The sequence below is a fragment of the Mastigoproctus giganteus genome, chromosome 4, assembly GCF_048544385.1.
Source record: "Mastigoproctus giganteus isolate SK-2022 chromosome 4, ASM4854438v1, whole genome shotgun sequence".
NCBI classification, from domain to species: domain Eukaryota; kingdom Metazoa; phylum Arthropoda; class Arachnida; order Uropygi; family Thelyphonidae; genus Mastigoproctus; species Mastigoproctus giganteus.
In genome coordinates, this window is record NC_143578.1 from 226,201,964 (window position 1) to 226,274,052 (window position 72,089).

At 37.8% G+C, this 72,089-nt stretch overlaps 1 protein-coding gene across 1 annotated transcript; it reads right to left on the reverse strand.

Annotated features, from left to right (window-relative positions):
- Nucleotides 1–16,684: 16,684 nt before the first annotated feature.
- On the reverse strand, nt 16,685–44,970 carry LOC150087444 (uncharacterized). Its single transcript, XM_090372487.1, has 4 exons — nt 44,107–44,970; nt 36,113–36,422; nt 26,309–26,489; nt 16,685–16,708 (listed from the first exon to the last, which is right to left on the reverse strand). The coding sequence occupies exons 1-4, from the start codon at nt 44,939–44,941 to the stop codon at nt 16,685–16,687; spliced, it is 1,350 nt and encodes a 449-aa protein (XP_090228613.1). The 5' UTR covers nt 44,942–44,970.
- Between the last annotated feature and the right edge of the window lie 27,119 nt (nt 44,971–72,089).

Genomic DNA, 72,089 nt, shown 5'->3' on the forward strand with positions numbered 1-72,089 from the left:
ATATAAGATAACAGATAAGAACTCTTGCACATACCTCAAGAGTTCTTATCTGTTACCCCAGCTGGACATATTATCTAGATGTTCTGGGGGCAGAAACGTTTCAAGTGAGCAGGTAGCTAATCCAGGGAAGAGAGCCTAAAAAACTTCAAGGATTGTGTTAGGGTTGTTAAATATACAAGAACAGTAAGTCTTAATTGTTTATATAGTAATGTTAGAAGTGTCGTCAATAAAATGAGCGAATTCGAACTGCTGGTTAAAACAAGTAACGTGGACATAATAGGGCTTACGGAGACATGGTGCCACCCGGAAATTGGGGATGATGAGTTTCAGTATGGCTTGTATAATGTATTTAGGAAGGATAGGGTAGGGTAGATAGAAGGGGTGGTAGGGTAATGCTTCTTATCAGAAGCAACCTGGGTGCGACGATAGCTTTCCCAGATTCAGCCGTTTCACGTGCTAGTATAGAATCTATGTGGTGTGAGATAGTTGGAAACAAAGGTATAATGCGAATAGGAGTAATCTACAGACTAGGTGATTGTGAAGACTATGACGAACGCCTCTACATGCAAATGGAATGGGCAGGTAAGCGTCAATGTCTTATTATGGGTGATTTCAATTTGCCTCTAATTGATTGGAGTAAATGGGAAGGAAACTCGACATGGGGAACAAAATTTTTAAATCAACTAGATGACTGTTATTTGTATCAACATGTCAGGGAAAGTACTAGAGAAAAGAATATCCTAGACCTCATCATCACCCATGAATCAGACGACATAACAGGGCTGACTATAGAGGAACCAGCAGCAGGAAGTGATCATGGAGTTCTACGGTGGATGATGAAGAGAGAGGTAGCAGTAGTAAACGGCAAAGGAATGGGTTACAATTTCAGAAAAGGAAATCATGATGCCTTAACTGGATAGATATCGCACAGAGAATGAATACATTTGAACTGTGGTATGCTTTTAAAACATTAATCACAGATAGGTAGTAGATGACTTTCATCAACCGGTGAAATACCACCATTTTGCTTATTGGAGGCTTGAAGTGGTGAAACCCATGTTTAGTCTCTAGAGCAAAGTTTCCGGCATCCCCCTCCCCCCATACTTCTCCTTCAACCCATGCATGGTACTAAGTACTATAGGTTTTGATACCTTTCGTGTTTGGGATTTTCATAAAAAAAAAAAAAAAAAAAAAAAAAGATGCCTTGAACGTGTATTTACCATTAAAAAAATACTCCACGAGGAGGGTTCCAAGTTGGATGAATAGTGAAGTTGCCACATTACTTGAGCAGAAAAAGGTGGCATGTAAAGGTTACAGAGCAATAAAAAGTACTGAAGCCTATAACAGCTACAAGATGATCTGTAATAGAACCACAGAAACGGTTCGACAGGCAAAGGCAGTTTATGAGAAATCACTAGCAAACAGAGCAAAAGGGGGGGGGTAAGGAATGCCAAGAAGAGAAGGACAAACCAGATCGGACCTTTACGTAAGGGAAAGGGGATAGTATTAAATACACCAGCTGCCATTGCAGATGAACTCAACAGTTATTTTGCATCGATATTTACAAATGAAAAACCTTTTGTGGCAATGGGAAATTATGGGAGCGAAGTTGAAAAATATGTAATTAATGATATTGAAATTTCGCAAGATTATTTAATGAAAAAACTTTTGAGCCTACAGGCCAGTAAGGCTCCCGGAGTTGATGAAATATACCCTATAATCTTAAGGGAGGCGGCAAGTGAGTGCATTGAACCATTATGCGAGCATCACTAGACTCTGGAGAGATTCCCTTGGATTGGAAAAGTGCCAATGTATCTCCAATACATAAGGGTGGCTCTAAGAGTGAAGTGGGAAATTATCGACCTGTCAGTCTGACTTCAGTGGTAGGGAAAATCATGGAGGCAATGATCAAGGGTGGAATTCAGGATCATTTGGATCGAATTGAAATTCTCAAGGATACTCAGCATGGTTTCGTAAAGGGAAAATCATGTTTAACAAATCTGGTTTGCTATTTTGAAAGGGTCACTCACGAGCTGGATTTAGGGAATATTTTCGACATTATTTGTTTAGATTTCAGCAAAGCTTTTGACTCAGTCCCACATGAACGGTTGCTTTATAAGCTGGAACAGGTTGGAATCACTGGGAAAATCCTTAGATGGATAGCAGGATGGCTTCAGGGCAGGAGGCAGAGGGTTGTGATAAATGGCTATTCCTCAGATTGGGTTGATGTAAGAAGTGGGGTTCCCCAAGGATCAGTATTAGGACCACTGTTGTTTTTAATTTTTATAAACGACATCGATGAAGGAATAGAGGGCGTGATGTCTAAATTTGCAGATGATGTTAAAATTGGTAGAGTAGTTAATGATCACTGTCAAGCTGAGCTTCTTCAGAGAGACCTAGATAGGCTTCAGGAATGGTCAGAAAAATGGCAGCTATGCTTTAATCCAACAAAGTGTAAGGTATTACACCTGAGAAACAGTAATCCCAAAATAACTTATTCACTTGGTGGAATTCAACTAAACCTAGTACTGGAGGAAAACGACTTGAGTGTTACGATACGGTCAGGCATGAAATTCTCTGAGCATTGTAAACAGGTTGCAAGGAAGGCCCATGGTGTCTTATCGATTATCTATTGAACTTTTGCAAGTAGAGATAGGGACGTGATAATCCCATTATATAAGGCTTTTGTTAGACCACACTTGGAATACTGTGTTCAAGTATGGAGACCGCACCTAAAGAAAGATATGGAGCTTCTTGAAAGGGTGCAAAGACGGGTAACTCGCCTGGTGAGATCGGCAAAAGGGTGTCCTTATGAAGAAAGACTTCGAATATGTGGGTTGCAGAGTTTGGAAACTAGACACCTTAGAGGAGATTTGATTGAGGTGTTTAAGGCTCTGAGAGGCATCAGTAAAATGAATGAGGACGAAATTTTCAAGATTATAAATGATGCTAGAACTAGGGGACATAAATTCAAGTTATGGGGAGAAATGTTTAGATTGGACTGCTAGCCAGCAAGTTATAAATTACTGGAATAAGCTGCCTACATGGGTGGTAGAGGCTGACAGTTTGGGGAAATTCAAAGGTCATCTGGATAGTGCCTTTGGGTCAGGGAAGCACATAGGATGATAGGTTTAATTTCCTTGTCTTTTATTAATTATTATTTAAAATTTTTTTTATTTATTTATTTTTTTTTATCATTGTTTTATTGTGTTTTTTTTTTTTTTTTTCTGGCTGGTGCAGCATAAGCCATAGGCTTTCTTGTACCATGCGGCCATTACTAATACTAATACATGCTAAATTAGGCGGAAGGGCATACACAAACCTCTATATAATCAGAATGTTGAGCGGCCTTAAGGCTTTTTGTACCAACCACAGTCCACAACAGTTACAGGTAAATGCGTATCCTATTTTATATTGATGCATACCAGTTCGGCTTTGGGTCCCAATCCCAGTTTACTCTTAACACCAAATAATTTGAATTTCAGAAATTAAAAATATACTTATAATAAGGTGTACCTAAAACTAAAAACTTAATATGATAAAAATCTAGTAAAAAACTGTTATTGGACTACAGACATGGGTATTCATGAGACATTCTTTTAGTATTAGCTATCTGTCCACTCAAAGCACCTGAGGAAGTAGCAGAGAGATGGCCACATGAAAGAATGTAAATTTGTTCCTTAATCTTTTTCCTTAAATTACCTTAATTTCTCCTAACTTTGCCTTATTATTATTTCCACTAACCTATTATTGTCTTGTAATAATTTTTTTAGCAATTAAAATTTAAATTCAAGATGTAACAATAGGCTAACCGACACTGATAGTACACCAACTGCTAAGCAGACAGTCAGGCCTTAATGACTGAAATGCATCCGGCCCTAAATAAAAATTATAAATCAAATAAAATTTATGCACTATATATATATATATATATATATATATATATATATATATATATATATATATATATATATATACACACACACACACACACCGCGTATACCCATATATACAGGAACTCCCCGACTTATATAAGGGTTGTGTTCTGTGGAATTTCCCCTGGCTTGTACAGCACTCACAACTGTGCTTGCTGAATTGATTGAATCAAAAAGAAATGTTCACGGAACTCATGTGCAGGAAAAATTAAAAAAGCATGCAATTTAAAAAAATTTCAAAATTATAAAATTACAAAAAAAGAGAGGAGACAGGCATAAACGTCAGTAAGTTTTACCTCTTGAGCATTGTTGCCAGAATCAACATCTTCAGCTGATAAAGTATGCCACTGGGGAGGTTGAGGGCTGTGGAGATTTAGAAGGGGTAGGCCACTCAGCCTTACAAAAACATATTAATGGATGACTGGACGGTTGCTTTTTTCTTTTCATCGTAGATTTCTTTGTAGCAAGCAAGCACCCCTCCCTTAAATTTTAAGAATCGTTTGCTGTCAGGATCCATCTTCTCAACCTTGCCATTGCCAATACAATTTCACGAAATGCCATTGCCATCTCTCTGGGGATGAAGCATCGCGGTTCCTCATTTGGTTCATCTTGAGCTTTGTCAGCATTTTCTTCTTTCACTATCGCTGCCTGCAAGTCAATAAGTTCTTGTTAGATAATACCTTCTCTTCTTCCTCTATTAACTCCTCCACGTCTTTGGCATCAACCTCCAACTGAAGTAGCTCTGCAACCTATACAATCTTATTTGTAACCTCTTCATATGATTATTCTTTTTTTAAATCCTTCAAAGCCGTGGTCATATTTTCTTCCATGCGCCATTTAAACAACTTTTAGTAATTTCCTCCTAGATCTTATTAATGTTTAAGATGGCATGATAAATATTGTAAGATTTCCAAAAGTCTCTTAACGTAAATTTTTTTCATCTAGTGCAGACAATGCTTGAACAAATGTTGTGCATAAATAGTATGCTTTTAAATCCGAAACAACACCCTGATCCATAGGTTGGATGAGTGAGGTCATGTTTGGCAGTAGAAATATGACTCTCACATTCAAATTGAAATCATCTAGATGCGTAGGATGTTTGCTTCATTACTTAATAGAAGCAAAATCTTGAAAGGAACGTCACTGTCTTTACAATATTTTTCAACCTCAGGAATGAAGCAGCATTTAAACCAATCCTCAAAGAGAGATATTGTTATCTATGCTCTCTGGTGGTTCGATCGGAAATGCACGGGTAGGGTGGCTTTATTGATGTTTTAATCTGTAATCTCCCACTGCATTAGCCCCAAGCAAGAGTGTGGCCCTATCTTTTGAAGTCTTAAAACCCGGCATTGTCTTTTCCTCTTTGGCAATGTATGTTTGATCTGGCAGTTTTTTACAATACAAAGCAGTCTCGTCAACGTTAAAAATTTGCTGGATTGAATAGCCACCTTCATAAATTTTTTCCAACACATCTCAAAATTTCTCTGCAGCTGCAGAATTGGCACTGGCGACTTCACCGCATACTTTAATGTTTTGGAAATCAGCACGATTCTTGAACCTATTAAACCACCCGTTGCTTGCCAGGAACATGGGTTGGGGTTCGCCGTACTTATCCTTAATATCTTTGCAAATATTTGTTGCTTTTGCTTGAATGGTCATTAGACTTAGGGGCACTAGCTTCTGAATCTGATTTCCATCCATATCATTAACAGCTGTTTCATCTTCGATATAGCACCTGAATGCTGTTTTGTGATCACCATTGATCTTAAGTGCATTGATCCTTTGACATGTTCTTTTATACATGCACTGTCCTTTAAAATAGTATTCACTGTTGAAGCAGCGAGACCTAATTCCCTTGCAATAGATGACAACTTTGTCCTGCTTCGTACTTCTTAACCATTTTCATCTTCATTTCAAAATCAATTTTGTTCCATTTCCTGGCACTACCACCACTTGCACTTTTCGTTGGTCACTTTCCCTTCATCGCTGTAATACATAAATAATAACGAAGAGAAGTTTCTGAAAATTTGTTTTTTATATGATTGAAGATTTCAGTGAAGGGGAACACAATTCACCACAATAGCATAAAAACCCACATAACTGCAGTTATCGGTATTATCGCAAATGCAATAAGATCGAGTTTACTAACCGTTTATAATTAGATGCACTTACAGAAAAGCCCAATAAACCAGAAAGCAGAAATTGTTTTTATTGTTTTATGGTAGTGATCTCCAGAAATGTGTTTCAGAAAAATATCACAAAAATATCTTAACTGTTAGATTAAATTATTTTCTATAAGTAGGCTTATAGACCTAGTCAAGCTCCGTGGTTTATTTTGAATTTAGATAGCGCAATTTGAAAAGTAAATAATACCTCGTGTCCATAGATTAACCGTTAATAACTTGCCGCCATTGTTATACAATACAACATGTGCTAGCGTAAGGTTTAACGGAAAACTAGATAGTGAGTATAGTAGCATCAATTAATCAGTAAAATTTATTAATCTTATTAAATTTCATTGTCAATTGAAATGTACTTTTTTAACTAAATAAATATAGCGACCTAGTTATTACAAACGTAACATCATAAATTAATACATATAAGTTGACAAGGGATAAAAAAGTCATATAACGTAACTCGAAGATAATATTTGATACTGAAATACATATATATATAGTGTTATAACTGTATTGGGATATAGATTTGGTGTTATATTTTGTATTGGAATTTTATTGAACTTGAATAGAAATCATGACTCAGACCAGAGCAGCAAAGCAAAAGGCTCAAACTAGTGGAAGTGCTGTGGCTCAGGGGAGAACTGAGGGGAGCAGTTTTCCTCTGAATCACAGTCTATTGAAATGCACTGCTTGTTTGATGTTTGTGGAGCAATCAGGAACGGGATATGATATTGTCAAGAGGAATGTCTTTGTGTGTGCGATGTAAGGAGTGCGAGGAAATCAGGCGCCAACTCGGCATTGTTATGGGTTTATATGAGAGCTTGAAGGACAGGGTGGATGCCCTCGAAGGATTTAAATTGAGGGGCCCATCAAGCTCTCAGTTGCCCACTGCAATGCCAGAGCTTGCACTTGGTCATCACACAACACAGCGGCAACCCCCAAGGTAGAATGCCCTGGTCCCAAAGGAACTAGTTGTTGCAGGTGACTCTATTGTCAGGGAAACGGGGAACATATTGTGCAAAAAGGACCGATGGAACAGGACCAGGATATGTCTGCCAGGGGCAAAGGTTGATGACGTTGTAGGGCAGATATCATCCTTTAAGGGCACAAAGGGTGATATTGTTGTACACGTTGGCACTAATGATATTAAGAGTAGGAGACCGGCAGAATTACTTAACAAGTACAAGACAATGCCGAAAAAAAGCCATGAGTTAGGGTTGAATTTGAAAGTGTCTGCAATTCAGCACAGCCACTAATGATATAATATCATTAATATCATTAATGATATTAATGATATTTACTAATGATATTAAGAGTAGGAGACCAGCGGAATTACTTAACAAGTACAGGTCACTGTTGAAAAAAAGCCATGAAGTAGGGTTGAATTTGAAAGTGTCTGCAATTCTGCCCAGACATGATAGGAGGGAGTATATGATGAGAGCCTTGTCGATCAATTCGGCCCTGGAAAGATTGTGCAAGGCTGAAGGGGTAGAATTATTTTCAGCCTGGACTGTACTTGTTAACAGGAGAGATTGCTTCTACAGGGATGGGATACACTTAAATAGAAAGGGTGCAAGAATATTTGCTGATGCTATCGAGGCAGTGTTAGGTGGGTCGGAAAACTGCTAGCTTGGGGGGAGACAAAGACTAATGGATTAACAGTAGCCACTGGCAGAGGTGAAAGAGATTCTTGCACTGCTTCTATTGGAATGAGCAGAAGCCTGAAAAACAAGATGCAGGATATTTCAGAGACTGCTGGAAGTCATTGCGGTACAAGTAAACACATGGGTTGTGTTAGGGTAGCTAAGAATAGAAACAGGTGCATGTATACTTGCGTGTACACTAATGCTAGGAGTTTAGTAAATAAATTTGATGAATTTGAGGTATTACTCAAAACATCAAAGGCAGATATTGTTGGGATATCAGAGACGTGGTGTCACACAGATATAAGGAATGCAGAACTGGAATTTGGGGGAGTACAACGTCTACAGAAAGGATAGACAGGATAGGAAGGGAGGAGGGGTTATGCTATTAGTTAAAAAACACATAAAATCCAAGGAAGTGAAGCCAGTTGACATCGCTGGACAGTGCAGTGTTGAGTCAGTTTGGTGTGACATAAGCATAGGTAAATCAAAATTGAGAGTAGGAGTGTGCTATAGGCCTAATGACTCTGATGAGTATAATAAGATACTGTACAGGGAAATAGAATGGGCCAGTAAATCAGAGAGTCTTATAATGGGGGATTTTAATTTCCCAGATATTGACTGGAATTTGTGGGTTGGTCACTCACACACTAGCAAGGCTTTTGTGGATTTATTGGATGATTGTTTTCTACACCAGCATGTTCGGGAGGCAACTAGAGGGAGTAATACTCTTGATCTGATTATCAGTAGTGATTCTTCATGCATTAGGAATCTGCAGATAAATGAACCACTGGGTGGCAGTGATCACAGTGTGCTGAAGTGGGATTTACTCAAGGAGGTAACTACCATCAGAGGTAAAGGGAAGGGTTTTTGCTTTCGTAAAGGCGACTATGATGGTCTGAGACAGTATTTAAATTCTATACAGTGGGACCAACTGATGATGTTACCAACAGCAAATTCAAAATGGGAAGCATTCAAGGAACTAATCTTGGAAGCTACCAGGCTTTACATACCAACCAAGAAATATTGTTCAAGGTTCAGGCCTAAATGGTTGTCAGATGAACTAATGAGACATATGGCAGAGAAGAAAAATGCATGGGATACATACAAATTAATGGGTGACGTGGAAGCCTATGATAGATATAAGTTGGTCTGTAACCAAGTCACAAAGGAGATTAGGCAGGCAAAGGCAGATTATGAGAAATCCTTGGCAAAGGATGCAAAGAAAAACAGAAAAGAGTTCTTTACCTATTTAAACTCAAGAAGGAAAGGGATGAATCAGATTGGTCCACTGGATGTTGATGGTTCAACAGTTGAGGATCCAGCTCAGGTGGCTAACAATCTAAACGAGTATTTTGCATCTACATTCACACATGAAGAGTTATTCAGGAAGGGGAATGTCGTAGGTGAAGTAAACATTGGCAGTGAGCTAGATGATTTTCTAATAACTGAGAGGAAAGTGGAGGAGAAATTGTTGAGGATAAACATAAAAAAGGCACCCGGGGTGGATGGGATCTATCCAGTTATATTAAAGGAGGCAGCAAAGGAAGTAAGCAAACCCCTAGCCATAATTATGAGAGCTTCTTTGAACTCAGGGGAGGTACCCATGGACTGGAGATGTGCAAATGTAACCCCAATTCACAAAGGAGGATCAAACGCTGACACAAGTAATTATAGACCTGTTAGTTTAACTTCGGTTCCAGGAAAATTAATGGAGGCACTGGTTAAAGAAGCACTGCAGGATCATCTGGACAAGAATTCAGTTATAGCTCAGACACAGCATGGGTTTGTTAAGGGCAGGTCTTGTCTGACCAATTTGATTGGATACTATGATGTAGTTACAAAAGAACTGGATGCAGGGAATAACTTTGATATTATATATTTGGATCTTAGAAAGGCTTTTGATACTGTTGCGCATGGAAGACTGCTGCACAAATTGGAGAAGTGTGGCATTCGAGGCAAATTGCTGCTATGGATAAAGGGATGGTTGAGTGGCAGAAGACAGAGAGTGGTAATCAATGGACACTGCTCAACGTGGACTAATGTTATTAGTGGAGTTCCTCAGGGTTCAGTGTTGGGTCCATTGTTGTTTTCTGTATTTATAAATGATATTGATGATGGTGTATCAGGCTTAATGTCCAAGTTTGCAGACGATACAAAGGTTGGCAGGGTTGTTAAGGACACTACTGATACTATGCTGCTGCAACAGGATCTGGAAAGGTTGAGCAGATGGGCTGAGAGGTGGCAAATGAAGTTTAACATTGACAAATGTAAAGTACTACATATGGGAAACAGTAACCCCAGATCAACGTATCAACTCTGTGGTACTACGCTGACAGTGGTAGAGAATGAAAAGGACCTGGGGGTGGTTGTGCAGGCAGATATGAAGTTCTCTGAGCAGTGCAGACGAGCTGCAAGAGTAGCTCATGGTGTCTTGTCAATGATATACAGGAATTTTTCTAGCAGGGACAGGGATGTGATTATTCCCTTGTATAAGGCATTGGTCAGGCCACACCTTGAGTACTGTATACAGGTCTGGAGGCCTCATTTCAAGAAGGATGTAGAGCTGCTGGAACGAGTACAGAGAAGGGCAACAAGATTAGTGAATGGAACAAAGGGTTGCTCTTACGAAGAAAGGCTTACGTTTTGCAAATTACAGAGCCTGGAGACTAGGCATCGCCGAGGTGATCTGATAGAGGTGTACAAGGCTTTGAATGGCTTGAGCATGCTCAATGCCGATGGGATTCTTCCTCTTGCTCAGAATAATCACCTGAGAGGGCATAAATTAAAATTGAGGAAGGACGGATGTCGGATAGATGTGCGGAAATTCGCCTTTAGCCAGCGGGCAGTTGGTTTGTGGAATAGACTTCCATCGCTTGTTGTGGAAGTTGATAGCCTAAACAAATTTAAGGCTCAGCTGGACAGGTATTTCGAACGAATTGAGGGGTGAAATGGGAGTAGTGATTGTTTTTTTTTTTTTTTTTTTTTTTGGCTGATGCTGAATAAGCTTGCTTTCTTGCATCATATGCCTCTACTAATGCTAATGGTAATGCCACGATAGGAGGGAGTATATGATGGGGGCCTTGTCGATCAATTCGGCCCTGGAGAGATTGTGCATGGCACAAGGGGTAGAATTTTTCTCAGCCTGGTCTGTGCTTGTTAACAGGAGAGACTGCTTCTACAGGGATGGGATACACTTAAATAGAAAGGGTGCAAGAATATTTGCTGATGCTATCGAGGCAGAGTTAGGTGGGTTGGAAAACTGCTAGCTTGGGGGGATACACAGACTAATAGATTAACAGTAGCCGCTGGCAGAGGTAAAAGTGATTCTTGCACTACTTCTACTGAAATGCAATTGAGCAGCAGCCTGGAAAGCAAGGCAATGGGAACGTCCTGGACTGCTGGGAGTCATAGTGGAACAAGTAAATACATGGGCTGTGTTAGGGTAACTAAGAGTAGAAACAGGTGCATGTATACTTGCATGTACACCAATGCTGCAAGTATAGTTAATAAATTCGATGAGCTTGAAGTGCTAGTCAAGACATCAAAGGCATATATTGTTGGGATATCAGAGACATAGTGTCACACAGACATAAACAGTGCAGAAGTGGAATTTGAGGAGTACAATGTGTACAGAAAGTATACACAGGACAGGAAAGGAGGAGGGGGTTATGCTGTTAGTTAAGAAACACAAACTCTAAGGAAGTGCATCTAATTGGTCTTGGTGGACAATGCAATGTTGAGTCTGTTTGGTGTGATATAAGCACTGAGAAAGGAAAAATCAGAGTAGGTGTGTGTTATAGGCCTAATGAATCTGATGAGTATAATGAGCAATTGTGCAGAGAAATAGAGTGGGCCAGTAAATCAAAATGCCTTATAATGGGGGATTTTAATTTCACGGATATTGACTGGAATTTGTAGGTTGGTCAGTCACACACTAGCAAGGCTTTTGTGGATTTATTGGATGAGTTTTCTAAAGCAGCGTGTTCGGGAGGAAACTACAGGGAGTAATACTCTTGATCTGATTACCAGTAGTGGTTCTTCATGCATCAAGATTCTGCATATAAAGGAACCACTAGGTGACAGTGATCACAGTGTGTTGAAGTGGGATTTACACAAAGAGGTAACTACCATCAAGGGTAAAGGGAAGAGTTTTTGCTTTCGTAAAGGTGACTACGGTGATCTGAGACAGTATTTAAATTCTAAATGATGGAACCAACTGATGATGCTACCAACAGCAAATTCAAAATGGGAAGCATTCAAAGAATTAATCTTGGAAGCTACTGGGCTTTTCATACCAACAAAGAAATATTGTTCAAGATTTAGGCCTAAATGGATGTCATATGAACTAATTAGACATGGAACAGAGAAGAAAAATGCACAGGATACATATAAATTAACATGTGACACAGAAGCCTATGATAGATATAAGCTGGTCTGTAACCAAGTCACAAAGGAGGTTAGACAGGCAAAAGACAGGCAAAGGCAGAATAAGAGAAATCTTTCGCAAAGAATGCAAAGAAAAACAGCAAAGAGTTCTTTACTTATGTAAACTCTAGAAGGAAGGGGATGAATCAGATTGGTGCACTTGATATTGATGGTTCAACTTTTGATGATCCTGCTCAGGTAGCTAACAAACTAAATGAATATTTTGCATCGACATTCACACGAGTAGTTATTCAGAGAGAGGAATGCCAGAGGTGTACCCAACTCTGGCAGTAAGATAGATAATCTTGTAATAACTGAGAGTAAAGTGGAGGAGAAATTGTTGAAGATAAACACAAGAAAGCCACGTGGGGTAGTAGTAGTAGTGGCATGTGATGCAAGAAACCAAGTGTATGAGCTTATGCAGCATCAGCCAAAAAAAAAAAAAAAAAAATCACACCACTCCCTCCAAATGCCTGTCCAGTTCCTCCTTAAATTTATTCAACCTATCAACTTCCACAACGACAGATGGAAGTTTGTTCCAGCAATTAACCACCCGCTGGCTAAAGGCAAATTTCCGCACATCTATTCTACATCTGTCTTTTCTTAATTTGAATTTATGCCCCCTTAGGTTCGTAATCTGAACAAGGGGAAGGATCCCATCAGAATTCAGCGTGCTCAATCCATTCAAGGCCTTATACACCTCAATCAGATCACCGTGCAGGTGCCTAGTCTCCAGCCACTGCAATTTGCAGAACTTAAGCCTCTTTTGGTAAGAGGATCCCTTCATTCCCCTCACCAATCTTGTTGCCCTTCGCTGTACACGCTCAAGTAAATCTGCATCCTTCCTAAAATGAGGCCTCCAGACCTGTACGCAGTACTCAAGGTGTGGCCTGACCATTGCCTTATACAGAGGGACAATCACCTCCTTCTCCCTGCTAGCAAAATTCCTATATATCATTGACAAAACCCCATGACCTGCCCTGGCAGCCTGTCTGCATTGCTCAGAAAACTTCATATCTGACTGCACAATTACTCCCAGGTCATTTTCATTTTCTACCACCTTAAGTGTAGTACCACACAGTTGGTATGTTTCTCTGGGGTTACTTCTACCCATATGCAGTACTTTGCATTTGTCAAGGTTAAACTTCAGTTGCCACTTCTTAGCCCATCTGCCCAAATTATCTAGATCCTGTTGCAGTAGCACACTGCCATTACTGTCATTAACAACCCTGCCAACCTTTGTATCATCCGCAAACTTCGACATTAAGCCTGATATATCTTCATCAATATCATTGATAAATATACAAAACAACAGTGGACCTAACACTGAACCCTGTGGGACTCCACTAATAACATTAGTCCATGAAGAGCAACACCCACTGATTACCACCCTCTGTCTTCTCCCACTTAACCATCCTTTTATCCATTGTAGCAACTTACCCTTAATACCATTCTGCTCCGATTTGTACAATAGTCTTCCATGCGCAACAGTGTCAAAAGCTTTCCTGAAATCCAAATATATGATATCAAAATTATTTTTTGCATCCAGTTCCTTTGTAACCACATCATAATATCCTATCAAATTTGTCAGACAAGCCTTTCCCTTAACAAACCGATGCTGTGTCTGAATTATTGCTGCAGTCTTGTCTAGATGATCCTGCAATGCATCTTTAACCAGTGACTCCATCATTTTACCCGGAACAGAAGTTAAACTAACTGGTCTGTAATTACTCGTGTCACCCTTCGATCCCCCTTTGTGAATTGGGGATACATTTGCACATCTCCAGTCCGTGGGAACCTCCTCTGAGTCCAAGGATGATCTCATAATTATGGCTAAGGGTTTGCTTAGTTGCTTTGCCACCTCCTTTAATATAACTGGATAGATCCCATCCACCCCAGGTGCTTTTCTTATGTTTAACTTCAATAATTTCTCCTCCACTTTGCTTTCAGTTATTACAAAATCATTAAGTATCCTGCTACAATTTGATAACCTTCTGCCATTTTCAAACCTTAATAATTCCTCATGTGTGAATGTAGATGCAAAATACTCATTCAGTTTGTTTGCTATCTGAGCAGGATCATCAACACTCGAACCATCGATGTCAAGTGGACCAATCAGATTCATCCCCTTCCTTTTAGAGTTTATATAAGTAAAGAAATCCTTGCTGTTTTTCTTAGCATCTTTTGCCAAGGATTTCTGGTAATCTGCCTTCGCCTGCCTAACCTCTTTTGTGACCTGATTACAGACAAGCTTATATCTGCCATAGGCTTCTGAGTCGCTTGAAAATTTATATACATCCCATGCATTTTTCTTCTCTGTTACGAGTCTCATTAGTTCATTAGATAACCATTGGTGGATGGAATCTATCCAGTTATATTAAAGGAGGTGGCAAAGGAAGTAAGCAAACCCTTAGCCATAATTATGTGAGCTTCAATGGACTCTGGGGAGGTACCCATGGACTGGAGATGTGCAAATGTCACCCCAATTCACAAAGGAGGATCAAAGGGAGACACAAGTAATTACAGACCTGTTAGTTTAACTTGTTCCAGGGAAATTAATAGAGACACTGGTTAAAGATGCATTGCAGGATCATCTAGACTTCAGTTATAGCTTGGACACAGCATGAGTTTGTTAAGGGGAAGTCTTGTCTGACTAATTTGATTGGATACTATGATGTAGTCACAAAGGAACTGGATGCAAAGAATAACTTAGATATTATATATATGGATCTTAAAAAATCCTTTGATACTGTTGCACGGGGAAGACTGCTGCACAAATTGGAGCAGTGTGGCATTGGATCCAAATTGTTGTTGTTATTTGGTTTTTAGGAGCATTAGCAACTAAAGCCATATTGCTCCGGGGATATACGGTGGTCATTCCCTGACCTTTCCGCATCCTCCGTATTTGGTGGTCACAGGCTCGAACCTCGGTCTAATCAAGAAGCGTGTGCTACACACTGCCACTCCTGCCCACCTGGCTACGGAGGGGGCAGATCCAAATTGCTGCTATGGATAAAGGGATGGTTGAGTGGGAAAAAACAGAGAGTGGTAATCAATGGACACTGCTCTTCGTGGACTAATGTTATTAGTGGAGTCCCTCAGGGTTCAGTGTTGGGGCTATTGTTGTTTTCTGTATTTATAAATGATATTGATGATGGTATATCAGGCTTAATGTCCAAGTTTGCAGACGATACAAAGGTTGGCATAGTTGTTAATAACACTAATGACCTGCTGCAACAGGATCTAGAAAAGTTGAGCAGATGGGCTGAGAGGTGGAAAATGAAGTTTAACATTGATAAATGTAAAGTACTACATATGGGAAGCAGTAATCCCAGAGTAACGTATCAACTCTGCTGTACCACACTGACAATGGTAGAGAATGAAAAGGACCTGGGGGTAATTGTGCAGGCAGATATGAAGTTTTCTGAGCAGTGCAGATGGTCTGCAAGAGTAGCCCATGGTGTCTTGTCAATGATATACAGGAATTTTTCTCGCAGGGATAAGGAGGTGATAATCCCTTTGTATAAGGCAATGGTTAGACCACAACTTGAGTACTGTATACAGGTCTAGAGGCCTAATTTTAAGAAGAATGTAGAGCTGTTGGAACGAGTACAGAGAAGGGCAAGAAGATTAGTGAATGGAACAAAGGGTTGCTCTTACGAAGAAAGGTTTAAATTTTACAAATTACAGTGTCTGGAGACTAGGCATCTGCAAGGCAATCTGATTCAGGTGTATAAAGCATTGAATGGTTTGAGCATGCTCAATGCTGATGTGATTCTTCCTCTTGCTCAGAATAATCTCCTGAGAGGGCATAAATTCAAATTGAGGAAAGACAGTTGTAGGATAGATGTGCAGAAGTTTGCCTTTAACCAGCAGGTAGTTGATTGCTGAAACAAACTTCTATCTGTTGTTGTAGAAGTAGATAGCTTAAATAGATTCAAGGCAGAACTTGACAAACATTTGGAGCGAATGGATGGGTGAAATAAGGATTTTTTTTTTTTTTTTGGCTGATGCTATATAAGCTTGCTTTCTTGCATCATGTGCCTTTGCTAATGTTAAATGCTAATATGTTCAAAATTGATTCTTATAATGGGAACATAGATAACGATGATAGGGTAGTGCAATTTCCATTATAAATATGACCTTTTAGACAGATAGATAGATAAATAGCTTAGTAATATAGCGAAATTTCACCTTCCAAGGACTTGGAACAAATTACAAAAAAAAAAAAAACCAACAATGTTGTAATTGGGTTCACATTACAATATTTGCATGATACCTCCATTTATTCCTATGGGATGCAAAATACGCTTATACGATTTTTTAAGTTTGCACTGGCCGGCAAAAGCTTACGTAAAGTCAAATTTCCATAAGTTGGGGAGTTCCTGTATATGAAAGAAAAAAAAAAAAAAAAAAAAAAGAAATAATAATTGGCAGATTTCTATTGGTCTGAATTTAATGAAATTTGGGAGGGTTGGACAAATATTACAAAGTTTTCCATTTAAACTTTCTCATTAAAATCATTCTAAAAGAACAAAATATAAAATTTCATGAAAATCTTTCACTAGGAATTGAGTTATTACGTGCAGACATATGGAAAAAGAAATAATAACTGTAAAATTTCTACTGGTCCAATTTTAATGAAATTTTGAATGGCTCAACAAATCTTTCATGAAGATCCAAACACTGAGAGTAAGTTATTATGCTAGGAAGTAAAAAAAAAAAAAAAAAAAAAAGAGAAATAATATTTTGTTCTATTGGTTCAATTTTAATGAAATTTCGAATGGCTTGACAAATCCTTTTAAAACACTCAAGTATAAAATTTTATGAAGATCTGTCCACTGAGAGCCAAACTGGTACATGCAGATAGATGGACATGAAAAAGACAACAGGTGCATTATGTATGTGCACTAATATGTCTGAAAATCGATCATATATTTTATTGAATGCTTTCTTTGCACTACTGATGTACCCACACCTCATGTATATGCATGAAGTAAATAGCAAGTTACAGCCAAATTTGGTTATAATGAGCATCAAGGGACCGACAAAATTTCGCTATAACCATTACCTGCTATATCCGTGATAGTGTAGATGGGGAATCCCCTGGAGCCGTTAGACAATGAACACTTTATATCAGTGATGAGTTAAATCTACCTCCTGTTTTTTAAAATTCTCAATAACTTGATAAAAAAATAGATTCAAAAAACAAAAGAAATATTAGAGAGAGAAAAATAATATAAGTATATACCTACATATTATTTGTATCAATATGCTTGTATAAACTACAATACACTTAATATTAAACACAATTTATTTGTCCATAATTTTAAAACCATATACAGTCTGTCCTCGTATAGCACGATAGTTGCGTTCCTAGAAACCCTCGTGCAATATAAACAACAGGCCCTATGGGAAAAGTAGGGTTAGGTGCCGAACACCCAAGATTGAACACACATTTGGAACCAAAACATTACCAAACACAATAAATAATCGAGTAATTTTAATCGTTATAAAATACTTACATATTTTATAATGATTAAAATACGTAATAAAAATAATATTATATTATAATAAAGTATTTTTAGTATTTTTTAATACTAAAAAAATATTTTTTACGGATAAAATACGTATTTTATTCGTAAAAAATTTATTATATTAAATAAAATAGTCGTAATAAAATACTTACGTATTTTATAATACGTAAGTATAAATTATAATACGTAAGTCGTAATAAAATATTGCTAATGCTTTTGCTTCTATCGTAAACAAACTTGCTTTTCGTTTGATTTTCTATCCAAAGAGATGACAGCCGTTCCATCTCTTCCAATTTCTTTGTGTCTTAATCTAATGGATTTTAATTACACTTTGAGTTGTTCCCGCTATGAAAGTTGTTTTTATTTTCTCTGCATTCGTTGTAATTCTCCGCGTTGCCTCATTTAGGTCTGTAGCACGTGCAATATCACATGGTCTTTCATTTCGCTCAAAGTGTTTCACAATTTCATATTTTTTCTCTATCGACAGAAGCGGACTGGCTATAAGCCTTACGGGGGAAACCACGGTGGGCCGGAGGCCGGTGTGATTTTGGCCATAAACCGTAGTATGAGGCCACTACAAATTTTCCCGGGGTAAGAATTTTTGACCCAGTCCGCCTCTGTTCATCGATATTGCTTCTTTTTTTTTCTCTCTGAATCTGCAGTGTCTTAGCCAGGATGCTTCCTTTTCACACCTTTTAAGTATTTTACTATTTTTTAGGGAATAAAGCACAATTACAAACGAGGTGGCACGCTTGATACACAGAAACAAAGCTGCGCGCGTGTAGCAACTGAATAAACAACACTGTAAAGGCAGAGATACACTATTAACACCTCACATTTTACTAAAGCACATTTCTAGGGGTTACTACCATAAAACAATAAAAACAATTTCCAGTTGCGTTTCTGCTAGTGGAATCTGTTATAAACTGGTAGTAAACTCCATCTAATTGCATTTGCGATTATATCGATAGCTGGAATTGTTGGTTTTTACGTTATTATGGTGAAATGTGTTTCCCCTTCACTGATATAAAACACATAAATACATTTTCAGAATCTTCTTCGTTCCTATCGTGTTGTGTTCAGTTGGGGTGATTCCGCATTCGACTGCCATTTCTTGTAAACCCAAAGGAGAATCGTGTATAAGCGAATTCGGTTCGTGTTATATAAGATAACGTTCCCCTATTTATAAATCGTGTATGATCGAATTCGTGTAATGCAAACACGTGTTATACGAGGACCGACTGTACTTAATACTAAACACAATTTATTTCTCTGTAATTAAAAACAATACTATTTAATAATAAACACGATTTTAATTAGTCTTCATTTATGAATCTTAAAATTGATGTTTGTTTTAAAGATTTCACTTTGATATTTCTTAAGTTTCCCCTTAAAACACTCAACACATTAAAAGTCTCATTACTTGACTCAGTTTCTTCAAAAAAATTGACTGTGTCCATTGCACCTTGAGCTTGTGAGATTGTCGGCACTGATTTTGATTCAGTTTCAATTGTCACATATCACATCACAATCATCGTCCTTACCTTTGTCATTGCTGAGCACAGTATCTACAATGTCATTCTCTGTAGGAAGACCACTAGTTAATAAGTTGTCATCGACTCGCACAAATTCATCGATGCTATCTGTATTAAAACTTATAATGTTGTTACATAGCAACCATTTGGATAATGGTAAGTTGTTTTCTTCATTTCCATCATCTTCATCTACAATTGGAATTTCATTTGAATTTAATTTTGATTTCTTGTAGCAATTCCATATGGCTGTCGAAGTAATGTTGTTCCACGCATCATTCAATAAATTTATAGCATCCAATATCGACATAGACTTGGTAAGTTTCGGTTCTCTTTGACTGATCAGAGGTAGAACTAGAAATCATTAATAAAATCTTTTCAAACTCTTGATTACACCTACGTCCATTGGTCATAAAATTGATGTTGCTGTTTGTTTGTTACTTGGTTTTTAGGAGCATTAGCAACTAGGGCCATATTGCTCCGGGAATATGCGGTGGTCATTCCCTGACCTTTCCGCATCCTCTGTATTTAGTGGTCACGGGCTTGAACCCCAGTCTAATCAAGAAGCGTGTGCTACGCACTGCTGCTCTTGCCCACTTGGCTACAGATGTGGCAATTGATATTGCATTGGGAGGCAAAAACACTAGCTTAATGTTGGACAAATTTTGAATCTAGGGATGTGCAGGACAGTTATCAACTAACAATAAAACATTTTTCTTCTTTTTCAATAGCTCCTTATTCCAATTATTTACATATTGGCGAAAAATATCTGAAGTCATCCAAGCTTTTTTGTTTGCAGAGTAATCAATAGGAAGTTTCCATACGTTTTTAAAACACCGAGGTTTTAACGATTTTCCGATAAAAAACAGTTTTTTATCAGTTCCTGTCATACTTGCGCATACGATCACTGTAAAACGAGCCTTTGATTTTTTTTCACCAACACATTTCCCCCTTTGCATTTAAATGTATTGTCAGGTGTCAAATTATAAAAAAAACCCTGTTTCGTCAGCATTGTAGTAGTAGCAGTACAGCATGTGACGCAAGAAAGCAAGTGTATGAGCTTATGTAGCATCGGCCAAAAAAAAAAAAAAATTCACACAACCATTCCCTCTAAGTTTGTCCAGTTCCTCCTTGAATTTATTTAAGCTATCAACTTCCACAACTACAGATGGAAGTTTGTTCAAGCAATTAACCACCCGTTGGCTAAAGGCTAATTTCCACACATCTATTCTACAACTGTCTTTCCTCAATTTGAATTCATGCCCCCTCAGGTTTGTAATCTGAGTAAGCTGAAGAATCCATCAGAATTTGGTGTGCTCAACCAATTCAAGGCCTTATACACCTCAATCAGATCATCTTGCAGGTGCCTAGTCTCCAGCTGCTGCAATTTTCAGAACTTAAGCCTTTCTCTGGTAAGAGAATCCCCCTTCATTCCCCTCATCAATCTTGTTGCCCTTCTCTGTACATGCTCAAGCAACTCTACATCCTTCCTAAAATGAGACCTCCAGACCTGCATGCAGTACTGAAGGCATGGCCTGATCATTGCCTTATACAAAGAGATAATCACCTCCTTTTCCCTGCTAACAAAATTCCTGTATATCATTGACAATACCCCATGACCTGCCTGTCTGCACTGCTCCGAAAACTTCATATCGAACTGCACAATCACTCTCACGTCTTTTTCATTTTCTACCACCCTAAGTATAGTACTACACAGTTGGTACGTTCCTCTGGGGTTACTTATACTCATATGCAGTACTTTGCATTTGTCAATGTTAAACTTCAGTTCCCATTTCTCAGCCCATCTGCCCAATTTTCTAGATCCTGATGCAGTAGCACAACTGCTGTAGATGTCTTTGTCATTGAAATCTTTCCTGATTTTTGCCCTACATGGTCAATCGATTCATTTGCCATTACTGGATCTGCAGACTGAGATCCTCCACTAATTTTTGCATAAACGATGTTATGTTGGTTTTTAAATCAATCCAGCCACCCATTGTTACACACAAAATCGGTGCATCCAAATTGTTTAGCAAATTTTTCCACTTGAGCCTTCAAGATCAGACAATCTATTGAAAATCCAGCACTTCTTTGTGTGGTAAACCATCGAAGCAATGCTTGCTCAACGTTTGTAACCTTGCACTTTCGAAATTTTTTTTTTCCAGTTATGTTCTTTTCCAGTGCTGATACGTAAACATCTTTATTCTTCCCCAATGTTGATACTCTTGAAGAGAACAAAGAAAACTTTTTACACGCTTCGACATTTTTTGCACCATGTTCTAACTCACGAATAATTTTAACTTTCGTGAATCAAGAGAAACCTTCTTTTGTTAGTAGACATATTTCCGAAGGAAGGGTTCGTTTGTGACTGATTTTACTTTAAAATGATAAAGCGATCTGCAAACAAAATTCTTAGAAGTCCCAAAATAAATTTATGGTTTAGCGAATGGAAGACAATCTGTAAATAGAGTAATGCGACAAGCGGAACGCCAATGCACTATTGTATAGCCCCCATTCCGGAGGACAAGGTCGTAAACCGGCCGCTAATCCGATGCAGGTGGTCATAAAGCTAAGTCGCCCTTTTCATTTTAATATTTTCCAAGAATTGGGCTTTTCTGACTACCCAAGCAATTAAGAATGTTTGTATAGTTACGAAATTTGTACAGTATATCTGTGTAGTACGCTCGTTATAACAGTGAGCGATCGTATGGGACTACGTGTAAATTAAAATCATTATGGCTTTTTTGCTCATTACAGCCGTGATCTCATCATTTCCGTGATTGCTATACCAAGTTTGACTGTATTTTATTTTTATCATTAATATTTTAAATAAAATTATATGATCTGTAGGCATTCTTCATACTTCCACTTAAAACTTTCAAGGATCATTTTAGCCTGGTAGCTCTTGGGCCAAGAATCTCTTAACAACCAATCTAATAAAAGGAAATAAAAATATATTATAATACAGGGTATCCCATAAGTCTGGAATCGGAGGTAAAAATAAAAAAAATTAATGCTTTTGTCACTCTTGTCTCAGAGGACAATCTTTGAAGAGACTTTTTTGGACTTTTGCATAAATGAGTGAGGATGGCAATGACTGTGTCATCAATGGTGGCCCTTCTTGAAGGTCCACTATGTGGTTTACCCTCTATGGATCTTGTTTTCCTAAACTCTGCAACAAGTATACTAACACAGCTCTGTGTTATTGGCTCATCATGTGGATTCATCTGTTAAATTCTGCAATGAGCTCTCTAACTCTGATTTCGTACAGGAATTATCTCTGCTCATTCTTCCTTACTTGTAGCTGCAAAGATGAAAATATATGAATTGTTATTTTTCCCTTTGATTCCAATATATAAATACTGGAATCATAGGGAAATCCTGTATTTATATAAGTTATAGGCCAAAACCTTTCACTGACAGGACAATTGACACGTACTAGCTGGAACATCACCTGGGTCAACAAGGTAGATGCTGTATGTATTAGGGAACCAGGACATGTACTGCTAAATATGTTACTGGAACAATGATTAAGATAGGTACCATCAGTATTGGAACCTTAAACAGCAAAAAAGTGGTCAATATGATATCAGAACAACAGGTATCACAGTAGCAAAAAAGGATGAATACAGGGGCAAAACAAATATAAATAAATTTATTCTGGAATAAGATAAGTGTGCAGCAATAGCTTTTAAAATTCATCTGAAAGAAAGTTTAAGGGGAAAAAATTTAATATGGAAAGATGGACGAGAAAATTTGCCTATATATAGCCCAGATGAGAGCTTCTTCCTAATTCACTTCCTAATTCATTTCACAAATATACGTGGGTCTCAATTCTAATCTCAACGATGTCCATTTCCACTTGCAGTCTGCCAAACCCCATGTACTTTTTCTGACAGAATCTCAGTTATCGGTTGATTCAACTACTGCTCACCTCAGATGCCCAAATTATTCGCTGTATGATTCCTTTCGCCTCAAAGGTGGTACTTGTGCATATGTCCGTTCTGATATTCCCTGTCAGAGACTTGGCAATTTGTAATCTCCTCTCTTTGATCTTCTCTGGCTTAAAATCTCTCTACCTCATTGCGTCAAATTCATCTGTTGTCTCTACCGTTCTCCCAACTCCACTAATCATTTGGAGCTCTTTGACTTCCTCTCTTTGCAACTTGACTTTCTCCAGTCCAACTTTCCTAACAGTGAGTTAATTTTCCTTGGTGATTTTAATGTTCACAACTCCAGATGGCTTCCGTTTTCTAGTCACACCGACCCAGCAGGTTGAGATGCTGAGGCTTTTGCAATTACTAATGACCTAGCACAGATTGTTCATTTACCTACAAGAATACCGGACAATCCTAATCATACAGCCAATACGCTTGATCTTTTTCTCACAAACAACCCTTCTAAGTACACGGTCGAAGTGAGAGGTCCTTTAGGCACTTCAGATCACAACTTCGTGATTGTTTCTTCTCCAATGGAACCTTTATCTCATGGCTATTCCCAACCTCATGTTGTTTGGCATTACAAGAATGCAAAATGGGATGACCTGCGAGACTTCTTTTTTTCTTTTCCTTGGTTGGATTACTGTTTCAAAACTTCTGATGTCAACGTTTGCTCAGATCGTGTCAGTGAAATTATTCTTGTAGGAATGGAATCCTTTATCCCACACTCCACTTTAAAATCTCGTCCTTTATCTAAACCTTGGTTTTCCAATAAATGTGCTAAGGCTGTTAGAGAGAAGAATGTTGCATATCGTAATTGGCTTGTTTCTAATTCTTCAGTTTCATTTTCTGCCTACACCAAAGCTCGCAACAATTGTAAAGCAGTTATTAATCAGTCCAAACTAGAGTTTGAACAGGCTAAGAGTAGAAAACTTGCTTCTTGCCCTAATGGCAGCCGAGCATTCTGGTCTCTTGCCAAAGCTATTGGCCGCAACTTTTGCGCATCTCTGCTCCCACCTCTGTCCAAACCAGATGGTTCTGTTGTCACTTCAGCCAAGGATAAAGCTAACCTGCTAGCATCCCATTTTTCTTCCAGCTCATGTATTAATGATCTTGGAAAAACACCTCCCACCATTCCCAACACACACTCCATTCAATGCCTCTTGTGGTCTTCCGTCAAAAGGATATCAGAAGGATTTTGATTAATCTTGATGCTAAGAAAGCTCCAGGTCCTGATGGTATTTCTCCACTTGTTCTCAAAACCTGTGCTCCTGAACTTACTCCTATTCTTTGCCGCCTTTTTTCACTTTCTTCTTCCAAAGGTGTTTTTCCTTCTGCTTGGAAATTTGCTCATATCCAGCCAGTTCCTAATAAGGGTGACAAATCCCTCCCATCCAATTACTTCTACTCTTTCTAAAGTAATGGAGAAATCAATTAACCACCAACTCTTAAACTACCTAGAAACCTTCTGTCTGATCAACGATTGCCAGTATGGATTCCGTCAGTGTCGATCCACTGGTGATATTCTGGCTTAGGTCACACATTTATGGACTAATTCAATGGAAAAGTTCGGTGAAACATAAGTAGTTGCTCTTGACATCTCAAAGGCTTTTGATCGTGTCTGGCATAAAGGTCTTCTATACAAGCTTCCATCTTATGGTTTGCCAACTGTGTTTAGTCATTGGTTATCCAGTTTTCTCTCTGATCGCTCACTGAGGGTGATGGCTCTCTGTCTTCTAACTTCCCTAATGCCGGTGTCCCCCAAGGTTCAGTTCTTTCCCCCACTTTTTTCCTCTTGTATATTAATGACCTTCTTCCATTGACTGGCAATCCTATCCATAGTTTTGCCGATGATAGCACATTGCATTCCACTTTCCATTTTGAGAAACCTTGTCCTGCTCAATCAGCTTCAACTTCTCGAAAATCTGCTACCAATTCCTTAAATGCCGATCTTCAGGTAATTCTCCAGTGGGGCAAAGACAGTCTTGTCTTATATCTCGCAAAAAGGATTCTTCTGCTCCTATGCTTATCTTTAGGGATACTCCGATTTCTAGGCAAAATGATATATCTCTTTTGGGGATTACCCTGACTTCTAATCTCTCTTGGCACAAGCACATTACAAATATTGCTTCCTCTGCATCTAAAAAACTTGGTTTTCTCTTTCGCTCTCTCGGCGTTACTTTTCTTCCAAACAGCTGCTCACTCTGTATAAATCGCAAATCCGCCCTGCCATGGAATATTGTTCCCACATCTGGGGTGTTACCCCCAAAACCTCTCTCGGGCTTCTTGATTCCATTCAGAAGAGGGCAGTTAGGTTAATTAATGATTCATCTCTAACGGAGTCTCTCCACTCGCTTTCTCATAGATGTACTGTTTCTGCTGCATGCCTCTTCTACAGTGCCCAAGGAAGTACGAACATGTTCGGACTGTTTTGAAAGAGAGAGCGGGAATTATAGAAGCCAATTCAGAAGAACAGTGCCCATGGAAGTACGACCACGTGCAGCCACCAGCCAACATCCATTTACTGTCCAACTTCAAACCCACAGAACCAACTTTTCATCTTCCTCATTTATTCATTCAACTGCCGTTTTCTGGAACAACCTTCCTTCATATGTATTTCCTGAAAATTACAATCTACAGAAGTTCAAGTCCAATGTCAACAAATATCTTCTTTCGTCTTCTCAACCTCCAACCCAAGCATGGTGCTAAGTACTATAGGTTCTAATACCTCTTGTGTTTGGGGTTTACATAAAAAAAAAAAAAAAATAGATGAGAGCTAAAAAAAAATTTCTTTAATAACTCCAAAAGAGCGAAGCATAACTGACTATATCATTATGGAAAAAGGATCTCAAATAAACTGCAGATGTAAAGGTATAAAGGATTTCAGATTGGAAACAAATTAAAAACAGTAATTAATGCCAAAAAATTAGCTGGTATTAGCTGTTGTTATTGTAACCTCTATTACTATGAGACTAGTCCCATAGTAATAGAGGTTACAAAAACAACACCAAAGCAAATGAATTGAGGAAATAACAGTAAATCTATGTTAGAGTGAATACGTGACTATTCAATAATTGTGAGCATATCATAAGAAATATAAGAAAAATTCGTACGTTACCTCCTTTTCTGTTACATTCCAAATAGTAACATTATGTTGGTAAAGTCCTAATTTATCATCCATATTAGAGATACTAAGGCTCATAAGAAGTGTAACTGGATAGATAATTACAACTAAAATTCCACACTGGCAGCTGAGTAATCTTTGAAAAAGTTCTCTACGAGGACGGCCAATATCATACCTGATAACAGAACATAAAATATAATAAAGCTGTAATGTTATAATAAAGCTGTAATTGAGTACAAATAATTTTAATTAAATGATGTATTGTTTTTTTTTTCATTGTACCATTGTTATATACAAAAATGGTTATGTTATATACAAAAATTACCAAAATCCATAAGAAATTATGCTTTGTGCGTTTCCTTTTCTAATACAAAAATGGGGATAGTAGCATAATTAGGATTTTTGGTGCCTATGGCCAAACATCAGAAATGTATCTTTGTTTTTTTTTTCATTAATTTTATATTAAATTAAATTAAATAGATAAAATTATATTTAAATTTCCTTCCTCAATTTGAATTTATGCCTGCCCATTGTATATAGTCTAGGCAAGATGAAGAATGCCACGAGCACTGCTGCTTGCTCAATCCATTCAAAGCCTTAATCACTTCAATCAATCACCTCACTGTAGGAGCCAAGTCTCTCCAGATGCTGCAATTTACAGAACTGAAGCTTTTCTTGGTAAGAGCACACCTTTGTTCCACTCACCAATCTCATTGCCCTTCTCTGCATACATTCCAACAGCACAACATCCTTCCTAAAATGAGGCCTCCAGACTTGTATGCAATATACAAGATGCAGCCTAACTATTGCCTTGTACAATGGGATAATCACCACCTCATCTCAGCTAACAAAATTCCTGTTTTGTCAATTATCAATGATAACTGACAAAAGCCCATGAGCTGTCCTGGCAGCTTGTTTCCACTGCTCAGAGAACTTCAAATCTGACAGCACAATTATAATTTTCCACTACCCTGAGCAAAGTTCCACACAGTTTGTATGTTAATCTGGGATTACTGCTACCCATATTCAGTAATCCCAGATTAACAGTTGAAGTGTAAAATTTGACAATGCTAAATTTCAACTGCCATTTCTCAGCCCATCTGCCTAATTTTTCTAGATCTTGTTGCAGTAGTATACCTTAATTACTGCCATTAACTATCCTGCCAACCTTTGTATCATCTGCAAAATAAGACAATAAACCTGATATGCCTTCATCAATATAACTAATAAATATAGAAACCAACAACTGGCCCAAGCATGAACCATGCAGGACTCCACTAATAACATTAATTCATGAAGAGAGGTGTATACTGATAACCACTCTCTTCTCCCACTCAACCATCCTTTTATTCACAGCAGTAACATATCTTGCAGTATCATATGTAATGCCACACTGCTTCAATTTGTAGAGCAGTCTTTTATGTGCAACAGCATCAAAGGTTTTTCTGAAATCTAAGTAAACAGGATCAAAATTATTTTTTTCATTGAGTTCCTTTGTTACTGTATCATAGTATCCAATCAGTTTGGTCAGACAAGAACTCCCCTTAAATTCATGCTGTGATTGCAGTACAACTGCACCCCTGTCTACGTGGTCCTGCATTATCTCTTTAACTAGTAACTCCATTATTCTCACCTGATCAGAAGTCAAGCTAACAGTTCTGTAATTATTCATGTCACCCTTTCATCTCCCTTTGGGAACACATTCGCACATCTCACGTACACAGGCTTCCCCCAGCGCTTCCCTAGCCAGGTGGGCAGGGGCAGCAGTGCGTAGCACACGCTTCTTGATTAGACCAGAGTTCGAGCCCGTGACCACCAAATACGGAGGATGCAGAAAGGTCAGGGAATGACCACTGCATATCTCTGGAGCAATATGGCCTTAGTTGCTAATGCTCCTAAAAAACCAAATAACAAATAACAACAGACCCCCCCCCCCAAATCCAAAGATGCACTCATAATTTTGGGGTTTACTTAATAATAAGGGTTTGCTTTGTTGCTTCTCTTAATATAATTGGATAGATCTATTCCATCCATCTCATGTGCCTTTTTTATGTTTAGCTTCAATAATTTATATTAAAGGAGGCGGCAAAGAAAGTAAGAAAACCCTTAGCCATAATTATGAGAGCATCCTTGAACTTTGGGGAGGTCCCCACAGACTGGAGATGTGCAAATGAATCTCCAGTTCACAAAGGGAGATAAAAGGGTGACACGAATAATTACAGACCTGTCAGTTTAACTTCTGTTCTGGGGAAAATAATGGAGTCACTGGTTAAAGAAGCATTGCAGGATCATCTAGACAAGACTGCAGTAATAATTCAGACACAGCATGGATTTGTTAAGGGGAAGTCTTGTCTGACCAATTTGACTGCATACTATGATGTGGTCACAGAGGAACTGCATGCAAAAAATAATTTATTTATTTTTTTTTTATCATATACAGTGGATTCCGGTTATTTGGGCCACTGGTTAATCGGGGCAGCCATTTATTTGGGGCAAATCTTAAAAATCAGAACCCAAGCAAGAAAATAGCCAGGATTTACTTCGCTTAATTGGGACAACATGCCGTTTAATTGGGGCAGGAGACTGTAGCACTGGAGATTAGCCTACGATTGTCTCCGACCGTACCACGTGATTCGGTCGGATTTCTGGAGGTCACAACCATAAAACAATAAAAACAATTAGGAATCACCTGTTTATTGGGCTTTTCTGTTAGTGCAATCTATCATAAATGGATAGTAAACTCGATCTTATTGAATTTGCGATAATACTGACAGCTGGAATTCTGCGGGTTATTAAGGTGAAATGTGCTTACACTTCCATGGAATCTCCAATCATATAAAAAAAATTAATTTTCAGAATGTTCTCTTCATTCCCATTTTTAAAGCTTCGTAACTTGTTACTTTGTTCTCACTTGCGCATATTGTGTTACTTGCAATTTGTGTGTGCTGCATGTTCTTTGCTATTGATCGCTTCTCTTTTTACTGTTTTAAATTTTAGCCCCCACCCACAAATGTCAGTGAACAGAAATGTCAACTAGTTAGTATGTACATATTACAATACTGTACGTATTAATTATTTAGATTATCACGTATATCTTCCGATTTTCACATATCATTTAATTTTTTAATTGGTAAGGTAATAAAGGGTAAATTTGTGGTTAATATATCTTTACTTTTATAGCCTGTGGATAATATTCCTCCTATTTTTGCTAATTAGAATCAATGTTTAATAGAATTAAAATTCAATTCACAAACGTGATCACAATGACTGGCGCTTAATACACATTGTATAGAGAACAGTCCTTTACTATGCCGAGTCCACCGTATCGTGATTTGATTGTACAGTAAACAAATTGTAAAACGGGGTTCCATTGTATTTTTAACGATTTATGTGAAACTTTGGATAATGGGGGCAGCCGCTTAATTGGGCCAAAACGCACTAGTCCCGATGTGTCCCAAATAACCGGAATCAACTGTACTTGCATTTTAGGAAATGCTTTTGATACTGTTGCACATGGAAAACTCCTGTTCATATTGGAGTAGTATGGCATTAAGGGCAAGTTGCTACAATGGATGAAAGGGTGGTTGAGTGGAAAATAACAGAGAGTGGTAATCAGTGAACACTGCTCTTCATGAACTAATGTTATTAGTGGAATCCCCCAGGGTTTGGTGTTGGCTCCATTGTTGTTTGGTATATTTATCAATGATAATGATGAAGGTAAATCAGGCTTAATTTCGAAGTTTGCAGATGATACAAAGGTTGGCAGGGTGGTTAATGGCAGTAATGACAGTGTGCTACTGTAACAGGATCTAGAAAAGCTGGACAGATGGGCTGAGAGGTGGCAACTGAAGGTAACATCGACAAATGCAAAGTACTGTATATGGGTAGAAGTAGCCCCAAAGAAAGGTACCAATTGTGCAGTACTACACTTAGGGTGGTAGAGAATGAAAATGACCTGGGGGTAGATATGAAAATATGTGCTGCCAGATATGAAGTTTTCTGAGTAGTGCAGACAAGTTGCCAGAGCAAGTCACGGGGTCCTGTCAATGATATACAGAAATTTTGCTAGTAGGGATAAGGAGGTGATTATCCCTTTCTATAAAGCAATGGTCAAGCCACGCCTTGTGTACTGCATACAGGTCTGGAGGCCTCATTTTAGGAAGGATGTAGAATTGCTAGAATGAGTACAGAGAACGGCAACAAGATTGGTGAGGGGAACAAAGGGAACCTCTTACCAAAAAATTGCAATGTCCGAAGACTAGGCATCTGCAAGGTGATTTTATTGAGGTGTATAAGGCCTGGAATGGTTTGAACAGGCTCAATGCTGATGGGATTCTTCCTCTTGCTCAGATCACAAACCTGAGGGGGCATAGATTCAAATTGAGGAAAGACAGCTGTAGAATAGATGTGCTGAAATTTGCCTTTAGCCAGCGGGTGGTTAATTGCTGGAACAAATATCTGTCTGTCGCTGTGGAAGTTGATTGCTTAAATAAATTCAAGGAAGAACTGGACAAATTTTTAGAGCAAATGGATGTGTGAAATGGGAATTTTTTTTTTTTTCTTGGCTGAAAATGTTAAAATTTTTGTTAAAAAAAAAGAAAAATTTTTTTCATTTTACTGATCTATTCATTCCAAATGTTTGTCTAGTTCTGCCTTGAATTTATTTAAGCTATCAACCTCCACAACAACAGATGGAAGTTTGTTCCATCAATCAACTACCCGCTGGCTAAAGGCAACCTTCCACACATATATTCTACAACTGTCTTTCCTCAGTTTGAACCTATGCCCTCTCAGGTTTATAATCTGAGAAAGAGGAAGAATCATCAGCATTGAGCCTGCTCAATCAATTCAAGGCCTCAACCAGATTGCCTTGCAGGTGCCTAGTCTCCAGCTGCTGCAGTTTGCAGAACTTAAGCCTTTCTTCATAAGAGCACCCCTTTGTTCCCTTCACCAGTCTTGTTGCCCTTCTCTGTACTCTTTCTAGCAACTCTACATCCTTCCTAAAACGAGGCTTCCAGACCTGTACGCAGTAATCAAGGTGTGGCCTGAACATTGCCTTATACAAGAGGATAATCACCTCCTTATCCCTTCTTGCAAAATTCCTGTATATCATTGACAAGAACCCATAACCTACTCTGGCAGCCTGTCTGCACAATTACCCCCAGGTCTCTTTCATTCTCCACAACCCTGAGTGCAGCACCACATAGTTGGTACATTTCTCTGGGGTTACTGCTACCCATATGAAGTACTTTGCATTTGTCAACGTTAAACTTCAGTTTCTACTTCTCAGCCCATCTACCCAACTTTTCCAGATCCTGTTGCAGCAGCATACTATCATTACTGTTATTAACAACCCTGCCAATCTTTGTATCATCTGCAACCTTTGACATTAAGTTTGATATACCTTCATCCATATCATTGATAAATATACAAAACAACAATGGGCCCAACACTGAACTCTGTTTGTTATTTGGTTTTTAGGAGCATTAGCAACTAAGGCCATATTGCTCCAGGGGTATGCGGTGGTCATTCCCTGACCTTTCTGCACCGAACCTTGAGGGACACCACTAATAACGTTAATTCATGTACCCACTGATCACCACCTTCTGTCTTCTCCCACTCAACCATCCTTTTATCCATTGTAGCAACTTGCCCTTAATGCCATACTGCTCCAATTTGTACATAAGTCTTCCATGTGCAACAGTATCAAAAGCTTTCCTGAAATTCAAGTATATGATATCAAAATTATTTTTTGCATTCAGTTCCTTTGTGAGCACATCATAGTATGCAATCAAATTGGTCAGACAAGGCTTCCCCTTGAAAGGCCTGGAATGAATTATTACTGATATCTTGTCTAGATGATCGTGCAATGCTTCTTTAACTAGCGACTCCATTATTTTCCCTGGAACAGAAGTCAAACCAACAGGTCTGTAATTACTTGTGTCACCCTTTCATCCCCCTTTGTAAATTGGAGATACATTTGCATATCTCCAGTCCGTGGAGACATCTATTTAAGTCTAAGCCTTGAATGGCATTTCTTATTTGGTATGAGAAGCCTAGTGGCTTCTACAATTGCTTCTCTAATGCTTTCCATTTTGAATTTGCTGTTGGTAACATCATAATTGGGTTCCACTGAACAGAATTTAAAAACTGTCTGAAACCACTGCAGTCACCTTTACAAAAGCAAAAACCCTTCTCTTTACCCTTGAAGGTAGTTACAGCTTTATGTAAATCTCAATCAATACATTGTATTCACCACCACCTACTAGTTCTTTTATCTGCAAATTCTTAATGCATAAGAATCACTGCTGATAATTAGATCACGAGTATTAGTATTGCTCTCCCTTGTTGTCTCCCTAACATGCTGCTGTAGAAAACAGCCATCCAATAAATCTGCAAAAATCTTGCTTGCTGGTAAACAACCCACAAATTCCAATCAATATTTGGAAAATTAAAATCCATTAAAATACATTCTGATTAAAATCCATTAAAAGACATTCTGATTTACCGGCTCACTCTATTTCTCTGTATGGTTGGCCTATATAATTCAGGCCTATAACACATACCTACTCTCAATTTGTTTTCTCAGTGCTTATGTCATATCAAACTGTCTTATCGTTACATTGACCACCATGTAAACTGGATGCATTGCCATATATTTAATATGCTTCTTAACTAAGAGCACAACCCCACCTCCTGTCCTGTCTATCGTTTCTGTATGCATTGTATTTCCCATATTCAAATTCCGCATCCTTTATATCTGATTTACACTGTCTCCGATATTTCTACAACTTAACCAGTACTTCAAATTCATCAAATATCTTTACTATGCTCCTAGCATTAGTGTATATGCAAGTATACATGCACCTTCTCTTACGCTTAGTTATGTATGCATTATAACCTTTCTGTACACATTGTACTCCCCATATTCAAATTTAGCATCCATTAAGTGCGATTTACACTATGCCTCCAATATTCCTACAACATTCACTTTTGATGACTTAACTAGTACTTCAGATATATTAAATTTCTGTCCTGTGCTCCGAGCATTGGTGTACACACAAGTATACATGCACCTGTCCTCAGTGGCAGATTCAGGGTAGGGGCACCAGGGCATGTGCCTCCCCTGTCGTTTTTTGGAAAATATACACCAATCGTTTAAATTCCCTTTAGCTACAAAAAAAAAATTTTTTTTTTCATTGTTAACATAGGATTTTATCTATTTTTGCATTGTGGCTCAGCTATTTTCAACTGACTACAGTTGACAACACTGATACTAATGTGATTGCCATTCTAGTGCACAAAAAAAAGTGGCCCCCTATCATTTTTTCTGGATTGGCCACTGCCTGTCCTTACTCTTAGTTACCTGAACATAGCCAATGTATTTGCTTGCTCCATGAGAACTCCAGCATGTCTTGAAATTCCCAACATCTTGCTTTCCAGGTTGTTGCATGTTCCAATAGAAGCAGCAAGAATCACTTATCTTCAAGAATCACTTATGTTAAAGAAGTGACTGAATTTCCCTCTCTTAACAACTCACTCTGCTCTTTATCACACAGATGTTCAGTTTCTGATGCATGCTTTTTTTACACACATTTCCACAAGTGCTGTTCTTCTAAATTAGTATCTGTAATTCACCAGTCAAACCAGCCTGAACATTACATCAGCTAGTCAACGTTCATTGATATTAACTCAAAACTTTAATTTTTCTTCTTCATTTTTCTTTTTTTTTTATAACATTTTGCTTCTACACATCCTCAGAATTTAAACATAGAAATTCAAGTCCAATGTTAACAAGAATATTCCTTCTCATCAACCCATACACAGTACAAGAACTAAGTTCCAATAACCTCAATGTTTTTAGTTACCATGTAAAATAGTAGACAGTAGTAGTAATAGAGGCAAGTGATGCAAGAAAGCAAGCATATGAGCTTATGCAGCATCAGCCACAAAAAAAAAAAAAAAAAAAAACAATTTCACACAACAATTCCCTCTAAATATTTGTCCAGTTTCGCCTTTAATTTATTTAAGCTATCAACTTCCACGACAAATGGAAGTTTATTCCAGCAATTAACCACCCACTGGCTAAAGGCAAATTTCCATACATCTATTCTACAACTGTCTTTCCTCAATTTGAATTTATGCCACCTCAGGTTCGTAATCTGAGCAAGCGGAAGAATCCCATCAGAATTCAGCATGCTCAACCCATTCAAGGCCTCATACGCCTCATCAGATCACCTCGCAGGTGCCTAGTCTCCAGCCACGGAAATTTGCAGAACTTAAACCTTTCTTCGTAAGTGGATCCCTTCATTCCCCTCACCAATCTTGTTGCCCTTCTCTCTACATGCTCAAGCAACTCTATATCCTTCCTAAAATGCGGTCTCCAGACCTGCACACAGTACTCAAGGGTTGGCTTGACCATTGCCTTATACAAAGGAATAATTACTTCCTTTTCCCTGCTAACAAAATTCCTGTATATCATTGACAATATCCCATGACCTGCTCTGATAGCCCATCTGCACTGCTCAGAAAACTTCATATCTAATGCTCAATCACTCCCAGGTCTTTTTCATTTTCTACCACCCTAAGTGTAGTACCACACAGTTGGTACATTCCTCTGGGGTTACTTCTATCCATATGCAGTACTTTGCATTTGTCAACGTTAAACTTCAGTTGCCACTTCTCAGCCCATCTACCCAAATTTTCTAGAATCTGTTGCAGTAGTACACTGCCATTACTGTCATTAACAACCCTGCCAACCTTTGTATCTTCTCCAAAATTCAACATTAAGCCTGATATACCTTCATCAATATCATTGATATATATATAAAAAACAACAGTAAGTCCACCACCAAATCCTGTGGGACTCCACTAATAACATTAGTCCACTAAGAGCAGCATCCATTTATTACCACTCTGTCTTCTTCCACTGAACCACCCTTTTATCCATTGTAGCAACTTACCCTTAATACCGGCGCCTCCGTAGCCAGGTGGGAAGGAGCAGCAGTGCGTAGCACACGCTTCTTGATTAGACCGGGGTTCGAGCCCATCACCACCAAAAACGGAGGATGCGGAAAGGTCAGGGAATGACCAACGCATATCCCAGAGCAATATGGCCTTAGTTGTTAATGCTCCTAAAAACCAAATAACAAACAAACAAACCCTTAATACCATACTACTCCAATTTGTACAGTAATCTTCCATATGCAACAGTGTCAAAAGCTTTCCTGAAATCCAAGAATATGATATCAAAATTATTTTTTTGCATCTAGTTCCTCTGTAACCATATCATAGTATCCCATCAAATTTGCCAGAAAAAACTTTCCCTTAACAAATCCATGCTATGTCTGAATTATTACTGCAGTGTTGTGTAGATGATCCTGCAATGCATCTATAACCAGTGACTCCATTATTTTCCCTGGAACAGAAGTTGAACTAACTGGTCTGTAATTACTCGTCACCATTACATCCCTCTTTGTGAATTGGGGATACATTTGCACATCTCCAGTCCATGGGAACTTCCACTGAGTCCAAGGATGCTCTCATAACTATGGCTAGGGGTTTGATTAGTTCCTTTGCTGCCTCCTTTAATATAACTGGATATATCACATCAACCCTAGGTGCCTTTCTTATGTTTAACTTCAACAATTTCTCCTCCACTTTGCTCTCAGTTATTGCAAAATCATTATAAATCAATAAAAAATTAAATAAACCATTTAAATTTTGTTTTATAATGGTAAACAAATAATATACATCAAAAAATCGATTTATTTTATTATATTAGAAATTAAAACTTACCTATCAAAGCTTGAAATTGTACACACTATCAACAAAAGGTAAAATACTGTCTGAAAAGGATGAGAAAGGGTGCTATAATGCTGGATAAAATCATTGGGTGTAAATCCAGGAGATCCCAACTGAAAGGTGACAATAATCTGCCAGAATGCTAATCCAGCCAGAAGACCATGACAAAAATTACTGAAAGTATAAAATAGTTTTTGACTTTTGCACGCAAGGTCCATAGCCAGCTGAGCAGGTAGTTGTACTGAAGGTGAACTTATTTCAGAATTCAAATGCTGCTGTGAACGTTTTATTGCTTTGAAACCATCTGAAAGAAAATAAAATAGCTTTATGTATTAACTTTCTAAAGTATAAATGTAATAAATCTTTCAAGATGTGAAAATCACATGTCACTGGAATTCTTGAGATAACAGCAGATGTAGCCATAGGGTAGTAGGCACCATTAAAGTTATGCACACTGTGATCAATTCTGCATGATGACTTGAAAAATAAAAACACAGGCAGATCACCATTGAATGACACCTATGGCTGCCATAACCTAACTAGTTTTTAATATTACACTAAAGAGAAACCTTAATTTTGATAACACTTAAGGTCATCTGAACCAGATTCACAACCCAGAAGCATCAACCTGTACACTGTGTGGTTGGTCAGGTGCTGCTGACACCAGTCTCTCAGGTATAGGATGCCATTCTGGAGCTCCACTTATAGAACACCCTTGCCCTGCAAGCCTTCTATTTTTCCCTGAGTGTTGCCTCAGGGAAAGTAGAAGTTGAGAAGGTCTCTCAGTCCAGGGTGATCCAACCCTTTATTCCCTCCCTACCACCTCCATCAGGAGGGCACCATAATTCCCCATCCACCCTACTCCCTTCCCACTTTTGCTTCCCCTCTCAAACTATTTCCCTTACTCACTTTTTTTTTTTTCTTTTAACTTGATCTCGTCAGGAGGCTCAGGCAACCCTGACGGAGACTACCCAGAGATTGATGGACTGCCTGGCTCACCTCCCTGCGGTGGTGGCAGGCAATGTGGAGTCCTACTAGGGGTCCTACAGCCAAGTATACAGATGAACAACACACTATACTACACAAGCCACGCGCCTCCGTAGCCAGGTGGGAAGGAGCAGCAGTGCGTATCACACGCTTCTTGATTAGACCGGGGTTCGAGCCCGTCACCACCAAATACGGAAGATGCGGAAAGGTCAGGGAATGACCACCGCATAACCAGGAGCAATATGGCCTTAGTTGCTAATGCTCCTAAAAACCAAACACACACTGCGGAGTTGGGGGAACCAACAGAGCCACATTACAAATTAACACTATACTACACATACGCTTCTGGCATTTAGAGTTCTGTTTACCTCACAAGAGTACTGATTGCACAGTTTTAGGAAACCACTGGTGGCAAAGTACCCCCAACACTATGCAACTGGCGCCTCCGTAGCCAGGTGGGAAGGAGCAGCAGTGCGTAGCACACGCTTCTTGATTAGACCGGGGTTCGAGCCTGTCACCACCAAATACGGAGGATGCGGAAAGGTCAGGGAATGACCACCGCATATTCCCGGAGCAATATGGCCTTAGTTGCTAATGCTTCTAAAAACCAAATAACAATAACTATGCAACTAACACAGCAGCACTTACAAAAACTTCAGAGAGAGAGAGAGAGAGAGAGAGAGAGAGAGAGATAATATAGAATATGGAAAATTATATATATATAAATTATGCAAATTAGAAATAAAAGTGGAAAACTGGCTAATGAATACTGAAAGAAAAGGTATGTGTGCCCTGAGCTATCAACAAAAGAGAAGCCTAAAAAAAAATTATAAAATAAATAATATTAAAAATTATTTAGCTAATTATCATACACTGAATGCTACATCATCAACAGTTACCATTCAATACATCCAGATAATAATCAGCAAAAGATATCTGTTTCTGACTGCCTGCAATAGTAGGACTTAATAATATGCCAATAGGCCTGAGTTAGAATGTTCTAACTCAGGCCTAATGACATATTATTAGGTCCTACTATTACAGGCAGGTAGCAATCAGCCTTTGCTGATTATTATTTGGATGAACTGAATGGTACTAGTCCTTGATAACATACCATTCAATGTATCCTTCTATGATAATTAGCTATAATAATTTTAGTAATATTTATTTTATTACTATATATATATATATATTTTTTTTTTTTTTTTGAGGCTTCTCTTTTGTTTGTAGCTAAGGGCACACATACTTTTCTTTCAGTATTAACTAGCCTGTTTTCCATTTTTATTTCTAAATTGCATAATTTTATATATATAATTCTCCATATTCTATATTATCAGTGTTGATGTAATGTTTAGTCCTTTATTTGATGATTAATCAGTTCTGTTAAGTTTAAATTTCCTTTACATCATCATAATTCATTTATAATGCCTTTACTCTACTCTACTCCATTTCTTGAACTATTAGTTCAACATTTGTTTCAGTACGCACGCACACCACTGAATTGTAACCATCTCATCTGTAATGGACTGTGCAGTATAAAAATTTGAATGCTAAAGCAGTAGTAATTTGCATCTGGTCGTGAAATTCAAAAGTGAAAAAATAACAGTTATGTGACATAGTAAAAAATATTGTGGAGTTTCAAAAGGGCATAATTGTAGGAGCTTCCATATCAGAAACAGCATATTTTGTTGGCTGCTCACAGCTCACTATGGTTAAGGTGTACATATTATTAAGAATGGTGTTGAACAGGTCAAACCACCTCCTGCCAACAGAACTGTAATGGATTATGCAACATGGATATTCATGGTGATGAAGGGCAAAGTGCACTGTATGGACCCAATAGCAGATCACTATGCAATGGTTCACATCTCAATACAATATGGGAATGCAAGAATGATATCCCAAATGACGATGTGCCCCCCACACTCAGACTTCAAGGGTTCTGTAGCAGGTGATCCAAGAAACCCCCTCCTCTCTCCTAATTGCTGATCATCGTCAACAGCGAATGTTGCTATGCTGATCAGATGAGTCCAAATACGTAGTGCAAAATGCCGATGGACACCTTATGTGTGGCACAAGCAAAACATAAGTCCATGGACCCATCATGCATGATGCACACTATCCAGGCAGGTGGCAGAGGTTGCTTAATATGAGACATGTTTTGCTGGCATGAACTAGGACCCCCGGTGCACATGGACCAATATTTCACTGGTAAAGCCTACTTGCAGTTCTTAGGAGATCATGTGCACCCTGCCAAGTTGCATTTTTTTTCGGACAGAAACAGGATCTTCCAAGAAGATCTGTCATCAGGCTTGCACTGTGCACAAGTGGTTCGAGGAACAAAGTGAAGATATTACTCATCTTGATTGGCCTCCAAGTTCACTGACCTCAATCTAATTGAATGCCTGTGAGACATTTTGGAAACAGGAAGGGAGGCATATGGACATGCAACTGTCATCTATTCTAACACCATGGAAATCATTGCAGGGCGTAGATCGTTACAGATGTCTTCGGACACCTAGTGTCCGAAGACATAACTGATGTGTTATTTTTTCCTTCAAATAAAATGGTTTACTCTTTTCTGAAGCATCAATGATGCTTTTTAGATAAACTGAGGATGGGAAGCAACTTTAACACTGAGAAGAAAAGCAGCTGATTAGGCAAAATTTTAATTTATAAATATTAAAATCTATACAAAATCCAATTTACGTCAAATTTGGGAATTTCAGCACAAATATGACAAAATAGCTCCAGATGACAAATAGCCTTAACCTATAACAAGCAAGATAGACCCCCACTTCCTTAAAACATCCTGTATCTAGAAGTCTTGTTCTTAAATATGCATATTGATGATCTGAAAGCCTAATCTTCTGCTGGGTTTTTAACAAATGTTTCATATTCACTGTTCTGTTCCTTAGAATCTTGATTTTAAGTGTAATATCTGAAAATGGTTATTCAAATGGACTTTTTTTTTTTTTTTTTTTTTTTTTTTCTTCAAGCATATCACTATGTTCTTTTAGAAAAATTTTTCATGTGGCCATCATGCAATAAATTATCCCACAGGAACTAGTAGTTGTTGGTGACTCTATTGTCAGGGAAACGGGGAACATGCTTTGTAAAAAGGATAGGTGGAATAGGACCAGGGTATGTCTGCCAGGGGCAAAGGTTGATGACATTGTAGAGCGGATATCATCTTTTAAGGGCACAAAAGGTGATATAGTTGTACACGTTGGCACGAATGATATTAAGAGTAGGAGACCGGCGGAATTACTTAGCAAGTACAGGTCACTGCTGAAAAAAAGCCGTGAATTAGGGTTGAACTTGAAAGTGTCTGCAATTCTGCCCAGACATGATAGGAGGGAGTATATGATGAGAGCCTTGTCGATCAATTCGGCCCTGGAGGGATTGTGCAAGGCTCAAGGGGTAGAATTTTTTTCAGCCTGGACTGTACTTGTTAACAGGAGAGATTGCTTCTACAGGGATGGGATACACTTAAATAGAAAGGGTGCAAGAATTTTTGCTGATGCTGTCGAGGCAGTGTTAGGTGGGTCGGAAAACTGCTAGTTGGGGGGGATACAAGGACTAATAGATTAACAGTAGCCACTGGCAGAGGTGGAAGTGATTCTTGCACTGCTTCTATTGAAATGAGCAGAAGTCTGAAAAACAAGATGCAGGATATTTCAGAGACTGCTGGTAGTCATTGCGTTACAAGTAAACACATGGGTTGTGTTAGGGTAGCTAAGAATAGAAACAGGTGCATGTATACCTGCGTGTACACCAATGCTAGGAGTTTGGTAAATAAATTTGATGAATTTGAGGTATTGCTCAAAACATCAAAGGCAGATATTGTTGGGATATCAGAGACGTGGTGTCACACAGATATAAGTAATGCGGAACTGGAATTTGGGGAATACAATGTGTATAGAAAGGATAGACAGGACAGGAGGGTAGGAGGGGTTATGCTATTAATTAAGAAACACAAAGTCCAAGGAAGTGAAGCCAGTCGACATCGATGGACAGGGCAGTGCCGAATCAGTTTGGTGTGACATAAGCATAGGGAAATCAAAATTGAGAGTAGGAGTGTGCTATAGGCCTAATGACTCTGATGAGTATAATAAGATATTGTACAGGGAAATAGAGTGGGCCAGTAAATCAGAGAGTCTTATAATGGGGGATTTTAATTTCCCAGATATTGACTGGAATTTGTGGGTTGGTCACTCGCACACTAGCAAGGCTTTTGTGGATTTATTGGATGATTGTTTTCTACACCAGCATGTTCGTGAGGCAACAAGAGGGAGCAATACTCTTGATCTGATTATCAGTAGTGACTCTTCATGCATTAAGAAACTGCAGATAAATGAACCACTAGGTGGCAGTGATCACAGTGTGTTGAAGTGGGATTTACTCAAGGAGGTAACTACCATCAGAGGTAAAGGGAAGGGTTTTTGTTTTCGTAAAGGCGACTATGATGGTCTGAGACAGTATTTAAATTCTATACAGTGGGACCAACTGATGATGTTACCAACAGCAAACTCAAAATGGGAAGCATTCAAGGAACTAATCTTGGAGGCTACCAGGCTTTACATACCAACTAAGAAATATTGTTCAAGGTTTAGGCCTAAATGGTTGTCAGATGAACTAATGAGACATGTGGCAGAGAAGAAAAATGCATGGGATACATATAAATTAATGGGTGACATGGAAGCCTATGATAGATATAAGTTGGTCTGTAACCAAGTCACAAAGGAGATTAGGCAGGCAAAGGCAGACTACGAAAAATCCTTGGCAAAGGATGCAAAGAAAAACAGAAAAGAGTTCTTTACATACTTGAACTCGAGAAGGAAAGGGATGAATCAGATTGGTCCACTGGATATTGATGGTTCAACAGTTGAGGATCCTGCTCAGGTGGCTAACAATCTAAACGAGTATTTTGCATCTACATTCACGCATGAGGAGTTATTCAGGAAGGAGAATGATGTAGGTAAAGTAAACATTGGCAGTGAGCTGGATGATTTTGTAATAACTGAGAGGAAAGTGGAGGAGAGATTGTTGAGGATAAACATAAAAAAGGCACCTGGGGTGGATGGGATCTATCCAGTTATATTAAAGGAGGCAGCAAAGGAAGTATGCAAACCCCTAGCCATAATTATGAGAGCTTCTTTGGACTCAGGGGAGGTACCCATAGACTGGAGATGTGCAAATGTAACCCCAATTCACAAAGGAGGATCAAAGGCTGACACAAGTAATTATAGACCTGTTAGTTTAACTTCTGTTCCAGGTAAATTAATGGAGGCACTGGTTAAAGAAGCACTGCAGGATCATCTAGACAAGAATTCAGTTATAGCTCAGACGCAGCATGGTTTTGTTAAGGGCAGGTCTTGCCTGACCAATTTGATTGGATACTATGATGTAGTCACAAAAGAACTGGATGCAGGGAATAACTTTGATATTATATATTTGGATCTTAGAAAGGCTTTTGATACTGTTGCACATGGAAGACTGCTGCACAAATTGGAGCAGTGTGGCATTGGAGGCAAATTGCTGCTATGGATAAGGGGATGGTTGAGTGGCAGAAGACAGAGAGTGGTAATCAATGGACACTGCTCAACGTGGACTAATGTTATTAGTGGAGTTCCTCAAGGTTCAGTGTTGGGTCCGTTGTTGTTTTCGGTGTTTATGAATGATATTGATGATGGGATATCAAGTTTAATGTCCAAGTTTGCAGATGATACAAAGGTTGGCAGGGTCGTCAAGGACACTACTGACGCTATGCTGCTGCAACAGGATCTGGAAAGGTTGAACAGATGGGCTGAGAGGTGGCAAATGAAGTTTAACATTGACAAATGTAAAGTACTGCATATGGGAAACAGTAACCCCAGAGCAACGTATCAACTCTGCGGTACCACACTGACAGTGGTGGAGAATGAAAAGGACCTGGGGGTAATTGTGCAGGCAGATATGAAGTTCTCTGAGCAGTGCAGACGAGCTGCAAGAGTAGCTCATGGTGTCTTGTCAATGATATACAGGAATTTTTCTAGCAGGGATAAGGAGGTGATTATTCCCTTGTATAAGGCAATGGTTAGGCCACATCTTGAGTACTGTATACAGGTCTGGAGGCCTCATTTCAAGAAGGATGTAGAGCTGCTGGAACGGGTACAGAGAAGGGCAACAAGATTAGTAAATGGAACAAAGGGTTGCTCTTACGAAGAAAGGCTTAAGTTTTGCAAATTACAGAGTCTGGAGACTAGGCACCGGCGAGGTGATCTGATAGAGGTGTATAAGGCCTTGAATGGTTTGAGCATGCTCAATGCCAATGGGATTCTTCATCTTTCTCAGAATAATCACCTCAGAGGGCATAAATTCAAATTGAGGAAGGACGGATGTCGGATAGATGTGCGGAAATTTGCCTTTGGCCAGCGGGTGGTTGGTTGGTGGAACCGACTTCCATCACTTGTTGTTGAAGTTGATAGCCTAAACAAATTTAAAGCTCAACTGGACAGGTATTTCGAACGAACGGAGGGGTGAAATGGGAGAGGGTTTTTTTTTTTTTTTTTTTTGGGCTGATGCTGAATAAGCTTGCTTTAACAGATATTTATTTAAAGTATACCCAGTAAAATAAAATAAAATAAAATATTTCCAAAAATATTGAGAAAGGGACACAAGTTCCGAAAGCTTCTGGAAATATTTTATTTTATTTTATTTTATTTTACTGGGTATACTTTAAATAAATATCTGTTAAACTATGGACCCCAGTACTCCAGGCCCATTTGTCACTAAGCTTGCTTTCTTGCATCGTATGCCTCTACTAATGCTAATGCTAATGCTAAATCAAGTAATTTTAGAAATGATTATTAATTGTTTAGATGAATAAAATCAAAACTGTTAATGAATATAAACTAAGATACAAACAAGTAAAATTTCAAAAAAATTGCTGTAAAGTTTCCTAAAGCATTTTATTCAATCAATGTTAATAATAACAAAATGCTGAAGCTCAAACTTACGCCTCTGCTCAACAAAGTATTTTTCTAAGGGTTGGCTTTGTGTCCTTTGCCTGCTTTCAGTAATTACTGGTGGCTTCCAACTGTTTGTTGAAATCACTGATATATCACCTTCCAAATTACTTATATCAATTGCTGCATCGCAATCTGAATAAAAGTCATTTCTCAATTCAGTCTGTGACTCTGTAGCAACGTCTCCTGGTTTTCTTTTAGGCTTACTTTTCTTCCTCCTCTCTCTATTTCTTTCAGAAACTGCATTGCTACTGCTTGAACTTTCTGGACTTTTCTCACTGAATTCCCTTTTGCTTTGATCCACTAGAATTGCTTGTTCTTTTATATTAATATCCATGCTATTATCAGCTCCACTGTTTCTTCTCGCACGTTGCATTTTCTTCTTTTTACCACCTTCAAAATCGTCACTCCGAAATAATGTTACATTTTGAGAATCAGGGATGACTGCGGCAGGGGCATTCCTGTGACGTTTTATCTTCTTTAATTGTATCTCTTCTGATATCGAATGAGAAAGTTCCATGTTACTGGCATCTTCATCCGATATCACCTTATGCCAGTCCATTTTCCTACTAGTATGCAAAGAATCTCTCTCAGAGTCATTTCTCGTGGAATACATATTTTCCGGAATCTCAATACCATGCTCAAAGCGATCGCTGTCACTTGAAGGTGAAACATATTCGGATTTAACTGCATTCCCAGCATTATTTTCCTCAAAGCCTGCAGTTTGCTTCCGATTCCGGCGTTTTTCTCTTGAACGAGAAAGAGTTGTTTCTTCGGAAATCTTATCGGGTAAAGGTGGCAAACTTCTGGCTACTCCTTGAGACATTTTCCGTTACACATATCTAAACATACCAATAATGATTCCTGTAGCTGGGTTATTTGGAGCTTATAATGGCTTGAAGCTTGGAAATCGAGTATTAATTACATTTAATGACCAACCATAATTAATCACTTCACAGTACCGAAACATCACGCGTCTAAAACTTTCAAAACAACACCACACCATCATGCGACTTCTTAGCGCTATGAGGCGCTCCAAAGCCATTTAAACAGCTAATTGTAGTACAGTATACGGCTCCTAACATATTACAAATTAAAATGATATTTTTTATAAAGAAAACCACTCCTAATTGAATGTGTTCCTGGTCGGTTTGCCTGTTCTGCTAGAATCCTGTTTAATAGGATTCGAATTCGATCATTTTCCAATCGGTGTGGGGAGGATGGAGAATCTAACCACTATACTTCGCACAAGAATAGAGGCTGAAGTCAGTGAACGTCTCATCTAGTGAACGTGCGCGCAAAGAAACATGTTCAAACCCTATCAGTTTATGAAAGCAATATGTGAACGGATAACAGCCAGTGGCGGATTAAGGATAGTTGGAGCCCCTAGGCAAATTATATTTGGGGGCCTCCCCAAATAATAATAATAATAATAAAAAAGAATAAAAATTAAGTTAGGTGGCAAATAAATGAAATTTTGTACTTTTGAATTTTTTGCTTAAATTTTCGGTTAAATTAATCAAGATTTTTATGATGTTTACTGAAAACATTAATCTATTTTATAACGCTATAGGAAAATGTCTTGGCTTGGGACCTTCCAATGCCTGGGGCCCCTAGGCACGTGCCTCATTGCCTTAATGGGTAATCCGCCACTGATAACAGCCTTTTTAGCATTAGCATTAGCATTAGCATTAGTAGAGGCATTTGATGCAAGAAAGCAAGCTTATGCAGCATCAGCCAAAAAAAAAAAAAAAAAAGTAACATAAATAATTAAAAATAACCACTTCCACTTCACCCCTCTGTTCGTTCGAAATACCTGTCCAGCTGAGCCTTAAACTTATTTAGGCTATCAACTTCCACGACAAGGGATGGAAGTCTGTTCCACCCACCAACCACCCGCTGGCTAAAGGCAAATTTCCGCACATCTATCCTACATCTGTCTTTCCTCAATTTGAATTTATGCCCTCTCAGGTGATTTTTCTGAGCTAGAGGAAGAATCCCATCAGCATTGAGCATGCTCAAACCATTCAAGGCTTTGTACACCTCTATCAGATCACCCCGCTGGTGCCTAGTTTCCAGACACTGTAATTTGCAAAACTTAAGCCTTTCTTCGTAAGAGAACCCCTTTGTCCCATTCACCAATCTAGTTGCCCTTCTCTGTACTCGTTCCAGCAGCTCTACATCCTTCCTGAAATGAGGCCTCCAGGCCTGTATACAGTACTCTAGGTGTGGCCTGACCATTGCCTTATACAAGGGAATAATCACCTCCTTATCCCTGCTAGAAAAATTCCTATATATCATTGACAATACACCATGAGCTACTCTTGCAGCTCGTCTGCACTGCTCAGAGAACTTCATATCTGCCTGCACCACCACCCCCAGGTCCCTTTCATTCTCTACCACTGTCAGTGTAGTACCACAGAGTTGATACGTTGCTCTGGGGTTGCTGTTTCCCATATGTAGTACTTTACATTTGTCAATGTTAAACTTCATTTGCCACCTCGAAGCCCATCTGCTCAACCTTTCCAAATCCTGTTGCAGCAGCATAGTGTCAGTAGTGTCCTTGACAACCCTGCCAACCTTCGTATCGTCTGCAAACTTGGACATTAAGCCTGATATACCATCATCAATATCATTTATAAATACAGAAAACAATAAAGGCCCCAATACTGAACCCTGAGGGACTCCACTAATAACATTAGTCCACGATGAGCAGTGTCCATTGATTACCACTCTCTGTCTTCTCCCCCTCAACCACCCCTTTATCCATAGCAGCAACTTGCCTCCAATGCCACACTGCTCCAATTTGTGCAGCAGTCTTCCATGTGCAACAGTATCAAAAGCCTTTCTAAGATCCAAGTATATAATATCAAAGTTATTCCCTGCATCCAGTTCTTTTGTGACTGCATCATAGTATCCAATCAAATTGGTCAGGCAAGACTTCCCCTTAACAAAACCATGCTGTGTCCTAGCTATAACTGAAGTCTTGTCTAGATGATCCTGCAGTGCTTCTTTCACCAGTGCCTCCATTAATTTTCCGGGAACAGAAGTTAAACTCACAGGTCTATAATTACTTGTGTCAGCCTTTGATCCCCCTTTGTGAATTGGGGTCACATTTGCACATCTCCAGTCAATGGGTACCTCCCCTGAGTCCAAGGAAGCTCTCATAATTATGGCTAAGGGTTTGCTTACCTCCTTTGCTGCCTCCTTTAATATAACTGGATAGATCCCATCCACCCCAGGTGCCTTTCTTGTGTTTATCTTCAACAATTTCTCCTCCACTTTGCTCTCAGTTATTACAAGATTCTCTAGCTTACTGCTAGAGTTGAATACACCTCTGGCATTCCCCTCGCTGAATAACTCCTCATGTGTGAATGTCGATGCAAAATATTCATTTAGTTTGTTAGCTACCCGAGCAGGGTCATCAACAGTTGACCCATCGATCTCAAGTGGACCAATCTGATTCATCCCCTTCCTTCTAGAGTTTACATAAGTAAAGAACTCTTTGCTGTTTTTCTTCGCATCCCTTGCCAAGGATCTCTCGTAATCTGCCTTCGCCTGCCTAACCTCCTTTGTAACTTGGTTACAGATCAACTTGTATCTATCATAGGCGTCCGTGTCACGTGTTAATTTGTATGTATCCCATGCATTTTTCTTCTCTGCCATATGCCTCATTAGTTCATCTGTCAACCATTTAGGCCTAAACCTTGAACAATATTTCTTAGTTGGTATGTAAAGCCTAGTAGCTTCCACGATAAGTTCTTTGAATGCTTCCCATTTTGAATTTGCTGTTGGCAATATCATCAGTTGATCCCACTGTATAGAATTTAAATACTGTCTCAGTCCATTGTAGTCGCCTTTACGAAAGCAATACCCCTTCCCTTTACCCCTAATGGTAGTTACCTCTTTGAGTAACTCCCACTTCAGCACACTGTGATCACTGCCACCAAGTGGTTCATTTATCTGCAGATTCTTAATGCATGAAGAATCACTACTGATAATCAAATCAAGAGTATTACTCCCTCTAGTTGCCTCCCGAACATGCTGATGTAGAAAACAATCATCCAATAAATCCACAAAAGCCTTGCTACTGTGTGAGTGACCAGCCCCCAAATTCCAGTCAATATCTGGGAAATTAAAATCCCCCATTATAAGACTCTCTGATTTACTGGCCCACTCTATTTCTCCGAACAGTTTCTTATTATACTCATCAGAGTCATTAGGCCTATAGCACACTCCTACTCTCAATTTTGATCTCCCAATGCTTATGTCACACCAAACTGACTCGACACTGCACTGTCCAGCGATGTCGACTGGCTTCACTTCCTTGGATTTTATGTGTTTTTTAACTAATAGCATAACCCCTCCTCCCTTCCTATCCTGTCTATCCTTTCTGTAGACATTGTACTCCCCAAATTCCAGTTCTGCATTTCTTATATCTGTGTGACACCACGTCTCTGAAATCCCCACAATATCTGCCTTTGATGTTTTGAGCAATACCTCAAATTCATCAAATTTATTTACTAAACTCCTAGCATTGGTGTACACACAAGTATACATGCACCTGTTCTTTTTCTTAGCTACCCTAACACAACCCATGTGTTTACTTGTACCCCAATGATTCCCAGCAGTCTCTGAAATATCCTGCGTCTTATTTTCCAGGCTGCGGCTCATTCCAATAGAAGCAGTGCAAGAATCACTTTCACCTCTGCCAGTGGCTACTGTTAATCTATTAGTCCTTGTATCCCCCCAATCTAGCAGTTTTCCGACCCACCTAACATTGCCTCGATAGCATCAGCAAACATTCTTGCACCCTTTCTATTTAAGTGTATCCCATCCCTGTAGAAGCAGTCTCTCCTGTTAACAAGTACAGACCAGGCTGAAAAAAATTCTACCCCTTGAGCCCTGCACAATCTTTCCAGGGCCGAATTGATTGACAGGGCTCTCATCATATACTCCCTCCTATCGTGTCTGGGCAGAATTGCAGACACTTTCAATTTCAACCCTAATTCACGGCTTTTTTTCATCAGTGACCTGTACTTGTCAAGTAATTCCGCCGGTCTCCTACTCTTAATGTCATTAGTGCCAACGTGTACAACTATATCACCTTTTGTGCCCTTAAAAGATGATATCCGCTCTACAACGTCATCAACTTTTGCCCCTGGCAGACATACCCTGGTCCTATTCCACCTATCCTTTTTACAAAGCATGTTTCCCGTTTCCCTGACAATAGAGTCACCAACAACTACTAGTTCCTTTGGGACCAGCGCATTCTGCCTTGGGGGTTGCCGCTGTGTTCCGCGATGACCAAGTGCAAGCTCTGGCATTGGTGTGGGCAGCTGAGAGCTTGATGGGCCCCTCACTTGTAATCCTTCGAGGGCATCCACCCTATCCTTCAAGCTCTCATATAGGCCCATAACAACGCTGAGTTGTCGCCTTATCTCCTTACACTCCTTGCATCGCACACACACAAAGACATCCCCCATGGCAGTATCATGTCCCATACTTGACTGCTCCGCAAACATCAAGCAAATAGTGCATCTTACAAGGCTGTGATTCAGAGGACAACTGCCCCCCTCAGTTCTCCCCTGGGCCACAGCATTCCCATTAGCTTGAGCCCTTTGCTTTGCTGCTCTGGTTTGAGTCATGATTTAGAGTTACTTTCAATAAAATTTCGATTTCTGTACAAAATTAAATCCTAAACTTGTATCCAAACACAGTTATAACGCTATATTTATGTTTCAGTAACGAGTGTTATCTACGGAATATTTACGTTTCAGTAACGAGTGTTATCTACGAAATATTTACGTTTCAGTAACGAGTGTTATCTGCGAAATCCCTTTATATAACTTTCGTATCAAGTTATGTATTAATTATTTGTTTTTACTAATTATTTATGTTACGTAACCTAAGTGGTTATATGTATAATTAATTATGTTAAATAAAATTAATTATATTACGTTTGTAATCTAAGTCGTTATATGTATTTATTTAAACGTACAATGTAACTGCTAACGAAGTTCAACTAACGCTATCTAGTACGGTATATCGTATCACAAAGGCGGGAAAATTACGAACGGTTAGCGGAGTTGAAACACGTGGAAACCCTTACCGATACTTTTATGCAATTACAAGGCCGAGTAAAGAATAAATACACCAAATTAATCAGAAAATCACAAAATAATGTTATACTACTAAATTTATATCAAAAGTTTTAGAAAAACAATAATTTCAAATCAATAAATAAGAAAAATCCACTTAGGGCTTTGAAAACGACCGTCTGTAGTAGCCTCGTCAGCAACTCAGCCTCGTCAGCCTTCTGAAAACATCGTTTAGGATGGTGAATAGAAAAGGAGAACACATAAAATGGTTTCAAATGTCATTTTGCCATCAACACCTATTGTAACGAATGTATCCCATCAGTTACAATAGTGTGATTATCACGTGCAGGAATTTTTGCCATTTTGGTTGAGTAATATGACTGATCGCCAGTGGCGCGTTATCCCATAGGCAAAAAAGACTTCGGCTTAGGGCCCCAAAATCACAGTTTCAAAATCTCATTGATGTTTTTTACTAATATTTTTAAGTGATTTTTTTATAGCAAACTGAACTTTTTACCTGCCAAAGTTAATGAACTTTACTTGAAGATTAATTTGAAAATTACGTTTTTTTTTTTCAAAAATGGTTTTACCGATTTGATGAAATTTTATATTTAGTTCTTATGTCATATAATTTGTTTGTTTTGTTGTCACAATAAAATGAATTTCAAATTATTATATTAAGGTCACCCGTAATTTCTTACATAAACTTGTATTTGTGTCTGTAAATTGCGTGCTTTCTCTGGTCGATTTGTCTGTTTTGCTGGACGAGAAAACACCAGTTTCTGGGGGGGGGGAACATTCAAATCTACGCCTGAGACCGACCAACTCAGCCACGGCGTGAAAAAAGCCCATTAAAGTTCCTCGCGTCACCCATTTGAACCTGGGCCTTTTCCACCCAGTGTGTGGAGGACGGTGACGATACCACTGTGCTACCGCGCAGACTACACAATAAAATGAAATTGAAATGTTCTTTTTTAGTTTTTTCTTTAGATAAGGCAGCCAAATTCCATTTTGCCTTGGGCCCCATGAAGGTATAATGTGCCACTGCTAATTGTCCATCACTGAATCATTCTTTGATTTTGCTTGTGCAAATATCACTACATAATAGTGATATTTGATCTTTGCACCTTATTTACAACAAAATTTGAAAATTCTTGTTTGCACTTTTTTTTTAATATTCTACAACTACTGCTATTATAGGCTCTTCGCGATATTTCTTCAGTTATTCTTCGTGTAGTGTTTTGCTTTGCTGACAGTTTAATGAGGTCATCAGCTGGAACTCTCTTGGACCACGCATTATTTTCAGATACACAGGACATCGAGACCTTCATTATTTCCAAATAGTCACTCTCCCAGTGTTCTTAGAATTCTCTGTTTTTATTTTAGATTTCACAAACTTCATCATGATCACCTTTACTCATATTATTAATGTTTCAAGGAAGTCGGTACTAAAATAAACAATAAATACTAACTATAAGACTAAGGACACAGAATCAGAAGGTAAAAATAGAAAATGGTCGTGTTTATGAGTGTACGCTGTCTAGGTAATCACCTTGCATCTTATGGTGATGTGTTGGATTTTCAGAGACCAGGTGGCATTGTCGACATGTGTCACCTGAAACTCCGGGCTTCTTGGTGATGTATTTTCTATAATCCCTGATGTTGATTACCTGGTCTTGGATGGCGAGCATGACTCGATGTGTCAGGGAAGAGCGTTTCGCTCGTGACTGATGCGTTGGAAGCCATTTTATATATATGATCTTGATGGAGGTCATTGTAGTGTCTTCTTTGCCCATCTTCCAAGCTTCGTTCGTTCCATCTGGGTGGAAGGGTCTCCTCGCTTAGATTCGGTGAGATATGCCGCTTGTCTATCTTCTTTATGGCCTGGCAGAGTGCTGCTGTGTTTTTCTGGATGTAATCCTTCAGGTTAGCTATCGCTGTCTTCTGTTACTTGATGATGAGGTCTATAAGTTCCCTTCCTCCTTTACGAGCAATTATCGCTCTCTCCAAAACTGATTTCAGGGGATGTTGGCAGCTCTTGGTTATCATTGTCCTTTTCTTTCTCATGATATCCTCCAGTTCGGTGTTTCCTCCCTTCTTTGAAGTTATACCCAAACTTAGCATTAGCATTAGCATTAGCATTAGTAGAGGCATTTGATGCAAGAAAGCAAGCTTATGCAGCATCAGCCAAAAAAAAAAAAAAAAAACCACTTCCACTTCACCCCTCTGTTCGTTCAAAATACCTGTCCAGCTGAGCCTTAAACTTATTTAGGCTATCAACCTCCACCACAAGGGATGGAAGTCTGTTCCACCAACCAACCACTCGCTGGCTAAAGGCAAATTTCCGCACGTCTATCCTACATCTGTCTTTCCTCAATTTGAATTTATGCCCTCTCAGGTGATTATTCTGAGCTAGAGGAAGAATCCCATCAGCATTGAGCATGCTTAAACCATTCAAGGCTTTATACACCTCTATCAGATCACCTCGCTGGTGCCTAGTCTCCAGACACTGTAATTTGCAAAACTTAAGCCTTTCTTCGTAAGAGCACCCCTTTGTTCCATTCACTAATCTTGTTGCCCTTCTCTGTACTCGTTCCAGCAGCTCTACATCCTTCTTGAAATGAGGCCTCCAGACCTGTATACAGTACTCTAGGTGTGGCCTGACCATCGCCTTATACAATGGAATAATCACCTCCTTATCCCTGCTGGAAAAATTCCTGTATATCATTGACAATACTCCATGAGCTACTCTTGCAGCCCGTCTGCACTGCTCAGGGAACTTCATATCTGCCTGCACAACCACCCCCAAGTCCCTTTCATTCTCTACCACTGTCAGTGTTGTACCATAGAGTTGATACGTTGCTCTGGGGTTGCTGTTTCCCATGTGTAGTACTTTACATTTGTCAATGTTAAACTTCATTTGCCACCTCTCAGCCCATCTGCTCAACCTTTCCAGATCCTGTTGCAGAAGCATTGTCGCTGTTGCTGCTGCTGTTGAGCCTGGTGGATAGAGTGTTGAGTGTGTTTAGTGTCAAACGGTACCAGGAGTTTCCCCCATCTCTGCGTAGTATACATTGTGGGTGTGAAACAGAACACTGTTAATGTCAGAGGTTTAAAGGTTTATGGATTTTGTATACGTACAGTGTCGTGTACCGTTGTTCCTCTTGTCATTTAGCCACTAGTGTACAGTGGGTTGGGTGCTAGGCAGAACTACACGGGGTTCAGGACATCTCCCGGCCAGATTCCTCTCCCGATGGGGATCGGTCTGGTTGTGCTGTTCTCGACCAGGATGGTCGTACTCAATTTCGCCATGGTTGCTTCTAGGAAGTTTGTCACTATCAGATTGACTTTGTAGATCTTCAGAGTCTCTATTAGCTATGAGACACGGAGTCGAAGGCCTTGCGGTAATTGTGTAGAGGTTGTGACGCTTCTTGTAGGCTTGCTCCATAACTGTGGCGCCAATGAGCTAGCTTTTTTCACTTCGTGGCTGAGTTAATATTAGCATTAGTAGGGGCATACGATGCAAGAAAGCAAGCTTGTGCAGCATAAGCCAAAAAAAAAAAAAAAAAAACCGCTCCCATTTCATCCCTCCGTTCGTTCCAAATACCCGTCCAGCTCAGCCTTAAATTTATTTAGGCTATCAACTTCCACAACAAAAGATGAAAGTCTGTTCCACCTATCAACTATCCGCTGACTAAAGGCAAACTTCCGCACATCGATCCTACAACGGTCTTTCCTCAATTTGAATTTATGCCCTCTCAGGTGATTATTCTGAGCAAGAGGGAGAATCCCATCAGCATTGAGCATGCTCAGACCATTCAAGGCTTTATACACCTCAATCAGATCACCTCGCTGGTGCCTAATCTCGAGACACTGTAATCTGCAAAACTTAAGCGTTTCTTCGTAAGAGCAACCCTTCATTTCATTCACTAATCTTGTTGCCCTTCCCTGTACTCGTTCCAATAGCTCTACATCCTTCTTAAAATGAGGCCTCCAGACCTGTATACAGTACTCAAGGTGTGGCCTGACCATTGACTTATACAACGGGGATAATCACCTCCTTATCCCTGCTAGAAAAATTCCTGTATATCATTGACAAGACACCATGAGCTACTCTTGCAGACCATCTGCACTGCTCATAAAACTTCATACCTGCCTGCACAATTACCCCAGGTCCATTTCATTCTCTACCACACGGTTGATACGCTACTCTGGGATTACTGCTTCCCATATGTAGTACTTTACATTTGTCGATGTTAAACTTCATTTGCCACATCTCAGCCCATCTGCTCAACTTTTCTAGATCTTGTTGCAGCAGTGTAGTGTCATTAACAACCCTGCCAACTTTCGTATCGTCTGCAAACTTGGACATTAAGCCTGATATACCATCATCAATATCATTTATAAATACAGAAAACAACAATGGACTTAACACTGAACGCTGAGAGACTCCATTAATAACATTAGTCCACGAAGAGCAGTGTCCATTAATTACCACTCTCTGTCTTCTCCCACTCAACCATCTCTTTATCCATAGCAGCAATTTGCCTCCAATGCCACACTGCTCCAATTTGTGCAGCAGTCTTCCATGTGCAACAGTATCAAAAGCCTTTCTAAGATCCAAATATATGATATCAAAGTTATTCCCTGCATCCAGTTCCTTTGTGACCACATCATAGTATCCAATCAAATTGGTTAGACAAGCCTTCCCCTTAACAAAACCATGCTGTGTCCGAGCTATAACTGAAGTGTTGTCTAGATGATCCTGCCATGCTTCTTTCTCCAGTTCCTCCATTAATTTCCCTGGAACAGAAGTTAAACTAAGAGGTCTATAGTTACTTGTGTCAGCCTTTGATCCTCCTTTGTGAATTGGGGTCACATTTGCACATTTCCAGTCTATGGGTACCTCCCCTGAGTCCAAGGAAGCTCTCATGATTATGGCGAAAGGCGAGGTAGTCGATTTCAGGGGTAGATAGCAAGGTTTTTCCCTCTCCCGGAAACTCGGGTTTTTCGTTCAGCAAAACAGGAAAATCGACCATAGAACACACGCAATTTACGGATATAATACACAATGTACGGCAGATGAATTTAATTATTCGGGTGGCCCTAAAATAATATATATATTTTTTTGCTCTTCATCCATTATTATTATTATTATTATTATTATTATTATTATTAGTAGTAGTATTATTATTAATATCCATATGATGCAAGGAAGCCTGAGGCTTATGCTGCACCAGGAAAAAAAAAAGTTCTTGAGTAACCCTGAAAGAGAGAGAGTCAAAAGTAGAAGGGGAATCATCAAGAAAGAGAAGAACGATGATATCCAGCTCAGGACCCTGGGTGTGCCAAGCCCATACTCACCAGATGTGAGCCCCGGGGTTAATGTTCTGGCTCTCCAAGTAGTATCATATCTTCTTGGTTATGCAACTGGTCAGGAATTTCTATGACAGGCGATCGGCTTGTATTTCGCGGGGTTTCTTGTATCTTGGTCTTTAGCCTTCAATTTGTGTTTCCTTGAGTAAGCAACTCCGGAATTGGGTGACTTATCATTCAATTTCAAAAAAATTCAAATTATTATATAAGGGCCATCCTGTAATTTCTTACACATAAAATTATTTAAAAATATTAGACTTTTAAAAATTTCTTTAAAAGACTGATAAAATTATGACTGTTAAAAGACTGATAAAATTATGCTATGGAGAAGAATGAATATTTATTTATTAATAACATTTTTAAAGATTTAATTATCACATTCTGACCCATTTGTTTTTTGAACGGGAATAAGCTTAATATAAAATTGCGACATAAGATGGCAGCACCAGTAACGTATCTGTAATTCAGTACATATAATGCTAGCAGAATTCAGCAAATATACCTATACTATAGTACTTTTGGTATTTGAATAATTTTAGATATTTTATTGTAGTTGTGTAAGTTGATAGCTTAAATAAATTTAAGGCTGAACTAGACAAACATTTGGAGTGAGCGGAGTTAACCCATTTACGCACTGCACTAACAAATGATGTACTGCGCCTCAAACATCACTATTGTCACAATGAAAATTTTGCCACTTGAAAATATATCTTACTCCACATCTGATGATATTATCATGAGAGCAAGCATCCCAGACTTAATATAGTGGACTACAGAGGGCATCAAAAACAATTCGACCCAAAGAATATAGAATAGGAATCACAGCGTTACGTTTTTATATTATTTCCTGAAATAACAGGAAAAACTTGGTGTCAATAATTTTTCATGAGTGTCTATGGTTTGGTTATTGGAAGTCTCAATGATTCCGTTACATCAATTAGAGTGACATATTGAATTGCAACTTTACCATTTTTTGATTATTTGTTCTAATGTGAACGAATTCGTAGATAATTTCTGATTTTTAAGTATTGAGATGTATCGATATATATATATAGTCCTTGCCAAAAAATTCCTCTGCCATCTGGAGTCCATGAAATAAATTCCAAAGTTAAGCAGCCTAACAGCCAAATATTTGGAAGCAGAGCTGTTTTTTAACAAAATTCTTTAGAAAGCTCTCCTTCTAAATATTGCTCAACTCAGCTTTCTTCCCTACCAACTTACCTCCAAACAGTTATCTAAAATGGTTCAACATTTTAGATAACTTTGATAACCTGTTTAAAATGCAATAAATTTTTGGCACGAAATCTAGCTTGACATAATATGTCTTGATATTAAATCAGCTTTTGACAGAGCCTCTGTTCCAGCTCTAACTCATATTCTGAAAGCCCGATTAAACATTATAGAAATCCTCCTATCAAACCTGAACGTTTCAAATACTCTTATCCAGATTCTGAGGAGTAACCAAGATCTGCACAAGCATTTCACCAACACTACTGTCGTGCCACAGGGAGCAGTGCTCTCTGCTATCTTCTTTGCTGCAGATCATGAATCTCTCTTATCCACCTACTTGAACTGTAGAATCCTTTGATGAACGATCTCAAAAGTTTTATTTTCTCTCGAAACTCTTTTGAAGTCCTTGTGATTATTAAAGAGACTGAATTCCAATTGATGATGATTGAACTTACCTCAAGTCCATTAAATTAGAAATCAATCATCTAAACACGTTCAGATTATCTTTTCGTAAAAAATAAAATTCAGAATGGTATCATTGTGATACGTATTAACTGGATTCTGCAGTATAATTACTTTGAAGTTTTATAATGCTTTCACAAAATCACATTTTGGTATGGTAAAAATTGAATTTACCACGTTTAGTTAAGTTAAACTCAAGTCCTTCGAATGTGAAACACACAACTCCTCTATAAAGCTCTGAATAATTCAGATAAAATGGATAATTTTGGTTTTCCTCTTTGAGATTCTGCTGTGTTCCCATGTTCAGTAATTTAGTAAGGTATTAATGCTCCCTGAGTTATTATTTTTCTTAGCAAAGTTCCAAACGATGATTCTGTGGAGTCCCTTGGGTTGCATTAGCTCTAGTGTTGCTAACATTTTTAGTACGAAGAAGAGAGAGAAATTCCGAATAGCACTGAAATAAAAACAACATAAAAAATAATAAATAAATAAAAAGGCGCCTCTAGGGAGGTTAGGAGAACTGAGATTTTGGTTTTTAATGGGACAAATACGACAAGGGTTATAATGCGCCAGGAAAAGGAGGTTTTCTGTGGCAATATGCAAATAGAGATAAATATTGTAGGGAATGACAGAGCATCGCATTGCACATAATTTTTATTATAGTGCTTTGAACCGATTTTGCGGTGATCCCCTATATTTTATCCATTTCTCTTACTTGTTATCTGCTAAGAAACATGTGTAAAATTGAAGTCCCACAGATAGATGGCTCATTCCGAACAGTGCTTTGCTCTAACTGCGACCAACCGAGAATTCCTTGTCCTTAAAGCTTGACGTGATTATCTTCAGGCGTCAGTAATCGCCGTGTGGAGCAAAAAAAAGAGGGAAAAGCGCTCCGTTACTGCTCAGAAAATCTCGAAGAGCTACATCGTTACGTACCAATTTCCTTTCACGATTCGGTTAACTTGCAATTCTTCTTTTAAGAGACAGTTGTTTTGTTATTTTTGATAGTGCCGTGTCTTCACAGAGAATGGCATCCTTTCCAACCCATTAGGATATTACTAGAAACTGCATTTTATAGTCTTTGAATATTTCTACAGCTTCCATATGCGTTATGTGGAAATGGTCTTAAAGATCTGGTGCTCTAAAGAAGAAGGGAAAAACAAGCTAACCACTTGTTGAGATTCTCAAACACAATCAAAACTCTCATGTGAACTTTGATTGCCTTTGAAAATCTCAACAAATGCTGCTAAAATTACTCCTTACCTCTTCTCTCTTACGCGCATTTATGCAGAATATTTGCATTGTGGCAGTTTTTCATTCGCGACAGACAGACTAGGCCATTTCACTGGCATCCTGATTGACACTTTGATTATAAAATTTTGGAAATTGGTTATACTAAATAAAGTATATATAGGTTAAATTCCATTTTCAACCCTAAAAATATAATAATTATTCATTAAACGGTACAATTGATCTCAGCTAATCGAAAAAAAATAATAATTGGAACTTTGCAAAAATATATTCTAACTTTGTATTCCGAAATGAGATCTATTTGTTTACAGATGGATACATCGAGATGAATTATAATATGACGTGTCTTGAACTCAGAGAATTATCAGTAAGTTTAGGAAATTCCGATTTTACTTCAGAATAAGAAATTGCGTGCAGGTTGGTTCTTCTCAAATTTGTTGTTACGAAACTCGAATTTAAAGTAACATAAAATAAATAACCATTATTTCTTGTCATTATGTGCCTGGTTATCTTTTATATGTGTTTAATATTTGCTATTTATTAACTGACTGGCATTTTAATATATTTATGCATTACTAAGCGACCAAATCTTAGAAATAGAATGAATTCGATGTGCCAACACTTTAAAAGTAATAAACAACAGCATATTAAAAATATTGGTTTTGAATTCAGCAGGGCGAGTTTTTGTTTTGTTTTTTTTAAAGTTTTTCCAATAAACATTCCAAAAGGGAAAAATATCGTTTGATGGGAACGCGGAACAAAGATTAACAAATGAACACTTACCTAAAGCTTCAAACTTGAGCCTTTTCGAAGTTTATTCCGAAAGCATATTTTATAGATGCCATTTATTATTTTATTTATTCTTTCACTTCTTAAACTACCTAACTGTAATGAAAATTCACTTGCACACAATCTGCATTTGCTATCGATTATTTTAACCCCTTAAAATTCCTGCTTGATAAAAAAGACAAAACAATTATAATATGTTTTGAACTAGTAGAGTGAACAGAAAATTAATATTTTACAGACTTCAGTACATTATTTCCCACCAATCAATATCAATATAATTTGAAACCTCTCATGAATTTCAACGATGCCACATTCAAACTAATCAGTTTTACTGGAGATTTAGGGTCTTAATGAATTTTATTCGGCCTCAGCAAAGCTGCATTCCCGCCATAACTAATTTCATGAATATCACTAGCACGTGAGTGAAGTTTACAATCAGCATTCATGATATCACGTGAATAAAACTGGCTATCAACATTCATGATATCGCTAATGCGTGAATGAATTTACTATCAGTATTAATGATATCAAATATTACATGAATGAAATTTACTATCAACATCCATGATATCACGAGCACGTGAATGAAAGTTACTGTCATAATTCATGATATCAACTGCACGGGAATGAAATTTACTATCAACATTCATGATATCACGAGCACGTGATTGAAATTTACTATCAACATTCATATCACGAGCACGTGATTGAAATTTACTATCAACATTCATGATATCACGAGCACGTGAATGAAAGTTACTTCATGATTCATGATATCACGAGCACGTGAATGAAAGTTACTTCATGATTCATGATATCAACTAGTAAGTGAATGAAATTTACTATCAGCATTAATGATATCACTATCACGTGAATGAAATTTACTATCACCATTCACAATATCAGCATTCATGATATCACTAACCAGTGAATGAAATTTAATATCGGCATTAATGATATCGATTTCATTCTGATGAACGAAGACAGCATTCACACACTAATCGTTTCATTTGGAACTCTGAATAAATGATTTATGCTCTTTAGTTTCACTTTAGACACAACGATGCATCATTCATGCTCTAATCAGTTTCCTTAAAATTCAACAATACTCACTTCTACAGCGCAGCTATTTCAGTCAGCAAATCGATATACAGTGCCAACGTAATTCAAAATGAGACGTATCTACCCAATAATTTAATTTTCGATCAGTTAAAAATAAAGTTTAAAGTGCCACGCTGTATTCTAAACCAGAAGTAAGAAGCTTTGGGGAATTGTAACGTTTTTAAAGAGATCGCAAGAAAAAAAAGTTTATTTACATTAACATATCATTTTATTTTAATCAAATATTTCAAATTCTGAAGTATTTTCTTTCATTTTATGATTTTTATTTTCAATCTATATAGAAACGAGTTAGTCAACGAGCTAGAAGGACATGCTCTATTTACAATTAGTTAAACTTTTAATTTTCTCTTAAAATTCTTAAAACATATTTTATTTTTTTTTTTTCAGTAAACATTTTCTTTCTTTTATATTTCGCAGCATAAATATACTCTTCTTCCGTATTTAATTACGTTTCTAATTGACTATATATATATATATGTGTGTGTGTGTATATAGTGTATGAGAATCACTGATTAATCAATATTCTTCTAAAAACACATTCCACAAAAAGAATTTACAATTACGCATGCGTAATAAATAATTCAATCGGCAGTGATGATTAACTGAAGAAACCCTTGTCTTAATTAAAAAGATATTGCTACTGTAATCCCAGCGATCGTGTTCGCTAGCTGCACGGATATTTTCTTCTAAGTAAGCAGAGATTTCAGAAGGGGTAGGGGAGATAGTAGAACGGTGTGCGAGGTAAAAAAAGAAAACGTAGGTTGTTGGGAGGAAGTTTCTGGTGGGTTACTTGACGCCGAACATTTGATTCCTTTTAACAAAAGGGTCTGTTAATTGACTGGAAATGCTTTTAGTTCAGTAAGGCTATTAACGGTTTAGTTTCTAGTTTCTCTAGAGAGCTTCTTACATGTAACGTTAGAACGTAGCATTAATCGTACTAATAGAATGAAGAATCAAGGAAAGATAATACTTTTGAACACATTATAACAAATTATGATGTAAACGATTGTATTGAAAAGAAAGAGATTCAAACTGTTTTTTTATTACTTCAATAAGAAATAAGTTTGTATGTATTCATCAACTACGTGGCTCATCCAGTGCTTTAGCTATCCATGTTCTATGTAGGCTATATGGATATAGCTTAAGGGATATAATATAAATAATAATGATTGGCCTGTTTAATGAAAGTTGGGAACATCCGACAAATCGCTCTAACACAACGAAATGTGAAATTTTAAGAAAATCGAATCACCGGGAATCAATTTTTATTACATGCGGACGGACGGACAGGAAAGATATAATAATTGTCGGGTTTCTATTGGCCCAATTTTAATTATATATAGGAGTGCTCTACAAACCTTTAAAAAAGGTCCAAATATAAAATTTCACGAATCTACTGGTAGTCGAGTTGTTACACGCAGACAGACAGACTGACATGGTGAAGATAATAGGCGTATTGTGCATGCTAACGCGCCTAAAATGGTGCTTCGAATTATATAGGTTTATTATTGTTTTATACGGTAAATTGTATACTATATATACAATAAATAACAGTTATACCAAGTGAAATTATTAACAAAAATAGGCTTATTAAATTCATAGAACACAAGCTCAATTTCTACAGGCGACGTTTCGGGATTATTACGGAATTCCCATCTTCAGACCATAAATGCTATTAGGGAGTAATTGAAGAACAATTAATAACTACCTAAAATAAACTGATAGACAGTTAATCAGAAGTAATTACAACTGAAAATTCTTATTTTTTTGGATTATGTTGTTAGCCAATATGATGTTTAGGAACTTATGCCATCCTTTCCCAACTATATTACCGTTTTATAAATTTTTAAATTTATGTTTTTATGAATTCAGAAAAGCATCTGTTACGATAATCATACAGCGTGTAACTCGATGGATTCATTTGGAACAATTTATTTTTTTTCTCTTTGTTTTATATTCCTAGACATAAAACCTCTTGATAGACAATATTTTCGGAGTCGAGTTTCCTTGTCAGAAGTATGAGTGTGCCTTGTTTGTGAAATTTGTGGTCTACGTTGGGATGTTTAGCAAGCTTCCTTAAATGTTTATGTCAAAATAATCAAGGAATTGAATGCAAACTTGAGGTTAGTATCGTGAACAAATTATATTCAAGAATTGTTTTGATAATGATTACATATTAAAAGCTTTTGACATAATATTGATAATTACGAGGATTTTTCTTTATTTACCATTAAAAATTACTGACTTTCTGACTTAAGTTCCATAGACTGACGGTAGATGGCAGGACAAATCAATCAACAAAGAATTTTTCGAAACTTCGACGTATTTATATCTTAGAATTACAAAACACACATATATAATTCTACGTACGTATATATACGTATTTATATTTTCGAATTATAACAGCTTTCTGTTTGCTTTTATTCCCATTTTACTTCATGAGACTTTTTATCCGCGTGTACTTTTTCTTTTTCACAAAGTAGATGGGCTTTTATTGTTATTTCAATTATTTATTCGAAAATCCCTTCCATGGTATATCTATCATGTTTTTTGTGTCACTCCTTCGAGTTCAGCGTAAAAATACACAAAAATGATGCCATAAAACAACTTCTCTTGTAGGAAACTTCTATTTGTAAGATGTTAAACACCTCTGGTGAGTTGAGAAGCAATGTTCAGTCGTTTCATTCCATTAACTTTATGACCGAGCGGTAGCTTCTTTACATCATAATCTTTGATGAAGATCCTAGAGTTATCAAAGGTAAGAAACTTATTCTTCAAATCACTTCTTTCTCCTGTCCATTAAGAAAGTCCAGCTCGATATTAATGGACAAAAGCTCCAAGGAACTCACAAAAAGCAAATGGGATTCGCCCCCAGGGAATCAGATAAAATTCTTTTCAGCGCTACTGGATTTCATACATTTTTTTTTATATATTTAGTATGCTATCAAGAGAAGTAGAAAATTCTGAAATAGTCAGTTTGTTTGTGACTTCATCAATAAATCACCAAATAATACTATTAATACACAGCCCATTTCTTTCTGCCTTCGAAAAATAATTGACAACAAAATGCAGCAGAGATGCAACAGAGAAAATGCAACAGAGATGGTCAATTTATTTCGGCCTAAGAAAAATAACTGAAACAATGCTGTCGACAGAAATAGTCAATTACTTTTCACCATCGAAAAAATCGACAACAATGCAGTCAACAGAGGTAGTCAATTTATTTCTGCCAAAGAAAAATAATTGACAACATTTCTATCAACAGAAATAGTCAATTAATTTCGATTATCAGAAAAATCGAAAACAATGCAGTCAACAGAAGTAGTCAATTTATTTCGGCCAAAGAAAAATAATTGACAACAATGCTATCAACAGAAATAGTCAATTACTTTCCACCATCGAAAAATCTACAACAATGCAGTCAACAGAAGTAGTCAATTTATTTCTGCCAAAGAAAAATAATTGACAACAATGCTGTCGACAGAAATAGTCAATTACTTTCCACCATCGGAAAAATTGACAACAGTGCTGTCAACAGAGGTAGTCAATTTATTTCTGCCTTTAAAAAATAATTGCCAACAATTCTATCAACAGAAATAGTCAATTACTTTCCACCATCAGAAAAATCGACAACAATGCAGTCAACAGAAGTAGTCAATTTATTTCTGCCAAAGAAAAATAATTGACAACAAAATGCAGCAGAGATGCAACAGAGAAAATGCAACAGAAATGGTCAATTTATTTCGGCCTAAGAAAAATAATTGAAACAATGCTGTCGACAGAAATAGTCAATTACTTTCCACCATTAGAAAAATTGACAATGCTGTCAACAGAGGTAGCCAATTTATTTCTGCCAAAGAAAAATAATTGACAACAATGCTGTCGACAGAAATAGTCAATTACTTTCCACCATCAGAAAAATCGACAACAATGCAGTCAACAGAAGTAGTCAATTTGTTTCTGCCAAAGAAAAATAATTGACAACAATTCTATCAACAGAAATAGTCAATTACTTTCCACCATCAGAAAAATCTACAACGATGCAGTTAACAGAAGTAGTCAATTTATTTCTGCCAAAGAAAAATAATTGACAACAATGCTATCGACAGAAATAGTCAATTACTTTCCACCATCGGAAAAATTGACAACAATGCTGTCAACAGAGGTAGTCAATTTATTTCTGCCTTTAAAAAATAATTGACAACAATGCTGTCAACAGAGGTAGTCAATTTATTTCTGCCTTTAAAAAATAATTGACAACAATGCTGTCAATAGAGGTAGTCAATTTATTTCTGCCTTTAAAAAATAATTGCCAACAATGCTGTTGACAGCGATAGTGACTTTCTTTTTCTGCCTTCAGAAAAATTGACAACAGTGCTGTTGACAGGGATAGACAGCTTCTTTCTGCCTTAGAAAAATAATTGACAAAGAATATTGACTAGGAAAATAGACAGATGATGAGGAGTTTTAGAGAGAAAGTTTATGCGTGTGTGATATGGGAAGATATTTTCATTATAATGAGTATATATACCTGTATATCGTATTATACAGAAGGATTTATTTTTACATAAAAAATAAAGAGCCAAACAAAAAATGGAAGTGGGGAGTTTTAACATTAAAATACGAACAAATAGAATTTATTAAAAATGTTAACAGAACTTTAGAGAATCACTTTAGAAAAATTTAGAACAGAAAGAAATGTCCCTTAGGTGTACCCTAGCGGGTGGCAGAGTGGATATCATCACCATTCTAACCGGGTGGAAAAGGCGTGAATCCAGTTAATGACGCGAGAATTTTAGTCTCCTTTCGCAACGTAGCTGAGTTAGTCGGTCTCAGGTGTTTGCATGGTCTTTTCGTCTCTGGAACGTTTTTTCCAAGAAACAGGCAAATCGACCACAAACTACACGCAGTTCACAGGCACAATTTACCGGCGCCTCATAGCCTTAGTTGCTTTTGGTGCTTGCTGCACACACGCACAATACGAAAAGAAATGCTAATACGGAACAGTCAGCGTGGGAATTGGCAGCAAAAATGAAGTAAAGAGGAAAAACATTTCATTTGAAAAGGCGCAGTAAATAAAGCAATTTGAATACTTATAAAATTGAGGATAAAGACGAATAGGAAAAGGTAGCTACTCAAAAGTAAGTTTAGATTGGTTAATTTCTAATTGTCTTCTAAATTGGATTGTAGTATTGATTAAGAAAATTCCAAATGAACGAAAAGAAGTGAAGATTGGAAATTTATTCATAAATTAGAAATTTGGCTATTTATTTGGCAATGGTTGCACTTTGTTTTTATTTTTGTAAATGGCCTTGTACAATAAATGTTTTGTTATTCCGTTTTGTGTGCCATCCTCAATTGCTCATGGGATATACACAATTCTGTGCAATATGGAAGGTTACTAAGGTAATTATTAGCTAACTTAGAAAACGTAAACAGGTTAGTAGTTCAACGTATTTTCTAAGTAATATTTTAGTTGAAGCCAAAGACGCCATTTTTGACACCGAGGATTGTTAATGGGCAGGGATTTGTCAGATCGAAAAGAAGTTATTAATGGAAACAAAACCTGGAAATATGCCATGAACATGCAGGTAAATTATCAAAAGCTCTTTAAGAATGCGCAATGCGTACCAACCAGAAACGTGAGTTTGGTCTGCCGAACATAATCTATTTCTTTGTGTTCCGACATCTTCACATCGGACATGATCTTACACAAAAGGTCTGTTCGACGTCCACCTAATCCGGCCATCTCAACAACGAATGTTTTGTCTTCTGTCAGAGAAAAGTGGATTAGCGGATCAGCGAGTTGGACGATAATAGCTCTAGTGGATGATTAGCGACACCTCAGGCTCCCGGACATAAGAAGGATGTGAAGAAAGAAAGTTCTTAAATAAGATTAGGTGGGCGTTCGATGGTGAGGAAAGAGGGGGGAAGGAATTGATATGGCGTGTGCTTAAGGTATTGAGCCAGATAAGAAGCACTTCTTGCAAAATCACGTGATCACTTCTACAATATCGGCGGCTAGGGAACTTCACTAACTTCCGGAAAGACAACACGCAGACATTAAGAAGAATAGTACGAAAGGAGTAAATTATACGAGGAAAAAGATTTAGAAAAATTAGCTTGATTGGACATTAAATTTAATGCCATTTTTGAAACATGAAATTTAGGCTGGTGCACCTCAAGGCTCTTCATTAGTTCCCCCTTATAATTATTTGCTATTAAATATGTTAAGAGACGAAAAAAAAAAACAAAATGCAGGAGAAAGAATGAAAACATAAAAGAGAAAAAGAATAAAACAAATAAAGGGAATGAAAAAGATGTGACTTGTTCTTCGGGGATTCCAAATCTCTTTATTCTGTTTACCATGTTATTTCAGAAGTCGCGTGCTTTGACCAAACTGTAAAATCGAAAAATCTCTCATCTGCATCTTTCTTCGTACCGAAGAGAACGCGACTCGTATCGCAATATTTGTAGCGTCTTTGGCATTCCGAGTTCGTTACGGACTTAAATCTCCATTCCGAGAGTGTTTGCCCCTCTAGTTTGTTTATGTTCAAACGCTGCGGAGGATTAGAAGCTACAAATTTCATTTCGCAATTCAAATCGTCGCTCGGAACGTCGCAGAAAGAGAACGGTTATGGCAAATCAAAAGATCCCTCTAGTTGCCCCGCACGTCCAGGTATTAAGAAACGCACGGTGCCAGCAAAGAGTAGAGATGAATAAGGAAATACATCATTCCATGCAAGCGCTTCTCTGCTTCCCCGGGACTGTGGAAGTATCAGAGAGGACTGTAGCAGTACAATGAGCTAGCAGATGAACTCGTAAATATGGACGTTAAGTGTGCATGAAAAATTCAGTCTCTTGAATGTCACAAAGGGCATAGAAATTCCCCAAGCAATACGTCCATTGAGAAGAGAGAGAGAGATGAAGGGATCCCATGTTTATTCAAGTGCCTAATTCTTAGAATATAGTAAGGCTTTCAGACACGAAGGATTTCAGAGAAAATCTTTTGCAAGGACTGAGAAATATTTGTCAGTATTTACAACTTTGTTTCCCGAAATGAGAACAAAGTTTGGTGAGTGATCTTATAATACACGTCTTTGCGAGTTCCGTTCGCAATGATTTGTACAACATTTTGAGCATGCGCACGTCGTTTTAACATTTTAAGCTTCAGTATAATGGAAAGCTGCTTTGAGCGAACGCTTTTTTTTTTCTTTTCTCATTTTATGATTTTTTTGTTGTTGATCTTGTATTTTTAACAAATATTGTAACAGTTGATGAATCTTGAATGGATGTGATCAAGAAACCAATGATCAAAGTTCCTAATAGAAAACGTCATTGCCAAGTCCAAAAGCACGCTGCAGTCAAAATAACATGTGAAGGTTATGACGATTGGATTTGTTGACAACAAGGGGATGGTGTTGTTAGAATTAGTCTGCGAAGTGTCACTATTAGTGCATCCTGATACCAAGAAGTTTTAAAATGATTTAAAGATAGTCTCTCAAATCATTTTAAACAACTTAAAAACTGGAGAAATGTTGGCTCCTCACCACGACAATACCCCCTATTACACATCACTCGCCATCAGGCACTTTTCACTACGTCGACTGTATTCTTCTGATTTGGCACCATATAAATTTTGGCCATTCCCAAAAGAAAAGGAGGGAATGTACGTAAAACAGCAATTTGACTCTATTCAACCAATCAAACAATACAGACCGCCTAAAACCATTTACCACTATCGAGGCAGATGGTGGTTGCTTAACATGGAGCATACTTTTCTGGCAAGAACTAGGATCCCAGGTGCGTATGGACCACCGTTTCATTGGTGACGTCTACCGGCAGTTCTTAGGAGACCATGTGCACCCTGCTATGTTGCATTTTTTTCCCAGACAGAAACAGGATCTTCCAAGCTGATAATGCGCCGTGTCATCGGGACCAGCACTGTTGAACGAGTGGTTCGACGAACACAATGAAGATATCACCCATCTTGATTGGCCTCCAAATTCGCCTGACGTCAATCCAGTTGAACACCTGTGGGATGCTTTGGAACGGAAAGTGAGGCGTATGAACGTATAACCATCATCTATTCGTTCACTGAATAGATGATGGTCTGATACTGTGGGAAGACTTGCAGGCTGCATGGCTACAGATCACTACCGACGTCTTCAGACATCTAGTGGAGTTGATGCCTAGGTGAATAGTGGCTGCTATCCGTGCAAACGTTAACCCAACACGGTATTAGCTAGGTGGCCATAATGGAGTGATCACTGAGTGTATATTTAAACAGAGAGAGCCAAAGGTCAATATATTTTTTTCAAGATTAAAGAATATCTTGAAAAATATTACATTTAGAAAGCAGTTTTTATTTTGTGAGTTGCAGGAAGAGGGTGACATTTCATACGCATCATGACAACAATAACAAATTATGATAGAATTATTGTAAAAAAATTATTACAAAAACTCAAGCAGGATGATCATCTGAAGAAGCTTATGAACAAAACGTTGTACTAGGTTTTGCTCGAAGAGAAGGTAATGATACACGTGCTAATCAAGTTCCGAGTCCATCTACCCCTCAAAAACTCCATCATCATCATCATCATCATCAGCCATTTTCAATCCACTGCAGGATGAAGGCCTCTCTAGCAACTTTCCAGTTCCTTCTGTTTTGAGCACTGGCCATCCATTTACTACCTACAAACTCATGAATTTCATCTATCCATCTCCGCCTTTGTCTTCCAGGTTTTCTTCTAGCTCCTCTTGGATACCATTCTGTTATTTTCTTAGTCCATCTGTCAAAAACTCCATATGAAGGCTTTTAAAGGGAGTAAAAAATATCTCAAACTTCATCTTAGGTTAGGTGTGGTGTAACGCCAAGGCTACTAAGCTATGAGGTACAGCATTATTTGCTGCTTTGGTATTTCTTCAGCAAGCCGACTAAAGTTTGCTATTTGCTGGACGAAATACTCGAATTTCCGGATATAAAACAACGCAACCCTTGTCTGAGACTAAATAAGAATCTGCAAATTCGAATTTCGCGAATTTCAATCTCTTTTTCTATGCAGTGTGGAGTATGTTCATTATGAAACTGTGCTAACCTTCCCTAACCTTCAGTAAAATGTGTTTCAAAAGATTCAGGATAATCCAGATAGGAGAGTCGAATTTTCAGTCTCCAAATGTGAGGGGAAAAAAATAAAATGTTTGCTCAATGACATCTTGTGGTCTAAGAAGGCAATTTTCTGGATGGATTGATCGTATTTACCGAAGCAGCTATGTTTATTGGATTATAACATCCAATCGAAAAAATTAGATGTTAGGTGTTATTGAGGATTTATTCCGAGTAGGTTTGCTAAATCATTTTTAAATGAGAATACTAATATTCCCCAGACAGAAAATTACCAATGCTACAAGATTTTGCAAAAATTGAAGGAAAAGACCTCTTTTTTCAAGTAGGATTGTACTCCTGAACATTCTTCTGTCGAAGTTAGCAAATTCCTCAATGAAAAATTGCTAAAGTGGATCGAATATCGTGGCCCTATTGAACGGCTATTCAAAATGTCTGTTCAGGAAATTCTCATGATTGACAGCCAAAAAATAAAATAAAAAAGTAATACTGAACGTTTTTATTTAAATAATATAAAGTTTCTGGAGAACTTGAAATAAACGTGCTTCCTTACTTTTGATGCATCCTATACATCCACATTTAGTTAGAGTTTTTATGCATAAATCCTTAGACTACTCGTCTAATAATCTGTCGAGCTTTGTAGACATTTGCAAACAGCACAGTGAAGCAGATTAAGTTGTGACCTAATAACCACAGTGAGGACAGACAAGAAACATTATACGGCGTCGAGAAAATAAGGATTGCATTGCTGAGATTAATGAAATGAAAGTCAAGAACAAGAAGTAGCAAAAACAAAACAAATTCCCTGGACGGAAATTCTCTCTTTCGCAACATTATTCAACTCCTGTTGCCATAGAAACCAGAGGGTGGAGAGCTACAAGTGAGAAGATCCAATTACTGAATATTCAGTTTTAATTTACTACCTTCCTCCCAAAAACCTGTCCGTCGCAAAACTATCGAAATCAGATCCGCCACTTAAGAGACCTGCTACAAGGACATTACGGTTGATCAATACGATGTAGACCTAAGTCCTGGCGTTCATTGTTCTCAGTAAACAGTCCATTCTGATATTTTTGTGCTAATATGAAAAATGGGATTCTGAAAGCACACTTAGCAAAGAGAAAGGTTTAGGATGTTTGCAGAAGAAATATCACGTGCAATTTGAAGATAGCATTCCCTGTCCTAAACAAAATTTCATATTTTCCAGCTCTATTTGACAGCCAAAGTGATTCCAGAATGTTGATTTGGCTGTAGATGATAAAAAATGAACTTCAGGTGCACGTTGTTTATAAATCCACAGATTTCTCTTCGAAGGTAAAAAAAATCTCAACAGATCTGAGATAAATTTGCATTTCTATCTATTTTTAAACTCTATGGTACCGATTTTTGGGGGAGTTGCAAGATTTTTCATCCAGAGAACAAAAAAACAAGTGGTATATAATCAATATATCAGTTCCCATTAAACACATGCAATTTGCATACAATACACGGATGCCTCATGGACTTAATCCACTTAATAATATATCTAGTTAAGTAATTAACAAATATATATTGCTAATATTAAATAATTAATCAAATTAATAACTTCATAAATAATCCATAAAACAGTCAATCAAGTTAAATAAGATTAGCGTGCAATAGTTAATATAGTTAACGATATTTAGAATTTATGGCTAATCTAATAAATATATTAGATTACAAATAAATTGTTGACCATAATTAATCTAGTTAATTAAGATTAACGTTTAACAGCTAATTAAAGTCGAATTTTAATAGATAATCTAATTAATAGCCAATCTACTTAAATGAGTTAACAAAAAGTTAACAGAGCTAATAAAAGTTTCAATTTAATAAAATAAGTAAGCTTACTTTAAAATTCATAAATACAATATTTAAAGTTTTTATAGCCAATCTAATTAAAAAGATAATAAATTAATAATTATCCAGTATACAGTGAATCACATTAATTAAGCTTAAAAATGCAATAGTGATTGTACTTAAATCGAGCAGTTGATTTAGATAATTAAGGTTAAATGTAATAGTTAATCTAGTTAAAGGAGTTCACAAATGAATAGTTAAGCTGAAGTTTTATTAAACATTTAAAAAATGTAAGTTTAATGTTTAAATTTTAAGCAATGAATTTTAAATTATGAAAAATACATTTTTAATATTTTCACTTGATTAATTTTTCACTTACATTTTTAAAATGAAATTTAATATAAGTGAATTTTATACTAAATAATGTTTTAATTAAGGAAGATTTAATAAAGCCAACTTCAAGTGAAATGTTTTAATTAGTTTCTTGCTATGCAAAGGACATTTGTTACTCTTAGACATTAAACAATCCTAATAAAATGGCTACGTTTCGGATTTCAATATCGAGATCGTCTTCAAGCATGGATTTCGATACATCGCTCTTGTTATTAATATTGAAATCCGAAATGTAATCAATTTTCTTAGATTGTTTGGGCTTTAATAGCACTAATTGTCCTTTGCACACCAATTAACTAATTAAAATA

Coding starts and splice junctions, on each gene's coding strand:
- LOC150087444 (XM_090372487.1), bottom strand. CDS start 44,941: ATGTCTCAAGGAGTAGCCAGAAGTTTGCCACCTTTACCCGATAAGATT. Junction 26,490..36,112: donor ACAATTTCAAGCTTTGATAG/GTAAGTTTTAAT, acceptor TTCTGTTATCAG/GTATGATATTGGCCGTCCTC. Junction 16,709..26,308: donor GGAATGTAACAGAAAAGGAG/GTAACGTACGAA, acceptor TTGTTCTTTTAG/AATGATTTTAATGAGAAAGT.